General features: G+C 35.2%; 1 protein-coding gene and 1 long non-coding RNA gene across 9 annotated transcripts; one reads left to right on the forward strand and one right to left on the reverse strand.

Annotated features, from left to right (window-relative positions):
* Positions 1-23,395: 23,395 nt before the first annotated feature.
* LOC108464314 (uncharacterized) lies at positions 23,396-30,811 on the forward strand. Of its 8 annotated transcripts, none has more exons than XM_053024791.1 (8): positions 23,396-23,757; positions 24,314-24,457; positions 25,943-26,048; positions 26,521-26,703; positions 27,255-27,725; positions 28,048-28,131; positions 29,131-29,258; positions 29,480-30,811. In XM_053024791.1, the coding sequence occupies exons 2-7, from the start codon at positions 24,326-24,328 to the stop codon at positions 29,208-29,210; spliced, it is 1,056 nt and encodes a 351-aa protein (XP_052880751.1). In that variant the 5' UTR covers positions 23,396-23,757; positions 24,314-24,325; the 3' UTR covers positions 29,211-29,258; positions 29,480-30,811. The 8 variants fall into 8 exon arrangements, 7 of the variants coding, with proteins under 7 accessions (XP_052880751.1, XP_052880752.1, XP_052880754.1 ...); XM_053024792.1 differs by having other exon boundaries at positions 30,210-30,811; XM_053024794.1 differs by adding an exon at positions 28,236-28,322 and having other exon boundaries at positions 23,399-23,757; positions 29,131-30,811.
* Positions 30,812-67,131: 36,320 nt separating this feature from the next.
* Positions 67,132-69,124, reverse strand: LOC128285442 (uncharacterized). Its single transcript, XR_008275921.1, has 2 exons — positions 69,091-69,124; positions 67,132-67,410 (listed from the first exon to the last, which is right to left on the reverse strand). It is a non-coding gene; the product is annotated as an uncharacterized LOC128285442 (long non-coding RNA).
* Between the last annotated feature and the right edge of the window lie 2,965 nt (positions 69,125-72,089).

Raw genomic sequence — 72,089 nt, forward strand, 5'->3', positions numbered from 1 at the left:
TAAGGTATTTTATTCACATGGCTAATTAAACCACTTTACTAATTCACATTCCCATACTCATACTTATTTCACATCACCGACCCTTATGTTCATACACAAAAGAACAACTTAGCCCAAGGCCGGTAGCTCGTTTATCAACTTAGCGATACTTACTTGTAAGAATTCAATTAGTACAAGCACATACAAACATACCTCATTGCTGGAATTTTCACAAGTGTATAAGCTGAAATTTTCACAGCAAGATTGCTCACTTCGAATCACATACTTTCGGATTTAACCGGATATAGCGACTCAAGACGATTGCCTTCGGTCATAACCCGGATTTGGTGACTTGCACAAAGGCCTTCGGTCTTAGCCGGATATATCAACTCGCATACGAATGCCTTCGGTCTTAGCCCGGATATATCAACTCGCACGAATGCCTTGGTCTTAGCCGGATATATCAACTCGCATACGAATGCCTTGGTCTTAGCCCGGATATATCAACTCGCACGAATGCCTTTGGTCTTAGCCGGATATATTTCCAATGTTCACTTACACATATATCAATATTCAAGACACGTCCATAGTTCATTTTCGTTACTAAAGCTCTAACACAAAATATCTATCAACCTTTACTATTTCGGCTCAATGGCCACACAAACAAGGAGCATAATTTTGATATAATTCAAGTAGGGTCATCACTCAAGACTTACCTTGGATGTTGTCGAGCGATTTCGACGGCTATTCAACTACTTTTTCCTTCCCTTTATCGGATTTAGCTCCCTTTGCTCTTGAGCTAATTTACACAAATTTAACTTATTAAAATCTCATCATGATAGCTTATGGCGAATATGACAAGGAGTGTAAATGGTCATATGGCCATCCTTTAGCTCAAATACACAATGGTCATGCACATTTTACATCACAACAAGCAATTCAATACATTCAAACATCAACGTGAAGTTCAAAGTACTTGGCCCTTATATACATTAGGCATCAAAGTTGTATATGTACGAAATCATAAATCGAACTCAACACATTAGTTAATATTCCTCTTAGTCAATTTTCTAAGCCAAGAATAGGCATCAATATGCTTGCCTCAAACCGAATGCATGCACACTAATTACCCTCATGTGGCGAATATACACTTAATACCACACAAAAAAAAACAGCATACATTTTACTACTAACACATTACATATCGTAATTCATTGCACATCTCTTATTTACTTCATAATCAACACATCATCACAAGCAAATATACACTTTGAATTAGTATATATGTCATACCAATCCATCATGTGCAAACATATATTCATGTAGGTGCAAGGGCAATTCTCAAGTGGCTTATATCCAAATATATACACATTTCCAAAGCTTAAATCTTACTTACCATGCAACATGCATGAATTATACTTATGGATATATCATGGCGAATACCACAACACCACACCATTTCAATTTGGTCATGGTGAAACAAAGAACTTAGTATCTCATTCAAAAAATGCTAAAAGAAAATCTAAGAATCTTCAATCCTCCATCACATGTATCACTTTCAAGCTTGTTATTTAACATGCAATGGCATTAACACCACATTCACTTTGGCGAATTTCATTCCCATGACATAACAAGGATTTGAACCATGGGCTAACAAGAACATTAAGCTAGCAACTAAAAACATGCATGAACCTCAAACATACCTTAATCTTGATGCAAGTTTAGCCAACCTCTTCCTAATCCTCTTCCAAACCAAGTATGAAGCAAAACTCCTTCCTTAACCTTAGTATTTTCGGCCAACAAGAGAGTGAAAAGAGATGAACAAAATTTTTCTTTCTTCCTTTAGGACATTCGGCCAAGCTATGGAGGAAGATGGACACTTTTTTTTTTGTTTCTCATCTACTAACATTAATTGTTTATTCCATACCCTTATTTTATTCTTTCCATCATAACCCATTTACCAAACATGTTTCATGACATGATTTTTGCCCATAAATCCTTGTCATGGCCGGCCACTAGCTATGGGGAAATTTGACATGCAAGTCCATTGTTTTGCATGCATCCTTTAATTAGTCATCACACATTTCCCTCATACTTTCAAAGTTTATTACTAGGTCCTTTCTAGTGAAATTCACATCTATAATTCTAAATCAAAGCATAAAAATATCACACATGAGTTAACACACATTATAGGCAATAAAATAAATATTAAATTATTTTTATGCCTTGGTTTTGTGGTCCCGAAACCACATTTCGACTAGGGTCGTTTTAAGGCTGTCACAAAAATTCCATTGGTAAAGGTGTTGTGGCATAAACACGGCATTGAAGAAGCCACTTGGGAACTCGAGGACTCTATGAAAGAGCGATACCGAGCCTATTTACGGTAAGATTTTGGGGACGAAAATTCCTTAAGTGGGGAGAGTTGTGACAGCCCAAAATTGACCCTAGTCGGAAAGTGGTTTTGGGCCACAAAACCGAGTCATAAAAATAATTAATTGTTATACTCTATGCTTATTGTGTGTGTACATGCACATGTGGAAGTTTCATTCTCTAATTTTACCAATTGTATGAGAAATTATTAAATAGGGATCAATGTGAGACATGGTGAAATATGGTAGGCTAATTTTAAATGGCTTATTAGTGCATGTTAACACAAAGGTGGACTTGCATGTCAAATTGCCCAATTTATTAATGGTGGCCGGCCAAGATAGGATATTGATGGGCAATATATATGTTTAATTAGATTTTTGTAATAAGGAATGGGTCATTGGAGATAAAATAATGTTAGTAAAGAAAGAAAAGAAAAGAAAAAAAAAGAATGCTCATCCTTTCCCCTTGCCGTGAATTGAGCAAAGAAAACCAAAAAAAAAAAGTTGAAATTTGAAGAGGAGAAACTAAGGTATTTCGCCATGGCTATCCTAGTCTAAGGTATGCATGGTGATTTTTCTTTTAATTGACTATGAGACTAAATGGATAAGTACATAGCTTAGTTGACCTATGGTTTAATTTCATGAGTCCATAGCTCAATATCCATTCGCAAGTGCTAAATTAGTGTCATTTTGATAAGTTTCTTTGGGATGTTAATTACTTGTTAAGTAGCTTAATTGATGCTTGGATGAGTAGGATTCATAGTCGAAGAGTGTATATACATTTTAGAAAGAAAAATAAAAAATGTTGTTGTTAGTTGAGTTGCATTTGATATTCATTCGGTCAAATGGGAGAAGAATAAGATGAATTTAAATGTTGTGGTTTATTATTTAGTTGGTTAATGATGTGGTCATTGCGAATGCAATGGTGTTAAAGGAAATAGGGTCAAATGTTGGTTTGATGAACTAATTGCTAGTGGGCAATGTGTTGTATTGAGAATGTTTGAGTGAATTCAAAGATGTTTATATGATGAATTCGGTTTGTATGTACATGCCTAAATAAAATGCTCACTAATGATTTTGAAATTAAGTTTTATTATGTTGTGAAAGGAGTGGCGAAAGAGCTATAGACTATTGCCGGATGTATGATGGGTTAGTAGAGTCTCTAAATTGATATGTGGTAAATGTAAGTGTTAAACGAAATGGAAATGGTGTTATATTGGAACATGCACATTCGCCACATGATTGAATGCATAGATGGGTGATTTCGTATTCGCCATAAGTGAGCATATTGGTGGCTTAATCTTGACTTAGAAAAATCGGCTAAAGGAAAATATGGGCTAATATGTGGAATTTGATTCATGATTGCATACATATATGACTCTAATGCCTAATATATAAGGGCTAAGTACCTTGAATTTCCCCTTTGATATTCAAAATGATTGAATCAATTTATTTGTTAATATTAAGCTCAAGAGCAAAGGGGAACTAGATCCGATAAAGGAAAGGAAAAAGTAATTGAATAGCCGTTGAAGACGTTCGACAACATCCGAGGTAAGTCATTAAGCGCATATATTTGATATTGCTTAAATGATTGGAAAATCTATGCAATTGTGTTTAATGGAATGCTATATATATATGTATAAATGAAATTGTATGTGTATGGAATGAGGATAATTGTTGAATGTAAAAGAAATAGTGGAATGTGTAGAAAGTTTGCTTTCGGCACTATGTGTGCGGGCAACACGGTGTATGGTGTCGAGATCGGCACTAAGTGTGCGTCTTGGAAATATATGGCACTAAGTGTGCGTGCTGGAAATATTTGGCACTAAGTGTGCAAGCTGGAAAAAATACTGACCTTTGGGTGTGCGAGCTCGAGGGTATGGCAACTGTGTGTGCGAGCTTAAATTACGTGGCACTAAGTGTGCGAAATCGAGTAGTAAGCACTGTGTGTGCGAACTCTATATAAATGGAGGTGTGTCTCCATTGAATTGAGTATGGACAGCGGATCGGGTAAGTACCTCGAGCTCAATGACGAATAGAGAATACGTTCATGCTTGGGGTTGAATTTGGTAAGCCTTAAATCTATGTGATGATTGAAATTGTATGGTTGTGCTGGAAATTGAGTTAATGTGTAAAAATGCTTGATTATCTTGTTGTGTAGAATATGAAATGTGGATGTATGAATTGGTATGAGATTGGACTGAAAGGTCCGAGGTATTATGGTATAGATTCGATATGGACGAGTACCTAGCCTCATTGTTGTACATGTAGTAGTAACTTTATCAGTGGATTGATGAATGCTTATGACTTACTGAGTTGTAAACTCACTCGGTGTTTTTCTTGTCACCCATTTTAGGTCTCTTGGACTCGTATTGTTGCGTGCTCGAACCGTCGTTGAAGTCATCACACCGGCTGAAATCTTGTGGTATTGTTTTTGTTGTTGAAGAACATTTGGCATGTATAGGCTATTATATTTTGTCGAATTGTGGGTTGTAAACTTTAAGCCATGTGAAAATGGCCTATGTGGTCGTCAAGTGGGATGCTAGAACCTATAGCCACGAGTCTTAGAAACTCAAATTTTGTTAAGGTGGCCATAAATTGTGTCATGTATGATGGGTGATTAAGGCCAAGGAAAAAAAAATTCATGAAATTGGCATAGTCTACTGCAGTAACTGTTGCGGACAGCAGCAGTGAGATGAGATTGAAAAATCACTAAAAATAGTAGAAGTAGAATTAAATAGTGAGTAAATTATGGAACTGATCCTTGATGAATCTATTTTTATATGGACGAAACGAAACGACCATATGAGCAGTATACTGGGAAATATTAAAGTTCTCGTGAGACAGGGCCAGAACGATTTCTGGGTCCCCTGTCGCGACTTTGAAAATTTACCATAAATTATCCAGAAAGAATTAGGAGTCATGCCTTATATGTACAGATTCCATTTTGAGTCTAGTTTCATTAGAAACAAACGGCACCAGTATTAAAGCCCTGTACAGAAAGATATTCAAGTTGTAACGCGCGGAGGTCAGAGCAGTCGATCCCTGTAACATGGGTGACTTTAACTAATAAACTGTACCAATTGGCCCAACCAAAAATTCTAAAAATAAATCCATGGATGGGTATATGAGTCTAAATTCAGGGAAAATTTAAGAAACCAGTTTCCGAGTTTTGGAACTCGAGATATGATTTTTAAGGCGACGGTGACGCAGTTTTCCAGCCTGTCCAGAAATGCCAAATTGGTCGGTACTTTAAGAGGATTTGTCTCGTTAACCCCTCGTGTCCGACACCGGCGTCGGTCACGAGTTAGGGGTGTTACATTGACTCTCCTTTAAACTTCCACAAACTAAAAAATGGATACATAACGCATCGAAGTGCTACTCCCGAAGGCTAATCCATGACCGAAGCCTAATCTCCTAACACATGCACACACATACATCCTTATTGGCATGCTAATCATATACTAGCAAACTCACCAAGCTATTAGGGTTATTTTTTATTAATTCTATTTTTATTAAATGATTTCCATTTCAACTTAAATTCAGTTTTAGTAACAAATTTTCATGGCATTTTCCATTATAATAGAAATTAATAATAGTTTCATGGCTTATGCCACTTTATTAGAATTTAACAAAAATTTCATTTGACATATTATGCATATATCATTTTGGTCATAAATGTGATTATCAATTACTTAGAGTCTTTTATTCCAATTCTTAGAACTCATAACTAACTAGGTAATTCTTTTCCTAACTCTACTTTTAGGCATTCAAAGGCCTTCTCACATACATTTCAATTCACATTTTTAATTAGGCTTTATACCAATTTTCAGTGTTACATGTTTTTTTTCATAGTATTGTCATTTCTTATTTTTAGCTTGTATTGACTATTGTTGACATTATGCAAAACTTTACATTTTTACATACTTTGGGCCATAGTGGTATTGTCCAATCTTTTTCATAGTAATCACATGGTTCATACGTGTTCATTTTTACTTATATGACAATCAAACTTCTTATATCATAATTTTAATTAAACATACATAATTTTAATTAAACAGAGCAATTCATGGCTACACAATTCCACTTTTACATTTTAATGATTTATTTCACAACATTGTGCCATGGAATTTCACATGATAACTAGTATAATTAAACATTTAATTATAACATCAATTTCATAGTTTCCTAAGCTTACTAACTTAGGAGAAGTATGAGTATCCAATGTAGCGACGTAAAAAAAAAAATTTAGTTTTGCTTGGTCGCTAATTGTGGCGATTTATTAAACATTTGAAAACCAACTTTCGATTTTATTAACAAAGGGAGTCGCCACCGATCCTTTTTTATAGGTGTGATCGGACACCTAATAAAATTATTTTAAAACAAAAAGAAGGCCAAATTTAGGTCTACATGAAAGTCCAGAGCAAAATTGGGGTTCGGGAGTCAGTTACGCGTGAGGAAGGTATTAGCACCCTCGCGACGCCCAAAATTGGTATCTCATAAACATGTGTTGACTTGATTTTCAAAAATACGAGTTCAATATAATATTTAATCGTGATCCGATTGAAAAATGTGAATTTTTAGTTTTCGATTTTTTTTTTTAGAAAGGGTGTCCCGTTTTTTAACACAAGCCGATGAATTTCACCCAACATAGCGATGAAATCGATGGCTTAATATTAAATCGGTACATTGACTTATTTTTGAAATTAATTAAAACATGAGAAAAAATATTCCTAAAGTGAGAAATTAAAAATAGATAAAGGACGCAAAAAAAATGATATCATTAATGAAAAATATTAACATGGAATACTAGAATATTAGAATAACAATAATAATGATATTTACAAAATAAAAACAAATCATGTACTAATAATAAAATAGGAAAAATGATATATTTGGTAATAATAATATAAAATAATAATATGTACATAAAAATACATATATATATATATGCATATAATAAAAGTATGTAATAATAATAATAATATCTACAATAAAAGAAAATATTAGGAAAGCGTACATAAAAAATATATACATAAAAATTTACAACAATAATATAAAATAATGATATGTGCAAAAAAAAAATATATATATATATATATATACATATGTACATAAAATATACACTAATATAATAATAGTTATAATAATATTAGCAATAGTAATAATTTGTAATAATAATATATACACAATATGGTATTTAATATATATATATATATATATATGTATATAATAATATTTAAGAATATATACATAAGAAATATATAACTAATGGCATTAAAAATATATACATAATATATATAAAATACCTAAAAAAGAAGGGAAAGAAGAGAAAGGGAGGGGAAGGAAATCCGCCAAGGGGGCGGTCATCGGTCGATCGTCGGTCATGTCATGTCGTTAAATCACCTGCCACCACATACCAAGGCGAGAAAAGGTAAAATTTTTTTAACAATATATGTATATATAAAGAAAGAAAAAAAACAACACAAAAAAATGAAAAAAAAGATTCGAAAAAAGAGGAAAAAAGAAAAAGATGCAACCTTTTTATTGATGTTTCTTTTGTGTTCAAATTTGAAGAGATTTTTGTGTTTTTTTTTCAATCTTTTTAAAATCCTCCCTCTTTTCTTTTTTACATGATTTTTGAATGGCTTTTTATAGCCATCTTTTACATGATTTTCTTTTTTTTTTTTTTCTATTTTGTAGGTGGTGGTGGTAGACAATGGGAGGAAAAATGGGGCAAGTGGGAAAGTGGTTAGGTGGCTAGGTTTTTTTATCTTTTTTTGTTAGGTTTTTCTTTTTTCTTCTTTTTTTTTTTTGGGTTAGGTTTTTTTTGGGGTAGGTTTTTCTTTTTTTTTTTTTTTCTTTGTTTTTTTTTGGGTTAGGTTTTTTTTGGGGGCTTAATGGGCTTTTGAATTGGGTTTGGGTAGATGTAAATGGGTCATGGGTTAAGGGTTTTAGTGGGTTTAGAGGTTTGGTTGGGTTTTCATATAATTGGGCCCGGGCAATTTGGGCTTCTACAGCTGCCCCTCTTTGCTCATTGTCGTGCAACGATAATAGAGCAAAGACTTTCAAGGAAGACCAAACTTGCCGGTCTTGCTAGGTCTTGACTTGCTTTGGAACTCTTCTTGTTTAGTTAGTCTCTTTTCAGTCCACCGCATCTTGTAGCTTTGGTTCAATCCACTGCAAATTCGGAGATATGCCTTGTAGCTTCAATCTGTTCCAAAGTAACTTCAAGGATATGAGATTTGTGGCTTCGATCCGCTTCATTGTAACTCGGAAAGATAAGATCTACAATTTCAATATGCTCTTTATCGCCCGGTGAGATAAGGTTTTGGTCTTCTCTTCTGCGACTCCGAAAGGCAAGATCGATGCCTCGATCAACTCCACTACAACTTTAAGGAGGCGAATCGGCGTCTTCAATCAGCTTCAATCTTTATTCTCTACTCGGCATGTGATCCTGAGCTCAACTCATTTTTGCAATATGAATTGACTCTCTAAAAGCAGACATTAAAAGCAGAAATTGAAAATAGCTCAGTAGCGTGAGCCAAGGCTCAACTCACCTCTCGCAATATGAGTTGATTTTTGAAACTTAACTTGAAAAGCGATTTTGAAAATACCTCGATATGTATTTGGAGGTTCAACTCACCTCTCGCAATATGAGTTGATTTTGAAAAATGAAATTAAAAGACTCAACTCAACTCTCGCAGAATTAAAAAGCTCAACTCACCTCTCGCAATATGAGTTGAATTTTTTGAAAAAAAAAGAATTGAAAATAGCTCAAGACGTGAGCCAAGGCTCAACTCACTTCTCGCAATATGAGTTGATTTTTGAAAATGAATTTGAAAAACAGATTTTGAAAATACCTCGACATGTAACTCGAGGCTCAACTCACATCTCGCAATGTGAGTTGATTTTTTGAAAAATATAAATTGAAAAAATACCTCGGTGTGTGATCTCAAGCTCAACTCACCTCTCGCAATATGAGTTGATTTTTTGAAAGATAGAAATTGAAAATAGCTCATAGCATGAGCCAAGGGTCAACTCACCTCTCGCAATATATGTTGATTTTTTGAAAGCGAAATTGAAAATACCTCAACGTGTCTTGAGGCTCAACTCATTTCTCACAATATGAGTTGAATTTTGAAAAGAAATTGAAATTACCTCAACGTGTCCGAGGCTCAACTCACCTCTCGCAATATGAGTTGATTTTTTTTTTTGAAATGCAGAAATTGAAAAATGGAAATTGAAAATACCTCGACGTGTGATCTGAGGCTCAACTCACCTCTCGCAATACGAGTTGACTTTTTTGACAATAGAAATTGAAATTACCTCAGCGTGTCCTGAGGCTCAACTCACCTCTCGCAATATGAGTTGATTTTTTTGAAAGGCAAAAATTGAAAAACGGAAATTGAAAATACCTCGGCGTGTGACCTGAGGCTCAACTCGCCACTCGCAATACGAGTTGATTTTTTGACAACAGAAATTGAAATTACCTCAGCGTGTCCTGAGGCTCAACTCACCTCTCGTAATATGAGTTGATTTTGAAAAAGTAGAAATTAAAAGGTTCAACCTACCTCTCGCAATATGAGTTGATTCTTGAACAACGTAAATTGAAAACAGAAATTGAAAATACCTCAGCGTGACCTGAGGCTCAACTCACCTCTCGCAATATGAGTTGAAATTAAAACACAAAAATTGAAAATACCTCAGGTTCTCGAGGCTCAACTCACCTCTAGCAATATGAGTTGATTTTGAAAACAAAATTAAAAGGCTTAACTCACCTCTCGCAATATGAGTCAATTTAAAACATAAACTAAAAATACCTCAACAGTGCCCCGAGGCTCAACTCACTTCTCGCAATATGAGTTGATTTTGAAAACAAAATTAAAAATACCTCAACGTGTCTTGAGGCTCAACTCATCTCTCTAATATGAGTTGATTAAAACACAAAATTGAAAATACCTCGGCGTGCCGAGGCTCAACTCACCTCTAGCAATATGAGTTGATTTTGAAAAACAAAATTAAAAGGCTTAACTCACCTCTCGCAATATGAGTCAATTTAAAACTAAAAATACCTCAACAGTGTCCCGAGGCTCAACTCACTTCTCGCAATATGAGTTGATTTTGAAAACAACAATTAAAAATACCTCAACGTGTCTTGAGGCTCAACTCATCTCTCGCAATATGAGTTGATTTTCCTTGAAAAGCATGAATTAAAAACATCAAAATACCAAAACCTTTCCTTTGGTAGAATTCGGGTGTCTTTTCCTTTGATTCAGTTCGACTTTCATTCAAGATTTCTTGCTCTGTTGGAGTACCTGTATATGCCATGTATGATGTTATCATGATATGCACATGTTTGTCTTAAATGCTTTTATGCCTACATGATTATGCAGTGCTCCTTAAGCATGTTTGTCGTATGTCCATTTAGCCACGATTGTTGAGGATCTGTGTTCATTGCTTTGATTCTCGACTTTCTCTTGAGCCTTATACTGTCTTCAAGCTTCACGAGTAATCGACGTTTCTCGATATCACTCTTTTGCCCCGATTGAACTTTGTTCTTACTTTGAGACTCTTGTGCTTATCAAATTTTCATCCGTAATGCTTAACATTTCTTTTGCTTAGAGTGTGTCATTTCACCATTTATCATGTAAATAAACACATAATGAGATGCATGAAAAAGGTCGATAGGGACAAAATGATATTTCATATTCATCTATTTCAAATGTGGCAAACAAAGCAAGTTAACCAATGAGAGTAAAAAATGTCAAAAGAAAGAAAGGATCGATTCAACGGATACAAATGCTCTAGATATTCAACACATGAACTCTTCCTCGTTCCTCAATCAAAATCTTTTCGAGCGGCTTCTTGTGTAGAAGATTTGAGCTTTTAGAAATGCTTCAAATATCGTAGTCTCCTTTGTTTGACCCATTGTTAAAACGCCACGCTCTTTAAGCCAGTTTACCTCATTAGGACGCCTCTCGGTTTTCATCCTAATCTTTTGTGCTAATCAAGACGCCTTTGCGGTTTTCGCCTTGATCCCTTTTTTTTTTGATGCCCTTTCGGGTTTTCATCTCAAGCATAATATTTCTTCACAAGATCTCGAGTTCACTTTGGATTCAAGAGCTCCTTGCCATCCATCTCGGTAAGGATCAAAGGTCCTCCTAAAATGCCTTCTTTACGACGTATGGTCCTTCCCAATTTGGTGCCCATTTTCCTCGCAGTCCTTTTGTATTGGGAGAATCTTCCTCAAGACGAGTTCTCCTTCGTGGAATTCTCTTGGCCATACTTTCTTGTCATGGGCGCGATCATTCTCTTCCGTACATCTGCCGTGACAAATTACTCTTAGACGTTTTTCTTTGATGAGGTTCAACTAATCATATCGAGCTCGAACCCATTCGCTTCTTCTAACTTTAATTCCATTAAGACTCGCAGGAGGGATCTCAACCTCAATAGGTAGCATGCTTCCATTCCGTAAGCCGAGAGAAAGGAGTTGCTCCAGTAGATGTTCGCACAGATGTGCGATATGCAAACAAAGCAAATGGAAGCTTCTCGTGCCAATCTTTATATGTCTCGATTATTTTCCCAATGATCCTCTTAATATTTTTATTGGTCGCTTCAATGACCCGCTCATCTTTAGGCGATAGGCGAGGAGTTATGATGCTTTATTTGGAACTACTCACACACTTCTTTCATCATCTTATTGTTCGATTCGTGGCACTATCTGAAATGATTCTTTCGAGCAAACCATACCGCAAATGATTTCCTTTTTCAAAAACCCGCAAACTGCAAATCCTCGTCACATTGGCAAACGAAGCGGCATCTATCCATTTTGTGAAGTAATCAATGACCACAAAATGAATCAATGTCCATTTGATGCTTTTGGAGAAATTGGCCTATGACATCCATGCCCCACATAGAAAAAGGCCACGGAGAAGTCATGACATGAAGGGGTGAAGGGCTACATGAATTTTATCGCCATAGATTTGACATTTGTGGCATTTTCCGCAAAATTGATTCATCATTTTCCATTGTCACCAATAATAACCGAAGTCTCATGATCTTTCCGCCATATTGAAACCATTGACATGCGTTTTGCAAATTCCTCATGGACCTCTTCAAGTATTTTTTCGCTTCAACATCATCCACACATCTCAAAAGCATCCGATCCTTTCCTCTTTATAGGATATCCCCATTAAGAACAAATCCACGCCATTCTTCTAATTGTTCTTTTATCATTCTCATTCGCTTGTTCGGGATACCTTTGATTCTTGATATATTCTAAGATATCATGGAACCAAGGCCGTCTGTCTACTTCTTTCTCAATGCTACAACAATGTGTGGGGACCTCGATATGCTCATTTTGAGGGCATTATTTCGCTTCTCTACTTGCTTTGAACATTGAAGCCAAAGTGGCGTGGCATCACCAGTTGGTTCTCTTCTCGTGGGAAGTAATGAAAAGCTATTTCTTTGAATTCCTTGATCAATCCACCACTAAATCATCAGACTTAATCAATTTTGAGTCCCTCACTTCCCACTCTCCACGGATTTGGTAAATCACTAGGGTCGAGTCCCCGTGACACCTCCAAGATCTTGATGTTTCGCTCGATAGTGCACGAAGCCCCATGATCTGAGCCTCATATTCTGCGATATTATTGGTACGAAGAAGTTCATCTTGCGGTGAACGGATAATGATTCCGTCTGGTGATACCAGATTGCTCCAATTCCATACCCTAAAGCATTTGACGCACCATCAAAGCACATCTTCCATGACTTCTCTTTGATGACTCGGATTCCATTTCGTGATGCACATTAAGTCTTCGTCTGGGAAATCAAATTTCAAAGGCTCATATTCCTCCGTGCTCGAGTCGCTAAGAAATCAACTATTGCGCCCCTTTTATCGACTTCGACTTACATAGGCAATGTCATATTCGATAGGAGGATCTGTCATCGTGCCATTCTTCCTGAGAGTGCCGGTGATTCCATCATGTATTTATTGGGTCTAACTTTGAAATTAGCCATGTCGTATGATACAACATATATTGTCTGAGTCTCCGAGCTACCCAAACCAGAGCGCAACAGTATTTCTCAATGGACGAATACTTTGCCTCATATTCAGTGAACTTTTTACTGAGGTAGTAGATCGCCTTTTCTTTCTTTCCTGACTCGTCGTGTTGCCCCAGTACGCAACCCATTGAATTTTCAAACACGATTAAATACAATATCAATGGTCTTCCGGAGTTGGTGGTACTAGCAATCGGAGGACTAGACAAATATTGCTTTATTTTATCAAAGGCCACCGGCATTCCTCATTCCATTCTCCAGGTTATGTTTTCAAGAAGTCGAAAAATTGGGTCGCATTGGTTGGTAAGTCGAGCGATAAATCGGGCGATGTAATTTAATCTCCTAAAATCCTCTAACATCCTTTTGCGCGCGGAGATGGTAACTCTTGAATGGCTTTTATTTTATCGGGATCAACCTCGATACCTCTTTCATCGACAATGAAGCCTAGCAACTTCCCGAGGTAGCCCCAAACGTACATTTGGCTGGATTAGCTTTAACTGGAACTTTCTCACCGTCGAACAACTTCTTGAGATTCACTACATGCTCTTCTTCCCCTCGGGATTCAGCAATCATATCGTCGACATAGACCTCTATTTTTTTTATGCATCATGTCATGGAATAACGTCACCATAGCCTTCGATATGTTGCCCAAAGATTCTTTAACCCAAATGGCATCACCTTGTAGCGAATGTTCCCCACATTGTTATGAAGGTAGTTTTCTCCATATCCTCGGTGGCCATCTTGATCCGATTATACCCGAGAATCCATCCATGAAAGAAAACAATGAATGTTTTTTTGTGTTATCCACCAACAGTATCAATGTGTGGTAAGGAAAATTATCTTTAGGACTTGCTCGATTCAGTCACGATAATCCATACACATTCGTACTTTGCCGTCTTTCTTTGGCACCGGGACTATGTTAGCCACCCATTCTGGATATTCGGAGGCTTGTAGGAAACTAGCATCAAATTGCTTCTTGACTTCCTCTTTTATCTTCAACAACATCTCAGGCCTCATCCGTCTTAGCTTTTGTTGAATGGGCTTGCATTCTGGCTTTAATGGGAGCTTATGAACCGCTACATCTTCATCCAATCCTGGCATGTCCCGATATGACTATGCGAATACATCTTTGTACTCGAGGAGCAAAGCAATCAAATTATGCCCGGTGCCCCCAAATAGAAGTCCCAATCTTCACTTCTTGTTTCCTTTCTTGGTTCCCAGATTTATTGTTTCAACGGATTCTTAATGAGGCAAAATCTGTTTACCCTCTTGTTCCACCATTCTTAGCAAGTCGAGACGAGACATAGTATTCAAGATTTTCTTGCTTCAAATTCTCCTAAACAAACAAGCCTTCTCAAAATCGATTTGGGACTCAGAACGGGTTTGTTCATCTGTTGACATCCGAGCACCTGAAAGTTGAATGAAAAAAAAGACTATAGAGGGCATCCAAGTATTGGAACCAACAAACGAAATGTTATGGCATGGCATGAGGCAAATGTAAGGACAAAGCTATGAAATGAGAAAATGATTATGAAATTAGTGATAATGCGAAAGATCATGACAAAATGCATCTTCATTGATATTCATTTGAATGATAAAGAGCGAATGCAAGCTTTATAAAAGAATTCTATTATATCTAAGGACATAATAGAATGTTAATGTTTGAGCATTACTCAAGACTTATAAACTACAAGAAGGTTCTCGGCAGTCCAATTATTCAACATGAAACCAGGGGGACAAAGGCGTATCCTTGAGACATCTTTACTTGTGTCAGCTCCTTTGTCAATGAAATTTATACTGATGTTCTGAAAACCCTTTTCGATCATTAACATTGTGCCTTGTGCATTGTCCTGCCTCGGGTATATCATTCCCGCAGACGTAAATGTTCTTGACAAAGGAGGGAATTCCATAGGCTCCCATTCGGTTCTCACTTTTTCAATCTTTCAATTTTCTCATTGAATTCACCTCCATTACTCTAGCTTGTCGGTGAGTTTTATATGGATGACGTGGTTCCATCTTGTGGTATTACAACTGCGAATTATATATTTTATCTTCACGACCGAGTATGGGATATGCAATGTATGAATGAATGCATGAATGTCAAATGGATGTCATCATGAATGAATATGCAAAATTTGGTGTTAATTTCAAGATAGCCCTGTTTAGGCATTTCCTTAATCAAAAGAGTATTACACAATGTTTGGTCACTCGTATAATTGACTCCTCCATTAGAAACCCGTTTTGGCAACCAATCTTTAATCAACACCTTCCTAATATGATGCCTATAATGCATGATGAAAACAATAAAGCAAAGACAAACAAACTTGATTAGTAATTTAATACAGCAGAAAAACATAGAGAACTTCAACAAATCGAACTACCCGACCTAGTTTATTAAATGACCGATCCTCTTATATAGAAAGTGAAAATGCAAAAGGCAAGAGGCATTCCTCCCGTGCACTTATTTTGGGGACTACTAAACGGACATAGGTTCGGCATGGCTCTAGTTAGGTGGCTTGTATGGTTCATTATATGCGGTTTTGGTTCTAGATAGGTACTCGAATTGCCCGTACTATCATCTGCTAAGATTAGCATGGAGCCTCGGTCATGGCCCATCATAGGCTTACGAGATCAATTCGAGGGATTACATTTACTTATGCCTATGCGGAGGGACAAGTTAACTCACGAAAGCATAAGTCATATGTAACCCGAAAGTATTCACTAGCCTATGCGGAGGGACGAGTTAACTCACGAAGGCATAGCGTTTACTTTCACTTAAACGGACAGAGCCCGGGTAGGGAGCTTATGTTATGCAAAATGCAAGTGCACGGTGTGTGGGAGAAACTTGCAATCCTTCCATTTATTTTAAAACTACAAAATTAAAACGAAAGATAAAACAAATTAGGAGATACGTATGTATGATTTTTTCGAAAACAAAACTTAAGGATCATGATTAAATATTAATTTGAACACGGAAATTTGAAAATTTTGACAACACGCGTTTAATTCAACTCGACTCTCAAAAATGGAGGTCCCCAGTGGAGTCGCCAACTGTAGCGACGTAAAAAAAAAAATTTAGTTTTGCTTGGTCGCTAATTGTGGCGATTTATTAAACATTTGAAAACCAACTTTCGATTTTATTAACAAAGGGAGTCGCCACCGATCCTTTTTTATAGGTGTGATCGGACACCTAATAAAATTATTTTAAAACAAAAAGAAGGCCAAATTTAGGTCTACATGAAAGTCCGAGCAAAATTGGGGTTCGGAGTCGATTCTGCGTGAGGAAGGTATTAGCACCTCGCGACGCCCAAAATTGGTATCTCATAAACATGTGTTGACTTGATTTTCAAAAATACGAGTTCAATATAATATTTAATCGTGATCCGATTGAAAATGTGAATTTTAGTTTTCGATTTTTTTTTAGAAAGGGTGTCCTGTTTTTAACACAAGCCGATGAATTTCACCCAACATAGCGATGAAATCGATGGCTTAATATTAAATCGGTACATTGACTTATTTTTGAAATTAATTAAAACATGAGAAAAATATTCCTAAAGTGAGAAATTAAAATAGATAAAGGACGAAAAAAATGATATCATTAATGAAAAATATTAACATGGAATACTAGAATATTAGAATAACAATAATAATGATATTTACAAAATAAAAACAAATCATGTACTAATAATAAAATAGGAAAAATGATATATTTGGTAATAATAATATAAAATAATAATATGTACATAAAAATACATATATATATATATGCATATAATAAAAGTATGTAATAATAATAATAATATCTACAATAAAAGAAAATATTAGGAAACGTACATAAAAAATATATACATAAAAATTTACAACAATAATATAAAATAATGATATGTGCAAAAAAAAAATATATATATATATATACATATGTACATAAAATATACACTAATATAATAATAGTTATAATAATATTAGCAATAGTAATAATTTGTAATAATAATATATACACAATATGGTATTTAATATATATATATATATATATGTATATAATAATATTTAAGAATATATACATAAGAAATATATAACTAATGGCATTAAAAATATATACATAATATATATAAAATACCTAAAAAAGAAGGGGAAAGAAGAGAGAAGGGAGGGGAAAGGAAATCCGGCCAAGGGGGCCTTCACGGTCGATCGTCGATCGTCGCCGTCGTCGTCAACATCATCACGCCACCGCCCAATGGCAAGGTGAAAAGGTAAAATTTTTAACAATATATGTATATATAAAGAAAGAAAAAAACAACACAAAAAATGAAAAAAGATTCAAAAAGAGGAAAAAGAAAAGATGCAACCTTTTATTGATGTTTCTTTTGTGTTCAAAATTTGAAGAGATTTTTGTGTTTTTTTTCAATCTTTTAAAATCCTCCTCTTTTCTTTTTTACATGATTTTGAATGGCTTTTATAGCCATCTTTTACATGATTTTTTTTTTTTTTTTTCTATTTTGTAGGTGGTGGTGGTAGACAATGGGAGGAAAAATGGGGCAAGTGGGAAAGTGGTTAGGTGGCTAGGTTTTTTTATCTTTTTTTGTTAGGTTTTTCTTTTTTCTTCTTTTTTTTTTTTGGGTTAGGTTTTTTTTGGGGTAGGTTTTTCTTTTTCTTTTTTTTTCTTTGTTTTTTTTTGGGTTAGGTTTTTTTTTGGGGGGCTTAATGGGCTTTTGAATTGGGTTTGGGTAGATGTAAATGGGTCATGGGTTAAGGGTTTTAGTGGGTTTAGAGGTTTGGTTGGGTTTTCATATAATTGGGCCCGGGCAATTTGGGCTTCTACATCCAAGGTACTTACCTTAATGGATACTTTGTGACCGCCCTAATTTGACCCTAGTCAAAAAGTGGTTTCGGAACCACAAAATCGAGTCACAAAAATAATTAAATGTTATATTATGTGCTTATTGTATGTGGAATTTGTATGTGTGAATATTTCGTGCCTTGATTTTATCAATTAGGTGTTAATTTACAAGAAAGGACTCATGTGATAAGGCTTGAAAATGTGATAGGTGAATTTTAAAGTGGCCAAATAATGCATGAATTATTGACATGGGGGACTTGCATGTCAAATGGACCACTTTTAATTTAGTGGCCGGCCATAATGATGGTTGATAGATAATATATGCATTTTACTTTAGCATTATAATAGTTAATGTCTTTATATTATGAAATAAAGAATAATTAAAATAAGAAAAGAGTGATAAAAACAATGTATGTTAATCTTTCTTTTCCCCATTGCCGTAACTAGTGAAAGAAAAATAGAAGAAGAAGCCAAGGCATTCGGCCAGGGTTATTTCATAAATCAAAGGTATGTTAATGTGATTTTGATGTAATTGTTTATGAAATTAAATTGATAAGTGCATTGTATAGTTAACCCATGGTTTAAATTCATGAATTATTGAACATATGTGCATTTGGAAATTTGTTAAATTGTGATAATTTGATAGCTTTTGGAAGGTGTTGTTTAGATGTTAAATTTGCTTATATAATGGCCGAATGAGTGTAATGTTAATGAATGATTAAGTTGAATTCATTGTTGAGAGGTATGAAGTTGAAGTTGCCGTATATATATGCTTTTGGGAAAGGAAATTTGTTTTTATTTAAATTAAGCATGTTCTTATTAAATTGAGCTTTGAATTGATGTAATTAAGTGGAAAATGAATTGATGGAGTTGTGAGTGTATAAATTTCCTTAGTTGGGGCAAAGCATGTATTCGGCCATGTGAGTTAAATGTTAGATTTCAAACATTTGAAGTTTTAAATTATAAATGGTTATTAGATGAGTCCTAAGCTTGTTAATCTTTGTTTGTGAAGTTGTCAATTAATATATTAATTAGGGAATTGAATATTGTTTATAATTTGAGGTTATTGAAAGTCGAATTAGATGATAAATAACAATTGGCTATTGTGTTTATGTGAATATATATATGCTGAATGTAGCCTTGGATAAGTAAATTTTGATGTACTAGATTGGTAACATGGTTATGCCAATTGTGAAATTGTGATAAAGGTGCCAAGAAATAATTTAGTTGTTGGTGTTTTAAAGTAAATTGAAATGAAGTTTTTCCGAATGTGTTTATTAGTGTGTGAAATTTGAATTGTAACGTTAAATCATTAGTATGTGTTCTATGATTTCCGAATGTGAATTAAGGTAAATAATACGGAGAAGGATGAGTTGAGTTGTAAAATTTATGTATATGAATTAGTGGTTAATGGAAAATCGGTCAAAGTGATTAATATGCATTTGTATATGTTATAATGGCTGATTGTAATCAAGAATAAAGATGTGAATGAATGGTTGTTAATGAGTTGTCGTATGTTTCTTATTAAGAAAAATTGTTAATGTTTGAATCTAAATAAATTAGTTAAGTAATTAAACAAACCGATTTATTTTACCTAGCTCAAGAGCAAAAGGAACTTAACTCGGAAAAGGGAAAAGCAAAACAAATGGAATAGTCGATTCATAGTTGTCCGGCGACATTTAAGGTAAGTTCTTAAGTGTTTGTGTTTGATCATGTTATATGCTTAAGAGTTGAATAATCATAATTAAGAAGATGTTTGATTGTATATATATATACATATGTTCTTTGTGTTGAATGAATATTAAATTAAAGTTATGAGCCATATGTGACTAGTATATCTAGTCGACTTTGATACTATTAAATGATGTACTAAGATATGTGTTCCAATGTGGAAATTAAACCCTATGTGGTTGAAAGGATGAAAATCTTTGTTCATAGATATGTGTTTCAGTTATACGTAATTGAAGTATAAGTTATGAAAGTATGAAAGAACAGGTGAATTGTTTATCGAAATGTGATATTCGGGCCTCGGCCTAGCAAGCTTTAAGCTGGTGAATAATATTATCGGGCTTCGGGCCTAGCAGGCTATAATGTCGATGAGATAATATCGGGCTTCGGGCCTAGCAGGCTATAATACCAGTGAAATGATATCGGGCTTCAAGCCTAGCAGGCGAAATGCCGGTGAATGAGTTCAGACTTAAAGTCTAGCAGGCTTCGTGCCGGTGATGAATTCGGGTTTAAAATCTAGCAGGCTAAATGCCGGTGATTTGATAAAAGTCTAAGACTATGAGACCTTGTGTTAAATCGGCAATTGAATTTGTTCAATACATTAAGTTGGCCAGGTATGTGATATATACTTATACATTTTAGATCGATTGGAATTGAATCATGAATGTGAAATGAGAAGCATAGGTGAAGATGTCATATGTGTATGTGTGTATTCGGTCATGGTGAAAGGTTATATGAATTATGTGAAATACCATTTAGATATGAATGATGAAAGTAACTGTGATTATGAAATGGTACAATGGTTAAATTCGGTTGAATTAAAGTTGACACTGAAGTATTTAAATGCCTATGTCATATATGTGAGTAAGGGTAAAACCATCATAAATTATCGATAAGGGTGGGCTTAAAGGAACCATCTTATAATTGCTAATTTGAACGGTTAAAAGCGAATCAATGAGCATGATGTATTGTATTGAGACTATGCTTAAGTGAAATTATAGATATGTGATGAAATTGATTGGTGATATACATGTTTAAATAATATGAATGCAAAGAATGTGTGAAAGAGTAAATTTGTAATAAATCTACTTGGGACAGCAGCAGTAACGTGATTTTGGAAAATCACCATAAATTGTGGGAGTTGAGTTAGAAGCTGAATAAATTATGTAATTAAAGCTTAACGAGTCTAGTTTCTTATAAAAGAAACCGTGTAAGCAAAAGAATTTTTGATAATGAGATATTTGAAGTGGCGTGAGATAGATTCAAATGACTTTTAGGTCCCCTTTTCTGTTTTTAGAAAATAATTATAATTTGTACAAAAATGGTTATAAGATAAAATTTATATACTTAGACTCCTTAATGAGTCTAGTTTCAAATGAAATCAACGATAACATATTTTGAATTCTGTATAATGAGAAATTTGATTCGTAGTGAAGAGTGGTCAGATTAGTCAAGAAGTGAAGTAGGGGAAACTTTAAGAAAAATCTGGTATTGATTGCCCAAACAAAAAATTCTGACAATTTTATGGATAGAATATATATGAGTCTATTTTCAGAAAAAATTAACGGCAATTGATTTGGAGTTTAGTAGCTCCAGTTATAAATAATTTAGTGACTGTTGCTCAGGAAGTCAACTTGTAGTGAATTTGTGATTATGTTGTAAACATTGATAAAACTTGTTAATGAGTTGCTTATTGTTTTCTTATAAACTTACTAAGCGTAAAGCTTACTCCCCTTTTCTTTCCCATATTCCTTAGGGTTGCCACGTTAGCTCGGGTTGGAGGCTGTCAAAGATATTATCACATTGTCGAGTCTACGCTATCGGCGTAAGTAAATCTTAGTTTTTCGAGTCTATGGCATGTATAGGGTTGTAAAGTTGAGTATGTAATATTATGATTAAGCCAAAGACTTTGGCTTGTTATTAAGGTAGTTTGATTATTCATATGCTTGTATGTTATTATCTCCTATGATGTGGTTTATAGCATGTATATTTAGAATTTGAATTGTGATTCATTGTTGAGTAAGTAAATGATACAAGACTAGTATATTGGTAAATATTTAAAAATGCCTCATGAATGTTTTGGGGCCTTGTAAGCCCGATTAAAGGATAATATACGCGTGTATGAAAAGTTTAAAATTGATCAAAAAAATTTTACGGCCTGGTTTTATATAAATGGTTGAGTTTAAATCTGGTAGCACCTCGAACCCTGTTGCGGCGAGGGATACGGGCGAAGGGTGTTACATACTTTACGATACATAATCAAGCTTCCATGTACTCCAATACATCATTAATCCAGCTTTGAAATCCATAAATCTCCATTTCCTTATTCTCATACACCAAAAATACATTCAAAAAATAATATAGATTTCTTCTAAGCTTTCTCATAACATAGTTTTTTAAAAAAAAATTAAGCTAGTGGAGGTGTAGGAAGCCATTTCTTACCTTATTGAAGCTTTCTCACTCTAGCTTCAACTTCTCTCACTAAAACTCCATAAAACCTAGGATGCTGTTGAAGAAATGGATGGATGGATGAATTGAGCTTAGAAGGTTGTTTCCATGGAGATTTTGACAAAATCTCAATGTGAAAGATAAGGCTTTCGAGAGAAAATGGAAAAAAAAACCAAGAAAATGGAAAACAAGAAGAGGAGCCATGGGAGGCTGCTATCGGTTTGAGAAGAAAAAAGTAAAGGCTGGTTTGGGGGGATTCTCCCATTTATAAAGACTAACAAATGGGCCCAAGGCTCAAGCTCAACTATTCAAGTTTAATTTGTCAAAATTGTGTATTGATTCTTTAATACGATGTTCCAATGATCCAAAATAATTTTCAATATCAAATATCATATTTAAATATTATTTCCATAATAGAAGTCTCGAGAATTAATCAAAACCCTTCATGGCAAAATTATCATTTTGTCTCTTTTTACCCTTTCTCACAATTTCATCTCAAAATTTGACTCCTGGATTGATCCAAATTCTTATTTCATATTTAACTGTTAATATAAGTCCATGGGTGGTGAGAAGTGTAGAGCCCTCCCCCTGGTGAAAATAGAAAAATTACAATGTAGTCCTTATATTTTCTAATTTTTCCAATTTAATTTCAAATTTGATTTCCATCATACTAATGCATATTTCAACTAATTCTTATTTCAATAAATCAATAATAACTTATATTTTCACATTTTGGTCAAATTGTATTGTCCATGTACTTTTTAATTTTTCCATTTTAGTCCCAAATTTTATTTCCATCATACCAAGACATATTTCATCTTATTCTTATATCAATTAATGAATAATAACTTACATTTTCACATTTTGATCAAATTTTTCTTTACTCCTCATAGTTTTCAAAAGTTTCAATTTATTTTTATTTGTCATACTTTCACCTTACAACTCCTTTTAGGGTATTTCCTTCTCCATTTTCACATTTTGATCAAATTACACATTACTTCTGGTATTTTCCAAATTTTACAATTTGATTTTTTTGTCTTACTTATACTTTTACTTTTACAACTCTTTTAAATATTTAGAATTTCTTTTTATAATTGAAGGTGGGGAATGAAATTATTTGGGATCCCAAACATTTATATGTACATAGATCTTGAAAAAAAAAAGTCAATTGATTTTGTAACTTCTGTTTTATAAGTTAATGATCTAACAAGAAACTAACTGAACTATATAATAGAGTTTACCCGAAATTAAATTATAGAGAAGGAGAAAACGGCAGGGGGCAGGGTAGCGTTTAAGCAAACAAGAATCTTTCACCACTTCGTTTTTATTAAGGTAAATGAATAAACAAACTCCATCTCTTATGATTTCCTATTTTCTCTTTAAATTCTCTGCTTTTCTCAATATTTTCTCTGCACTTCAGTACGGATCTCAGTCTCAATTATTTTTATCAGACAAAACCGCACTTCTTTACATTCCCTCCGGTATTGTAAATAAAACTGCTTCCTCAATTTTATATAGGCTGCGAATTTTTCTCCTTATTCTATGTTCTCATGGCGTGAATTCTTGTTGTAGAATGGCTAGTTTTGTTGTTTTCATGTTGAACTGCGTCAAACTTCTTCTGTTAGAAGAAATTAGATACATTGAAGAAGTCTAGTCACTTTTTAATGGAATCTTGTGTTTATACGATCAAATAATCTAGTTATTTTTCCCTTATTTCATTATTGTTACAGGATTCATCTTTTCGTTCATGTGATTTTTTTCCGTACAGAAGTTGCTGTTAAATTATTGATAAAAAATCTATCAATAGAGAATTTAATATTCTTATCTTAAATGATTTATTCTTGAATATTTTCTTTGTGTGTTTGATGTCAAATTGTTCGCTTTTCAGGTACATAGCTGCATGCAAGATTGTCTGATTCACATTTTCAGTATCTTGGGAAGACAATTTGTAGTTATCGGTATAGTTAGAAACTTTGTAAAAGATATGTCGACTGTACCAGTAAGAAGGGTTTCTCGTCAAGATATACTGTTGGTAAGATTTTGACCTTGATCTTTATACTTAATGAATGATCTTCTATAGTGAACTGAATCCCTATGTATTAATTCTGTGGTAGGTATAAATTTATGTTTTCATTTTGTTGTTTTCATTTTCCCTTATGAAAACTTAGATTTCTTGCTAAATTATTACTTTATTCTGGGCAGAGTGGAGTTGTGTAATTATTGTGGGTTGAGTGCTATGTAGATATAGTTGTTTAGTTGGTAATTCACATAGAAGAAATTTTTTTAATGTTTCTATGGATTTTAATTTTTGGAGCTTTTTAGAAGAATGGACTAATAGATGGAAATAATAACAAACGAAAAAAAGGTTGTAAGTTTATAAGAGTTCAAATTTAAAAGCAAAAGCATGGGCTAAATTATTGAAGTTTTGGAATCTACTTTTCATTTATGGAATTGGCCCTTGATCAGCTCAGACACCAGTAAAAAGCCTTCTCAAGAGCAATAGACTGTAATTTGTAACTGTGACAAGTTTTGTATTACTAAATAATATGTGCAAAGATAAAGGTAAAGGAAAAAGGAAGTTGCTTGCTTTATACGATAAGGTGTAAAGATACAAAAGATAGGAGGGTAGTGGATATCTTTTTAAGGAAAGTGACACTTAATGTGGAAAACTAAATTTTGCTGACTTAGAGATCTTGGCTGATATTTCTTATAGCCAAGTTATGCTATCCATCTAGATAGCTGCTTTTTTTTTTCACTATAGAAATCACAGCAATTTCTGATCTCAGCCTTGGTCTATTCTCCTCCTGATTAATTTCACTTGATCTATCCAAGTACTAACATCTTAGAGGAAACATAGACCTTGTCCTAGAATCTAAATTGCCAATAGCCTGCGGTGACATGGAAAAACAGACAAACAAATCCTTGGTGAGTCGTTACTAACTTTCATTGTGTTTGGTTTTTATTTTTATATCAAAATAAAATCTTGTCTTTGGATTTTGTGTTGTTCGACCAACCACCTTGTGGGAATGCTAGAGATATGGTTATTGTTGGGATTCTTTTTCATTGAGTTTTTGATTGTATGGAGCTTATAATGTCATTCCTGATTGTCTTAGCAATTAGCGTTGAATGCATCTTCATATGCTAACTATGAAAAGTTTAGATAACCGAAAATAATAATTTTAACTGAAGACTATTACCTGCTATTTAACCTTTCTGATGAATATCCGGATTAAATTCTTGACATGGTATTAGTCTCATACTTAAGGAGAGAGGAGCGGAGAAAGGAGAAACGGAAAATATTGTATAAAACTGTTTTTATTACCCCCAAGCAAAATTAAGATTTATATCTGAATTCTGATGTTCTATTTTTTCTACATGGTCAAATGCTGTTCATCCTTTTGTTTATGTGCATTGAGCTGTTTCTACTGTCTTAGATTTGTTTGGCATGTAGGCTTTCTGTGAGGTGGTACGTTGTCTATGATGGCTAATGTTGTTTTACCCTAATGTGTGAATTTAGGTTCAAAACCTTATAGAAAGATGCCTTCAACTCTACATGACGCAGAAGGAAGTTGTGGAAACTCTGCTGGCTCAGGCCAAAATTGAGCCTGGTTTTACTGAACTTGGTATCAAAAAGTTAAAATATTTTATTTTCTCATAACAGCCATGCTTCTTCTTGGTTGCCCATCCTTATTTGAAACCCCACTAGCTTGATACCTATAGCCTATTATAAGAAGAGATACTCTAAATCCATGTAATGGCTGTGCCCTACATCTGCCAACCCTTATGAAAAGATTAAGAGCAAAGAAGAAAGTAGGCCCCACTTTTTAGAAGCAGGGCTTGCAGTCCAGGACCCGTTTCTCAGATGGATTGACTTGCCCTTTGGCAAAAATCTGTTTTAAGGAAAGCTTATAGGCTGGATGGTCCAAGCCGCCTTTTTATTACCTAGGCTTTAACTTATTGTTGGGATTATTGGCAATGTACAGCGATTGTTGTCGATCACGGGATTCTGACAACATTTTACAGTCACTAAATAATGTTAGTTTTTTTTAAAAAAAAAAATTTATTTCCTTGTACTAAATGTTTCATGTTTATCAGTTTGGCAAAAGCTTGAAGAAGAGAATCGAGAATTCTTCCAGGCTTATTATCTCAGACTGATGGTAAAGCAACAAATAATGGAATTCAACGAGCTACTTGAGCAACAGGTGCAACTCATGCATCAGATTCATCCATCTGGAGTTTCCTCAATCTCTAATTTGAATGGACCACATTTGTCACAGAGTAAGATTGCTTTTTGCCTAGTTGGGCATGTTATTTTCATTTCTGTTTAATCGCAAGTACTCAAGATTTGTGGAATTGGCTCTTTTTGGCTAAACAATCATTACACATTTTTATCTAGCAGCAGAGATTGAGGGTAGTTTCTTATTCTCATTTTATTTTAATATAACTGTAAAGATGAATAAAGATAGAAGAAGGCTTGTCTAAGTGACAAAAACCATAAAGACTTCATTTTACTTCTTACTTATCTGTAACTGTGTAGAATTTGGATATTGGCAGGTTTGGACATCAGGTGATCACTTATAAACTTATTTCCTATATCCACTTCTGATAAAAGGGACCAGTTGTATGAAAATTTCTTATTTTGCTTTTCTTGTTTTTGGTCTATTTACTTTCTCAGTATTTTTTTATCTTTCTTGCAGTTTATCCATTGATTTTTGAGTATGTAGCAATCTATTGATAATTATTGAATGTCCCTAAGTTTAGTTTCTGAAAATCTGAAAGCCTTTCTCCAGGTTTCAACATTCTGCTACTGATATAGCTTTCTCTTATAGTGCCCCAGAACTGTGCGCCAGAGAACACAGGAAAAGCTCGGAAGCAGGAGAGCTTGCAGCATCTCATGGGATCTAGTTTGCCTAATGTATTCAGTAATAGTAGTTCATCTTTGTACATTGGGACACATGCTAGTATTGAGCTTCCTACCCATGCCAGCAGGATTCATGCACCATCAGCCATGCTTTCAACTCAGAATTCAAATATGGGTTTGATGCAAGAAATAAATGGGAAGATGCTAAAATCAGCAGCTGGTTTTTCACGCAGTTCTGCTTACATGTTTGGTGCTGAGAGCAGTCTTCTAGAGACACGTCCAACAATTGGGGATACAGCTTTCAATAGTGCAGAACCAAGCACACAATCACTAAATGAACCACTTCCGGATGCTGACATTTCTTCATTTGGACTTTTAGGCCAGATCTCTCTCAATTTCAATCTTTCAGATCTCACAGCTGACTTTTCTCCGAGTTCAGGTTTCTTTCTGTCAATTTGTATGGGCACATGTATTTGCCCTGTAGCTCATACTTTCTGCGTGCATCCATGTCTTCATTGTAAGTCTGTTTTAGACATTATGCTGGATTTAGCCGAGGTTGGAGGCCTTTCATGTGTTCCCTATCTAAAATATTTTCTCCAGTTCATAAGAGTACTTGGCCCAGTTACCATCAGTTAATTCATTCATGAAAATCACAATATTTTAAGCATAGTCTATTAATAATTTCAGATATATTTATTTTCATATAGACGTGATCCAAATAACGATATCTAGTTATACTTACTTTAAGAATAACCTCTCAGGTATACTGGAAAGCTACCCCCGATCACTCTTTTTAGGAACAGATAATGAAAATTTCTTGGATTCTCATGAAAGAGAACATCAAGGTGATATTCTTTTCTCCACTGTCTCCCCGTCCAAACTTTTATTTGTTGATTTGTTAACTGTGATTTACAAAGAGCAAGATATTTTTTATATCTGTGGATTATAGGAGAGAACAAAAGGTTGGACACCATATCAGAGGGATTAAGCTTTGATGGTTATAGAAATAAGTAGCTCTGCAAAGGCAATGGTACAGGTTTACAAAGAGTATATTAATTTAGTTTATTTTTTCCTCATGAGCTGTGCTAGCAACTGTTTGGAATTTACTTGCATGGTAGATTCTTTGAGAAGTTTTTGCATCTACTAAGATACTTTTTACTCCCAATATCACTTTTTATTTCCAATATCATGTTTTTTTGAGTTTCATCCTTCCCTTGTCAGTATACGTTTTGTTGTATCATATCTTAAAATAACCAAGTATTAATTAATCTTTGATTTGACCGATGGTTTTTTCCAGTTAAATGTTTTTTCCAACTATTAGAATTTAACAATGGCATATAGAAAATCTAGTTCGTTTTCTGTATTTCTCCTCTTTTTCTCTGCTTGATGTTTCACTGTATCATCTGTAAAGTCACAAAAGATGGTTTAATGAGCATTTTGATAGGTTTGTATGCGCTCCCTTCAACTTCAATTAATTGCATTTGGTGTTCTAATATGATGATCAAGTTTATTCTTCACTGCTAAATTTGGTGATCTTATTTTAACCGCAAGAAAATCCTTGCATATTTTTAGATGAAACTACATATGCACTGCGTCTAAGTTCATTTATTTTTGAACATCTAGTTAATTGAAGAATGCTAATGGTTATTGTATAAGTAATGGAATGGATTCTAATCATTATATTACAAGGTAGTCAATGTGATCATATTTTAATCTTCTCTCTCAACTTGCTAATGTTACATTAGCTATTTGTGAGAATATTTTCTTCCTTGGCATTTTGTTATATTTGGTATTCAACTATCACTTACAACTTTTTTTTTCTTTTGTACGATGTATTACTACAGGTCCAACTGCTGCTCTAGGCAAACAAAGGTTTGTATATAACATTTTGGAAGCTGAAAATTTCAACTCCTTTGGTTTATAGACAGAAGTTCACTGACGATGATTGGATGGTTCGAAGATTGGAAAACAGGTTAAAAATAAATTCAAAGGAACATGCATAGTGTTTTGTTTTCCTTTTGTGCCTATGATGTTTACTCAGTCAACTTGCTTTTGTCTTGGAATCTGTGTGGCACTGTGGTGTTGAATGCTTCCTATGATAATCTTATTGATAGGTAATGAGGGATGGGCATTTTGGTTGACTATATATAATTACATGTGCATATATAACTAAGGCCTTTTCGTTTGAAATAGGGTTTTTGGATTACGTTCAGTTGAGCATCTTCCAAAAGTTTTAATGTCAGAAGTTTGTAAACCAATATGCAGAAATATGAATAATATCAGATAAAATTTGAGTTTTACTCTTCATGGAGTATCATTAAGAGGTGGCATTTAGGAGATCCAGAGTTTGAATCTGGAAGTTTGTAATCCTGCCCTAATCCTTGAGTTGTAGCTTCTTTTGTAAATATCGTACGGTTTTATTTTATCTTATATAATCTTGTTTTAGATTTGTTTGCTTTGTTGGGATGGAATGACTTCAAAATTATCACTTTGTCCATAATTTGGTCTTGTGTTGATTCTTGTAGAGTAAAGTTAAAAGGGAAGATCCATTGCCGTTAGTTTTAGCCACTGCAGTTACACCCTCGGTTGTGATATTGTAATTTTCTATATAATGATTTGCTTGGGCTTAGCCATCGCTGGTGAGGCGGCACAAAGTATTTTTTAATTGCCTTAGACGCACAAAGTTGAATTTGTTTATTTATTTTTGTCAAATGAGGGAATCTAAACCTCTCGTTCTCATCTCCTTCTTGACGCTAGAGAGTGAGAGTTGAGCTTCTATGAGAGGCCTTCTGGCCTTCGGGCCGGCATCAAGCATCTTCCTCGCCGTTAAGGCCCTCCTTTCTCTTTTTGTTTTGGTTCACCAATCTTCTTTGGTAGTTCAGCGAAATAATGTTTAGATATTGCTTCTGCTGTCTTCCTTTAGCCTTCGGTCGTCGTGGAACGGACGACTGAGATCTCAGTTGTTATATGGTCGTCACCACGGTTGTTAGGAGCCACCTCCTTTCGTTATGGCGAGGTCCACTTCTGATGGTTCCTGCTTTTGCTTTCTTGCCGGCGAAGCCCTTTCGCTTGATGTTCTGGCTTCGACGCTACTTTGGGGCCATGACGTTTGAATTTTGATAGATATCTGGAGTCATCGCACCAGAACTTGTTTCTAGTGGTTGTCGCTACTGAAATGGCTTTGGCTCCACCTCCATCGACATTCGACCAGCTCCATAATGCTTTTGGTACTGTGTTTTGGACTTTGTTAGTGGCATGATCTTTACCAGAGTTGTGCATGCCGTAGCTGGGTACAGTTGTCATGTCCCTTAGTTTCCCTGGTGCTTTCTCTTCTCCGTAGTGGCTGGTGAATGCTCTTAGGTTTTTTCATTTTCCTCTAGGGGGATGGGGAGTTGTGTCGGGCTTTTAAGCCCTTGTTTTCATTATTGTTTATTTCTGGGATTTTCTGACTCGTGTTGTACTTGACCTTTTATGGAATGAATCTTCCTATTAGCAAAAAAAAAAAAAAAAATGTTATAAATTAAATGGATGTCTACAATCCCTAAGTATATTAATGTAATAAAACTTTTTACTTTATTTATAATCAAAAGATCATTAAATGGAGTAATTAAAAACCTTAGTTCATTAAATGTAATTGAATGTAAAGGAGTTTATAAATAGTACCTTGTAAGTGAAAATACGACAATAAAAATTATCTTGTATTTTCATCCATTTTATTTATTGTTTTATTAATTTTTCTATAACACGTTATCAAGCACGAGCTTTTACGAGTTCATAGTGAAATTTACGTCATTTCGACTTTATATAATTTGTCTCAGATAACTCTCGTTAAACTATATACGTGATATCGTATTTTCATAATTCTTTTATTTTATTTTCTAGATGAAATATTTGCTTTGGGTAACATTTGCACATTTATTTTTACAACTAAAATCTAATAATGATAATTATATATACATGTTTTTTATTAAAAGAAATTTCAATTAATTTAATTTGTGTTAAGTTATTATTATGACTATTCCTCTTTATACCAATATTTGACATGCATATTATTATTTAGCAAATTTGGTATATATAATTGAATTATTTTACGATTGAGAATACTTATTATTTTACTAGTATTTTTTTTATTTTGATTCAAGTATTATAATGTCAAATCTTGCCAAACTTGAATTTGCAGCCTTAGACATCTCAAGCAAGAATTATTTGTCATGGGTGTTACATGTTGAAATTCATCTAGATGCTAAAGGTCTAGGAAACATTATATTAGCAGATAAAGAAGCATCTAATCAAGAAAAGGTAAAAGTAATGATTTTCATCCGTCATCATCTACATGAAGGGTTAAAAGTGGAATATCTCACTGTGAAAGACCCTATTGAGTTGTGGAAAAATTTGAAAGAATGATTTGACCATCAGAAAACTGTGATACTCCCTAAAGCTCGTTATGATTGGATGCACTTACGATTGTAAGATTTTAAAATTGTAAGTGAATACAATTCAGAACTTTTTAGAATTAGTTCTCAACTAAAATTATGTGGAGAAAACATAACTGATGAGGACTTGTTAGAGAAAACATTTTCAACCTTTCATGCTACTAATGTGCTCCTGTAGTAGCAATACCGTGAAAAAGGTTTTAAAAGGTATTCTTTATTGATTTCATGCCTTTTGATGGCTGAACAAAATAATGAGCTATTGATGAAAAATCATGGAATTCGTCCCACTGGTTCTACACCATTCCCTGAAGTGAATGTAGCAGTACACAATAATTATGAAAATAGAAAACATAGAAGTCGCGGTCGTGGTCGTGGACGTAGTGGGGGACGTGGTCGAGGACGTATTAGTAATCGTTATCATGGTAGTCATAACAATGATAATTCTAACCACTAGAAAAGAATAACAATGAAAGACAAGAAAAAAGTGGTCAAAGTAATCCTTCAAAGATTGTTGAGAATATATGCTACCGATGTGGTATGAAGGGGCATTAGTCACGTACTTGCCGTACGTCTGAGCATTTAGTGAAACTTTATCAAGCATCTATTAAAAGGAAGGGAAAGCATATTGAGACAAATTTTATATCCCAAAATGATGAAATGGAGGCAAAAGATGAAGATATTCACTATAATAATAAAACTGACCATGCCTACGAGGATGATAAATTTAATGACCTTAATAATATAACTCACCTAGATGTGGCAGAGTTCTTTGAGAATTATTAGAAAAATTGATGTTATTTTGACATTTTTATGTTGTTTTAAGTATATTTTATTTTCTTGCATAAAGAATAATTTATATATTTAATAAATATTTGCAATGTTTCTCATATTATATTTTGTTCATTTTTATGAAGAATATGAATATTCAACAAAATTTTGGTGGACCCAAAATCAATAAAGACGTGTGTCTACTCAAAGATAAAAATTATTTTTCTCATTTGACAATGAGTAATGCCCATGTTAATATAATATCGGATAGTTCAAAACTTATTGAAGGCTCTGGAAGAGCTATTATATTATTACCTAAAGGTACAAAATTTGTCATTGATGATGTTTTATATTCCACTAAGTCTCAAAGAAATTTATTAAGTTTTAAAGATATTCGTCTTAATGGATATCATATTGAGACTATGAATGAGACAAATATTGAATATCTATATATTACAAATGTTGAATGTGGAAAGAAATATATTTTGGAAAGACTACCTGCTTTTTCATCAGGTTTATATTATACACATATTAGTGCAATTGAGTCACATGTTACTACAAACCAGAAGTTTGTAGAACCACATGCTTTTACTATTTGGCATGACCGATTAGGCCATCCCGGATCTATTATGATGCGAAGAATCATCAAGAATTCCATTGGACACCCATTAAAGAAGCAAAAGATTCTTGAATTCAAGGATTTATCTTGTGTCGCTTGTTCTCAAGGAAAATTGATTATTAGACCATCACCAGCTAAAGTTGGGATTGAATCTCCCGCATTTCTGGAACATATTCAAGGTGATATATGTGGGCCCATTCATCCACCATGTGGACCATTCAGATATTTTATGGTATTAATAGATGCATCTAGTAGGTGGTCAAATGTGTGCTTATTATCGACTCGCAACCTGGCGTTTGCGAGACTACTTGCTCAAATAATTCGATTAAGAGCACAATTTGCAGATTATACAATCAAAACTATTTGTCTTGATAATGCTGTGAGTTTACATCCCAATCTTTTAATGATTATTGTATGTCAATTGGGATAAAAGTTGAACATCCTGTAGCTCATGTTCATACACAAAATAGTTTAGCTGAATCATTTATCAAACGCCTCCAACTAATAGCTTGGTCATTACTCATGAGAACAAAACTCCCTGTTACAGCTTGGGGATATGCTATTTTGCATGCAGCAGCACTTGTGCGCTTAAGGCCAACAAGTTATAATAAGTACTCCCCATTACAATTGGCTTTTGGTCAGGAGCCAAATATTTCCCATCTTAAAATTTTTGGATGTGCAGTATATGTTTCAATTGCTCCACCACAATGCACAAAGATGGGTCCTCAAAGGAGGTTGGGAATATGTGTTGGTTATGAATCTCCTTCTATAATTAAATATGTTGAACCATTAACTGGAGATTTATTTACTGCACAATTTATTGATTGTTATTTTGATGAAACAATATTTCCAACATTAGGGGGAGAGAAAATACAACTAGTCAAAGAAATTACATGGAATGGATCATCATTATCTCAATTAGATCCTTGCACAAGTCAATGTGAACATGAAGTTCAAAGGATTATACATTTGCAAAACATTGCCAATCAACTACCAGATTCATTTACTGACCTAAAGAGAATTACAAAATCTTACATACCAGTTGAAAATGTTCCAATACGAATTGATATCCCAATAAGGAAAATTGTTAGTGCAAAAGAAAGTAATCCACGCCTGAAGCGTGGAAGGCCAATCGGTTTTCAAAGATAAAAATCCTCGTAAAAAGAAAGGATTAATTATTCAAGATGGTAATATTGTGGAGGCAAGTGCCCCAGAAGAGGCCAAAGATATAACTAATCAAAAAACCCCAGAAGAGGTTCAGGTACCTAAAAATGGTGATAACGAAGAAATCTCAATAAGTTATGTTATTTTAGGAAAAAGATGGAACCGAAAAAATATAGTTGCCGACAACAATTTTGCTTATAATGTTGCTATTGAAATAGCAAAAGAAAATGAGGATCCTAAGCCTAAATCTATTGAGGAATGTAGAAATAGAAAAGATTGGTCAAAATGGAAAGACGCAATTCAAGCAGAATGAAATTCACTTTCTAAACGTGAAGTTTTTGGACCTATAGTCCAAACACCTAAATTTGTAAAGTCGGTAGGATACAAATGGATATTTGTGCGAAAATGAAATGAGAAAAATGAAGTCGTAACATATAAATCACGACTTGTAGCACAAAGATTTTCGCAAAGGCCCGGCATTGATTATGAAGAGACATATTCTCCTGTGGTAGATGCAATCACGTTTAGATACCTTATTAGCCTGGCAGTACGTGAAAAACTTGATATGCGTCTAATAGATGTTGTTACAGCCTATTTGTATGATACATTTGATAGTGAAATTTATATGAAAATCCCAGAAGGATTTAAAATCCATGAAAGATATAGAGTTTCCCAGAAAAATTGCTCAATCAGATTAAAGAAAAGTTTATATGGATTAAAACAATCTGGACGTATGTGGTACAATCATCTTAGTGAATATTTGTTAAAAGAAGGTTATAAAAATGATCCAATCTGCCCATGTGTTTTTATAAAAAGGTCTAAATCTAAATTTGTGATAATTGCTATTTATGTTGATGATAAAAATATTATTGGAACTTCTAAAGAGCTTCAAAATGCAGTAAATTATTTAAAGAAAGAATTTGAGATGAAAGATCTCAGAAAAAATAAAATTTTGTCTTGGCCTGCAAATCGAGCATTTAAAAGATGGAATTCATGTGCATCAGTCAACTTATACGAAAAAGATCTTAAATAAATTTTATATGGATAAAGCACATCCATTGAGTACCCCGATGGTTGTACGATCGTTAGATGTGAGTAAAGACCAATTTCGTCCTTGTGAGAATGATGAAGAGTTTCTTGGTCCTAAAGTACCATATCTAAGTGCCATAAGAGCATTGATGTATCTTACAAATAACACAAGACCTGATATAGCTTTTACTGTAAACTTATTAGCAAGGTTTAGTTCTTCTCCAACACGTAGACATTGGAATGGAATTAAACATGTATTTAGATATCTCAGAGGAACCATTGATATGGGATTATTTTAGTCAAATGATTCAAAATCCCTATTAGTTGGTTATGCTGATGCTGGATATTTATCTAATCCACATAAAGGTCGATCTCAAACGGGATATTTATTTACATGTGGAGGTACTGTCATATCATGGCGTTCGACAAAGCAAACATTAGCTGCTGCCTCTTCAAATCATGCTGAAATAATTGCAATGCATGAGGCAAGCCGAGAGTGTGTTTGGCTAAGGTTATTAACCCAACATATCCAGAAGATATGTAATTCACCTTTACAGGAAAAAATGCCAACATCTTATACGAAGATAATGCAGCATGTATAGCTCAATTAAAGTGTGGTTATATCAAAGGTGACAGAATGAAACATATCTCACCAAAATTATTCTTCACTCATGATCTTGAGAAGAAATGTGACATAGAAGTTCAACAAATTCGTTCTAGTGATAATTTAGCAGATCTTTTTACCAAGGCATTGCCAACTTCAACGTTTGAAAGACTACGAAACAAGATTGGAATGCATCGACTCAAAGATATAATGTGATGTCGTCATTAGGGGGAGTCTAAAACACATTGTACTCTTTTCCTTTAACCAAGGTTTTGTCCCACTAGGTTTTCCTGGTAAAGGTTTTTAACGAGGCAACTTGTAATAGGAGATTGTATACTCTTTTTCCTTTATTAGGTTTTTATCCCACAGGGTTTTTCCTAATAAAGGTTTTAATGAGGTACATTCTTATTTAAAAGACATCCAAGGGGGAGTGTTGTAAATTAAATGGATATCTATAACCCCCTAAGCATATTAATGTAATAAAACTCTTTACTTCATTTATAATCAATTGATCATTAAATGGAGTAATTAAGAAAACTTAGTTCATTAAATGTAATTGAATGTAAACGAGCTTATAAATAGCACCTTGTAAGTGGAAATACGACAATAAAATTATCTCATATTTTCATCCACTTTTATTTATTGTTTTATTAATTTTTCTATAACAAAAAACTGTTTTTATATGGATACTAATTTTATTACATGTATTTATGTTGTATAAAAGATAGGGTAATTTTATTTTGATAATAATAAAACCGAGATGGGATTATGTTAAATGATAATCCTTAATGCTTATATTTTAAATCATAGGATTCTCTTTTAATAATTATATACTTTTTCTTAGCTTCATTAGTGCATTTGTTTCTGATATCCATAATTTTTTTAGCATATTTGTTTTCGATTTACACAAATTTTTAGCATTGTTTTTAACCAACCCATTTTTAAAATTTTTCAATATATATCCGCTACTCTTCTTTAGATAGTTATGTAATATTACATGTTAATTACGCGTTAAATTCCTTTTAACTATTTTTCTTTTATAATTTCAATCTCTTCTCTTTTAGCAATATGATTTCAATCTTTTCATTTATTATAAAATTTTTATTTATGTTATTAATATTATATTACAAAAGAATACATAGTATTAATGAACTTAAAATATAAACCGTAAAAGAAACATAAAAATACAAAAAAATATAATTGTATTTTAATTTATCTTATTTTTATATTAATGAATAAATCTTATTTAATTTCTATTTATTGAACAATTAATTTCCACTTTATGATTTTTATGAAATTACATAATTATTTAATCTTTATGATCTTTTATAAAGAAACTTTTACATATGAATGAATAAAATATATTTTTATAAATATAATAATTATTTATTTAAATATTAATAAATTTATTGTTTTTCACATACTATTATTTTAAAAGTTTATTAAAAAGCCACAATGGTTGTCTGAGTTATTTTAAAATTATAGTGTCTAAATTTTATATTTTATATAGTGTTTTAAGTTATTTAAACATTTTTTCGTTGATATTAAATAATTTTCTAATATAGAACTTACTATTAATTTTTGGCTTAAACCTAATTTAAATATATTTATAATTTAACTTATAAATTTTATTAGTAAAAACAATCATTCAATACTATTTAAATCTTAGTGTTTCGAGAAATTTTACATGAAAATTAAAAATATTATTATTTTACAATACTTTCTTAATTTTATTGTAAATAAAATTATGATCATAATTTTATCTCACATTAAATCATTTTGTTTAATATATGTTTTACTTTTATTAAAATATTAATAAAATGAAATATATTTTAATTAACGCACATGGTCATCTTATGTAAAATAGTTTTTAAATACTATTTAAATTTTAATATTTTTCCTATAAAATTTATAGTATTGAACTTACAATTAATTTTAATATATTCAAAATATTTTAAATAATTTATGTAAATAGTAAACCGGTGACAATTAGTTTCTTATAAATAGTTCTGGCACAATTCATTGAGTGACGAATGTCAGCAATTACTGGCTCACACTTCAGCAATGACAAAAGTGTTATATTACTGTTAGTCCTAACTTCTATGTTATTTAAATAAAAAAAACTGAAAGCCAAAATATTCTTAAATCATATATATTATATGCATAATTTTGAAAACAAATAGTTAGCAATGACAAATTGTTACATTGCCATTAGTCCTAATTTTTATGTTATTTACCATTAAAGAAAAATTGAAAAACAAAATATCATATATATATATATATACATATATTATACTAGGTCTTTTACCCACCAATTTACTGTATGTATAAATTAATTGAAATGTAAATAATTAAATATATTGAATGCACAAATGTTGTAGGAGAAAATTATTAATGTTTAAATAGTATTCCTAAAATGTTTAATAGTATTATAATAATTTAAAAATGTTTTAAATTATTAAAAATTAAAAGAAAATGTATTAAACATAGGGCAATAATGTGAAAATTAAGTTATTTTTTAAAAATAAATTTGTTCAATATAAATAACGGTAAAAATGTAAATGTATTATTATGCCTTTTCTTCATGTGTTTCTTTCACTTAAAAATGAACATAAATGTTAAATATAAGTGAAGGGATGAAAAATTTGCAATAGACAGGATGAAAATTAAAAACCTACTGCCACCTAGCAAAAATATAATAAGTTGGATTAGGTGTGAGCAAAATTCGATTCGATTCGAAAAAATCGAAAAAAAATTCGAATTTCAAATTATTCGAATCGAGTTAATTGAATTAATCGAGTTAATCGAATCAACTTGAATTTTTTTTCGAATTTCGAGTTCGAGTCGAGTTGAATTTTTGAATTCGAATAACTCGAATAATTCGAATAAACCGAATATAAACTATATATTTTTTTAATTTTTTTAAATTTTAGGCTTTTACTTAAACCTAATTTCCCCCAAGCCCAAACATTTTATATTTTTCATTTCTCCAATCCCGTCTGCCCAAGCCCCAAAGATTTATTTTCCCAAATCCCAATTCCTCCCCCAAATCAAGCCCCCAGCAAATTCCAAAGCCTAAATTATTTTTGTTCTTCTCTCCATTTTCATTCAATTCAAACCCGAAAATCTATTTTTCTCAAAAAACCCTAAAATAAACCCTCCTTCCTTCTCCTTCTTTTTAATTATTTTTTACTTATTTACTCACTTATTTATTCACTTATTTATTCACTTATTTACTTCAATTTTTTGTTGTATGAAAAAATATTTTTTGAAAAATTACATAAAAATAAACAATACTAAAGTCATTTTTTTAAAAAAAATTTAACTCGAACAAATATATTTGGTTCGATTCGAATTCCATCTCACTCGACTCGATTCGAGAAAACTTTAAATTAAGTTAGGATGATAAAATAAGATTCGAAAATTTGATTAACTCAAAAATTTTCGATTCAATTCGATTCGATCGAATGCTCACCCTTAAGTTGGATGACATTGTTATGACAAAGTAGTTCTTAAATAGTTCCAATGAAGTAGAGAAATTTAATATAGTATGTAATATTTTAGTAAATCATCAGTTAAATTTGGTACGTCCTACACCAAATGGTATATTGTATTGTTATTCTAATTTTTACATCAAACAAGTATGTTGGCGTTGTTAATATTCTAAAATATTTTTTTTCCAAGTGTTGTGCTTTGTGTTATGGTACATGGGTTACACTACCTTATGTAACACCTCAGATAATATTGCTAATGATATGATAAGATTGATAATTTTATATTTTAATTATCTTAGTTGTTATTTTATTTAAATTTTAGTTGTAATAAATGTTAAAAAAATATTTATAATGGAAACTAAATTATCGACTTCTCTTTTAAATTTAATCAATGATCATTTATGAATACGTATTCAAAATTTGAAAATTATTTAATAAAATATTATTTCTTATTCGAGAATTGATTCACTTGAGAAAAATAAATAAAAATAAAATAAACTAATATAATTAAATTTTAACCTAAAATAAAATTAAAGTTAAAGTTCATAATGCAAAATAGAATGAAATTAAATAAATCATGTAATAAATTGAATACAAATTGAATCTTTATACAGGGACATTAATAAACAAATTAAATATAACATAAACTAAATTCAAAAACAGAAAATCAAATTAAAACAAACATTACATCGAGTAAATCAAATAAGAAAACAACTAACAGAACTGACATGCAATTAACCCCCTAGATCAAATCAATAATAATGCATCAAATGATTATCTAAAGAGGTTCTCCAATTTTTACCTTTTCTCGCCTTAATATTATTATTTTTAAATATAAAGCAGATATTAATTAATGAAGTGGTGTCAATTGAGTTTTAATTCGATTGACATCGCCATTGTGCCAGTGCAAGAAGACGTGAATTTGAGTGCGCTAAAACGCATTATCCTCTTGTTTAAAGGTTAGGGAGGGGCTATGGGTAGTTTTAGATATTGTATAAAAAAGAGCATATATATTAAAAATTTAATGAGATAACTGTTACATTTTTAAAAGAAAAGTTGATTCGACAGTGGATTCTCTTTGTGGAAGCAGCGGTAATGGGGAAAATCTCCTAGAAGAGCTGAACACCAAGAAGGTGCATTTCAAGGACTCGAAAACCATTCCAGAAGTTGAGATGGTTGCTGAATCAACGTCGACTCCAACATTGTCATGGAAAGATATGGTTTTGGGGAAGGGTTTTACTGAATCAAAAGAGTCGAGTATTGTTCACTCTACTAATGAGGCTTCTCCCTTCTTAAAGGTGATGTCAAGAAGTCTGTGATCAATGGTATCCTAGCTATTGACTTTTCGAATAGAGTTCAAAAATTCTTAGTCAAGGACATGTTTGCCTCTATGATCCCCAAGCTGTTAGGAATGAATATTGGTGTTGTAGCCTTGCAGGATAAGGTGTATAGGTTATAGAGACCGTTTCAACCTTTTCAGCTTATGGATATAGAAAACAACTATTTCTTAGCAAAGTTCTAAAACTCTTGATTATGAGAAGGTTTTATCACAGGGACCTTAGGCAATCTTTGGACAGTATTTAATAGTGCAACCATGGACAATTGACTTCAATCCTTTGAATCAATACCCTACTACTGTTCTTGCTTGCATTAGATTTCCATGACTCCCCATCTATCTCTATAAAAATGAGGTTTTATGGGAAATTGAGGGAATGGTTGGGAAGGTGACTAAATTTGTAACGTCCTTAACCTGTCTCCATCACTACATTAGGTTACGAAGCATTACTGAATAAAACAAAACCTTTAGCTTCAAACAAATCAATAATACCATTTAATATTAAATTAACAATAACTCATTACAATCACAACAAATATACACATTTGGGCCTTAAATCGAGCCTTTAGGGCCCTAAAAACAATTTGAAAACTACTAGAAATCAAGTTGAATCAAAATATTTTTTTTGAAAAAGATGAAAAATTGGGAAACAGGGGTCACACGGCCGTGTGACATAGCCCAAACCATGTCGACATTCGAAATAGGGACATACGGCCGTATCCCAGCCCGTGTGTCTACCCGTGTGTGTATTCGAAATAAGGCCATATAACCATGTGACTTCATCCTTTCCATACACATACCATAATTTCATTACTTTCATATCTTTAATATGCAACCTCAAGAAATTCTACTATCAATTTCTAGACTTCATATGTACTAATTTGCAATATTCCAATATATATATAAATAACCAATAGAATTTCAGATAAATGCTTGCAACTAAGTAGAAACAATAGTGTAACCACAATTAACTTACATTTACATAACAACTTACTAGGAACTTACCTTAATCAAAGTAAACATTTAAAGAGGCAACCTATAATTCTTGATCACCAAATACAATTTCACCAATCACATTAATAATTGTTCACATATCCTTTAATTTGATTAATTTCTCTAGTTGGTCCCTAATAATAATTTATCACACCTTTATCAATTTAATTTAAACATAACATAAATATCTATTTACATTCATCCAAAACAAAAAATAATGATTTCAATCCTTATACAAACTTACCTCGACTGAAATAGTTACTAAAATAGAGTCGACAACTAGTTTGAAACTTTAGCTTTTCCTCGATTTAAATTCGATGACGGCGTTTCCTAATCATGCATGAACTTGAAGAATGACCAAAAGCTTTAGTTACACAACCATGGAGAAATCGCTTTCAACCAAGTCAAAAATGTAAAAGATGATGGTCATTCATCATTTGTTTTATTTTAATTATATTTATTTATCAAATTACAAGTTTACTATGACACCCTAAACCCGACTGGGACGGATCGACCTGAATTCAAAGCGTTACATTAGCCACCTAAGTGACTATCCAGCTAAAAACCTCCCAAGATACACCTCAACTTTGTGAACCAATTTTAAACTTTTTATAAGTAATTTAACCTAAGGGAATTTTTGTCATTTTACCACCTACAATTAAACTAATCCGAATTGTAACAGCCCGTTTTTAGCTAAATTGGAATAGTAGTTTCGGGACCACAAATCCGACATCAAAAAATTTATTTTTTTATTATTTTATTATTTACAGCATGATATTAGAGTTGTGTGAAATTTTTGTAAAGAGATTTTATCGTTTGAGTGTCTAATTTGATAAAAATGACTAAGTCGCGTAAAGCGAAAAATGTGAGTTCTATAGTTCAAATGCATTAAATGGCTAAGAGATAAAGTAGTTAGGGGATTTATGTTGTAATTAGCCCTTTTATATTGTAAGTGGACAGTTATGTGCATATTTTGGTGAAATTTTAATGTTTATGTAACACCCCGTACCCGAGACCATTACCGGAGTCGAACACGAGGTGCTAACCGACTAATTCATTTACTCTCATGATTCAATTAAAATTTTTCCAGACGACTGGCTAACTGCGTCACTGTCACCTTAAAATCATAACTTGAGTTCCACAACTCAAAAATCAGATTCATAATTTTTCCTGAAACTAGACTCATGTGTCCATCTACATATTTTTTTTAGAATTTTTGGTCGGACCAATTAGTACAGTTTATTAGTTAAAGTCTCCCCTATTCCAGGGTTCGACTACACTGACCTTCATGCATTACGAATGGGATATCTCCATGTACAGGGCTTAAATACTGATTCTGTTTGTTTCTATAGAAACTAGACTCAAATAGGAATCTATACATATATGGCATGACTCCTAATTATCTCTGGTTAATTTACAATGAATTTCCAAATTCGGAACAGGGATTCCAGAAACCTTTCTGGCCCTGTTTCACAAAAACCTAAATATCTCTTAACATACAACTCATATGACCGCTTCGTTTCTTCCATATGAAAGTAGATTCATCAAGGCTCATTTACATAATTTATTCACTATTTAATTCCATCTCTACTATTTTTAGTGATTTTTCACATCCACATCACTGCTGCTGCCAGCATCTATTTTTAGGGTAGACTTTATCTAACACATAGTTTCTATGACTCAACTAACCCTCTTGCATATATAGTCCAAAATATAATCAAGATGAACCATTCTAATGGCTGATCGTTGCCAAACATTTCCATGCCTCTTAATGAGCATATACATATCGAATGATTATAACATTATGCTCAAAACATTTATAAGCCATTTTCGCATGGCTATCTAAAATTATACAAATCCAAAGGGTCCATGACCCACAACAAAATGGGTAGTCCTATACATTGACCAAAATATCCTCTCACTACTAGTCTATTCCATACATGCCATAAGATATTCCAAAACGTAGCAGTACCAAACGGTGGGTAGTGATAGTGTGACTAGTTCTTGACGATCCCCGAGCCCTGTAGCTTCCAATGAGATCTATAAAACAGAGGAAACAAAGTAAGCAGAGTAAGCATTACAATGCTTAGTAAGTTTTAAGCGGTGTCAACAGATAACAACCAAATCATAACATAGTTGTTCGTATTTTTATTTCACTCTTCCTTCGGGCATACTATCCCCTTTTCCGAATATGCACATCTCATCATATACAATAGGCAGATAAACTCTCACATAAAAGTGAGCTCACGTGACATAGATATATCGTATGATTTCACATAACCTCTCACACTAAACCGATGTCACATAATCATAGGAATAGTCCCATAGATTGCTCTCGTGTGCATCATATATAAACTTGGAGTACATACCTGTTTAACCTTTCGCATTGCGTATATTTATAAGCAATTCTTATTACGAAGTCTTACCCGGACATAATCTCCACACGTAGTCATCGGGTTTTACCCGGACATAATCTCCACACGTGGTCATCGGGTCTTACCCGGACATAATCTCCACATGTAGTCATCGGGTCTCACCCGGAACATATTTCCAAGTTTCATGTACATTTAGTCACATGTTACAACATTCACATTAGCCATTCGGCTTTACCACACATACATATCACACATATATTTCACATTAGCCCTTCGGCTTTACCACATATACATATCACACATATATTTCACATTAGCCATTCGGCTTTACCACATATACATATCACACATATGTTTCACATTCATCACATCGGCCATTAGGCCTTATCACATATATAGGCTTTACCACATATACATATCACACATATGTTTCACATTAGCCATTCGGCTTTACCACATATACATATCACACATATGTTTCACATTCATCACATCGGCCATTAGGCCTTATCACATATATATACACCTTCACATTCATCACATCGCCCATTAGGCCTTATCACATATATACTCTTTCACATTCATCACATTGGCCATTATGCCTTATCACATGTATATACACTTTCACATTCATCACATTGGCCATTAGGCCTTATCACATATATATACACTTTCACATTCATCACATTGGCCATTAGGCCTTATCACATATATATATACACTTTCACATTCATCACATTGGCCATTAGGCCGTATCACATATATACATCTCATACATATTTCATATTTTTCTTGTACATCAATTTCAGCAATAGCTCATAAGCAGCTCAAATAATTTCATCAAAGTTTACAACAAAATCACCTATTCACTACAAGCAGTTTTCTTTTCCTGAGCAACAGTCACTAAATTGTTTATAACTGGAGTTACAAAACTCAAAATCAATTGCCGTTAATTTTTCCCGATGTAGACTCATGTATCTTTCATCCATAAAATTTTCAGAATTTTAGGTGTGGCCAATCAATACCAGATTTTTCTTAAAGTTTCCCCTGTTTCACTGTTTGACCAATCTGACCACTCTTCACTACGAATCAAATTTTTCATTGTACAGAATTCATAATGTGTTTTATTTGATTCAATTTGAAACTAGACTCATTAAGGAGTCTAAGCATATAAATCTTATCTCATAACCATTTTTGTGCAAATTATGATGATTTTCCAAAAACAGAACAGGGGATTTCGGAGTCATTCCGACACTGTCCCGCACAACTTTAAATATCTCTTTATAGGAAATTCCTTTGCTTCCACGGTCTCTTTTATAAGAAACTAGACCAACTAAGCTTTGATTACATGTTTTATTCAGCCTATAATTCCACACCAACAATTTATAGTGATTTTCTAAATTCACATTACTGCTGCTGTCCAAGCAATTTATTACAATTTGCTCTTAACTTTCCAAGTCCAAACACTTATGAACTTACTATTTGGGCTTAAGACATATCATGGCCACATCATATCTTATCAAATCAACTCATTATGTCCTATTATGATTGAATTTACTCAACGATTAATCGCTTAAAACTTACCTCGGATGTGGTCGAACGATTTGGTGGCTATTCGATCACTTCTTCCTTCCATTAGCCAACTTGATCCTCTAGGCTCTTGAGCTTAATTAAACAAACAAATTGACTTAATCATTTGAGCATCGAAAAGAGGAATACAAGGCACTTAGCCCATATTTATACATTAGACATTAAAGTCACATACATGTGAAATCATGCATCAACTCAACATATTAACTCACATCCCTTTTAGTCGATTTTCCTAACCAAGATAAAGGCATCAATATGCTTGCCTCTAACCGAAAGCATGCAACACTAATCTTCTCATGTGGCCGAGTATGCATGTTTATGTTGAGGCCAATTATGCTCAATACTTCCTACAAGTATGGTTATCAGATTGATTATATCTCGTTTCATTTCAAATTCAAAACTCGCTAATACGCATTTATACACTAGAAAGCAAATACTAACATTTTGCATTTCATCTTACTACCATGGCGAATGCTCCTTCCACACCATTTACCTTCACAAAGCATAAATTTCATCATCCAAATTACAAGCTTACAACCTCATGAAGTTTAACCTCATAGTATCTATCAAACTCTCACTCATTAGCTTCTATCATAATCTCCAACAACACCAAATAAACATATACTTCGTGGGTCTATGGTAGAACCAAGAAAGGAACTCATAGATATTAAGATGTAAGCAACTACCATTATTTTGGTCATGATTAAACAAAGAACTCAATGTCTTACTCAAAAATACTAAAAAGAAAGTCCAAGAGCCATCAATCCACCATCACATATATTATTAGCAAGCTTCATATTTAACATGCAATGGCATTAACACAAAATCCACCTTGGCCAAATACCATCCCCATGATATAACAAAGGTTTGAACCATGGGCTAACAAGAGCATCAAGCTATCCACTAAAAACATGCATGAATCTCATGGCACAACCTCAAACATACCTTAATCTTGATGCAAGTATAGCCAAACCTCTTCCTAATCCTCTTCCAAACCAAGCATGAAGCAAAATTCCTCCTTCCCTCTAGTATTTTCGGTCAAGAGAGAATGAAAATGGATGAACAATTTTTTTTCTTTTCTCTTCCTCAATGCACAACAATGGGGGGTTCACTCACACACATTTTTTTCTTTCTTTATTACCCATACTAATTTGTTTATTGTTTCTCCCTAATGCACCAACAAAACATGTTTCATGACATGTTTAGCCCATACTCCCTTGTCATGGCTGGCCACCTCCTATAAAAAGAGGGATATTTGACATGCAAGGCCATTGTTTTGCATGCATGCTTTAATTAGTCATCACACATTTCCCCACCATACTTTCAAAGTTTTCTACTAGGTCCTTTCTAGTGAAATTCACATTTATAACTCTAAGTCAAACATCAAAAATGTCACACACGAATTAACACATATCATAAGCATCAAAATGAGCATTAAATTATTTTTATGCCTCGGTTTTGTGGTCCCGAAACCATATTCCGACTAGCGTCAATTTTGGGCTGTCACAGTTTATAACAAAGGGCAAAAAGGTAATTAGTGTAATAAGTTAAATTAAATAAGCTATTGAAAGTTCGACACTTACATACAAAACTTATGTGAGAATCGAATGAAAGCGGTGAGTTCATATTGTATCATGTATATGAAATGAGAAAGATTTGTGTATAAATATGTTTTATGCCAAAATGGGTTCATTTGGCTATATAGAGGTATAAATTGGATGTTAAATGAGGCATGAGTTATGTTTGTTTTAATTATATATACATAAGGTATATAATGTGCGAAATACTGTTACTTGATGATAATTAACACGATTCACCTTGGCTAAAGAAAATGTGAGGAATGTTGGTTTGAATGAAGTTATATAGTTAGTTGATTTTGTATATGTAAATGTAATCAAATTGAGAAGAATGTTTTTGATCCATATGAGCATAGAAATAAATAAACTTGTGAAGCTTTGTTAATTATGTGATTGGAATTATGGTATAAAGGTGAAATCAAATGAATTTATATTATAGTATATGTAAATGCTTAATATCTGCTTATTGAATAAGATAAGTTTAATATCATACGAGCTTACTAAGCTTTATAGCTTACTTTGTGTTATTTTTCTATGTTTTATAGTGATTCAGACGTTCGCTTGGGTTGGAAGTCGGCAGAGATCGCATCCAACTATTTGGTTTTTGATTTCGGTATTTATACACTTGTGACTTGGTTATATGACATGTATAGGTTTGAGTTATGTGGAAATGTGTATGGTAATGTTAATGTGAGTTTGGCTTGTATATGATGTAAACATTGGTGTGTATTTGGCCATTTAAGTTGGCTTAATTCATAAGTTTTATAAGTGATATATGATGTATATATTTAGCCTTGTGTTTTGGCATGTTTGGTATGGTAGTTGTGATGGTTAAGTGGTTAGTTGTTTTGGTTAATTACCAATGATATATCATGGTTGATTTGGTATGATATAGGGATGATAAACTGGTATATTTTTGTGGCATGAATTAGTTGATAAAATGATGAGAAAAATGCATAGGGAAGCTGGTGAAATTATTGGTGATGACATATTTTCTTGGTATGTTTATGGTTATGATTTGAGTAGTGAAATGGTTGAAGATGAAATGACATAATTTGTTTATGAATTGGCATGTTTTGGTTGCTTATAAGTGTATTGAAATGGTATGAAATGTTGTGATTTAGGTATGCTTGAAGTGGGTGAGAAACATTGTGACAGCCTTAAAGTGACCCTAGTCGAAAGCGGTTTCGGGACCGCTAAACCGAGTCACCAAATTATTTGAATATGATATTTACTGTCTAAAATATGTGAATATGAATGTGTGAAAGTTTTAAGCTTCGATTTAGTAAATTGCATGTGAATTTAGTCAATAGGACTTATGTGTAACACTTTTGAAATGTGGTAGGTCAAAACATAAGGATCTATTAGTGCATGTAATAAAAGGGGTGGACTTGCATGTCAATTTCCCCCCTAATTAGTAGTGGCCGGCCATGACAAATAGGGTGGACAAAGTGTGATGGGCAAAACATGTCATAAACATGTTATGTTGGTGTTTCATAGGAGGAATGATAAAATAAGGAGCATGGTAATAAAATAATGGAGGGGAAAATGATGAAAACAAAGAAAAAAAAAGTGTCTATCCTTTTACATTTTTTGGCCGAAAGTTCTAAGGAGGAAGGAAGAAGGAAGGTGCTCTCTTGTTTCATGTTCGGCTTGGAAGAGGATTAGGAAGAGGTTCGGCCATACTTGTATCTAGGTTAAGGTATGTTGATGTTGTTCCATGAGATTCATGCATGCTTTTAGTTGTTAGCTTGAGTTCTACCTAGCCCATGGTTCAAATCTTTGCTATGTCATGGAGATGATATTCGCTAAGGTGGATTGGTGTTGATGTCATTTGCATGCTCAAAGTGAAGCTTTGTAAGGATACATGTGAGGGTGGATTGATGACATTTGAATTTTCTTTTTAGCATTTTTGAGTTAGACATTAAGTTCTTTGTTTAACCATGACCAAAATTGAAATGGTATGGTGTTTTGATGCATTCGCCATGGTAGGAAGTAGAAGAGAAATATGGTTGTTGTTCATGTTATTTGGATGAGAAATGGTAGTAAGGTGAAGTACAATTGTTAGTGTTTGATTTACTAGTGTATATAGTTGTACTAGCGAGTTTTGAAATTGAAAAGGGCTTGAGCACCATGTGTGGTATTGAGATTGTTTGAGTAAATTCATAGTCATTTATATGATGAATTGGTTGTAGATATACATGCTTGAATAAGATGCACGCATGAATGAATAGATGGATTTGTGTTGCATGTGTTCGGTTATAGGTAAGCATGATGATGAATCTATCTTGACTTGGATAATCGGCTCAAGGAGAAATTGCTAAAGTGCTTAGTAATTGATATTAGGTTAATGATGTGTGTTTTCGGTCATAAAGGTGCACATGAGGAAATGTTAGATTAATTGTATTAAATTACTCAATGTGATTAAAAATGCGTATGACCATTTTGTATTTGAGCAAAAAGTGGCCATATGACCTATCAAACTCCTTGTCATATTCGGCCATAAGCTAGCATAATGAGACTTTAATAAGTTAAATTTGTTTGAATTAGGTCAAGAGCTTAGAGGACCAAAGTTGGATAAGGGAAAGGAAAAAGTGATCGAATAGCCGCCGAAATTGTTCGACAACATCCGAGGTAAGTTTCGAGTAACGAGACTTAGTTTACGATTTGATTAAGTCATGACGTATGAACATAACAAATATACGGTGATATGATGATTCTACTGTTAATTATAGGTTGAGTAAATTAGTCTATGCGTATGACGGGTAGCCGTATGTACATAGAGATCGTGTCATAAAGCAAACTAAACCATGCTGTTTGTATGTGGCTAGCGAGCCGAAAATGGGATTGCTTAATACGTGACTTGTGTTTGAACTCTAATTATGAAAATGAAATATAGATGTGTCATGATTTATTGATATGTGCATGAATATTTGGATGATAACCGGGCTAAGTCCCGAAGGCATTTGCTCTAGTGACTAGTTCTAGGCTAAGTCCCGAAGGCATTTGTGCGAGCTACTATATCCGGGCTAAGTCCCGAAGGCATTTGTGCGAGTTACTATATCCGGGCTAAGTCCCGAAGGCATTGGTGCGAGTTACTATATCCGGGCTATGTCCCGAAGGCATTGAGCGAGTAGCTATATCCGGTTAAATCCCGAAGGTACTTGGCTTGGGAATGAGCGACCTTGCTGTAATAGTTTCAATTAATATGCTCGTAAAATCCCAAAGCAATGAGGTATGTCTCAGATATGCATTGATTTAGTTGATCCTTACAATTAGTATTCGTCATCGATAAATGAGCTACCGCCTTTGGCTAAGTTGATCTTTTGTGTATGAATATAAGGGTTGGTAATGTGAAGTAAGTATGATATTGAGAATTTGTGCATATGAAATTATCTGTTTAGCCATATGAATGCTACACTTTAGTTGTGTCTAATTTTATGGCTCAAACTTACTAAGCATTAAATGCTTACTCCGTTCTTTGAATCTCTGTTTTATAGATTTTGGTTCGTCAGCTATCAGACTCGGGATTATTGAATTCGAAGTCGCCCACACTATCAAAGCCCCCTTTGGTACACTTTTGGTTGAACTTTGAAATGGCATGTATAGGACTACCCGTTTTGTTGTTGGTCATGGACCTTTTGGTTTTGTATAAATTTGGATAGCCATGCGAAAATAGCTTACTTAGTATTATAATCATCTTGTATGATGTTTGTTAAGAGGTATGGAAATGTTTGGGAACGACTAGCCATTGGAATGGTTAATCATGATCATATTTTGTGCTATATATGCTAAAGGGCTAGTTGAATCATGGAAACTATGTAATAGGTAAAGTCTACCTTAAAAATAGATGCTGATAGTAGCAGTGATGTGAATCTGAAAAATCACTAAAAATAGTAGGAATAGAATTAAATAGTTAATAAATTATGTAATCGAACCTTGATGAATCTATTTTCATAGGAAAGTAACGAAACAATCATATGAACAGTATATTATGAGATATTTAAGTTTTTGCAAAACAGGGCCAGAATGGTTTTTGGATTCCCTGTTCCGACTTTGGAAATTCATTATAAATTAACCAGAGATAATTAGAAGCAATGCCATATATGTATAGATTCCTTTTCGAGACTAGTTTCTATAGAAACAAACGGCATCAGTATTGAAGCCCTGTACCGGGAGATATCCAAGTCGTAATGCGCAAAGGTTAGTGTAGTCGAACCCTGAAACAGGGGAGACTTTAACTAATAAACTGTACTAATTGGTTAGACCAAAAATTCTAGAAAACAATTTTTAGATGGAAATATGAGTCTAGTTTCAGGAAAAATTTATGGAACTGGTTTTCGAGTTTTGGAACTTGAGATATGATTTTTAAGGTGATAGTGACGCAGTTAGCCAGCTCGTCTGGAAATTTAAAATAGACTGTGCAAATAAGTGATTTAAGTCTGCAAACCCCTCGTGTCCGACTCCGGAAACGGTCTCAGGTACGGGGTGCTACAATTAAATTGGTATCAGAGCTACGGTTTAGTCGATTCTAGGACTACCGTAATACGTTTGGGTCTAGCTATACATGCCATTATGTGATTATTTGATAGTGTGGTGATTTCTGACATTTGCAAATGTGTTTACTTATAGTAATGGATCCCGATCCCGACCGAGCGGTAGTTGATGATCTTGAGAGTGTAGCGCCTGCTCCCGCACACAAGGCAGGGCCGCGGACTCTCAACCTATTGCTAGTAATCCGAATGATGAAGCTAGACAAGCTTTTTATAGCGTGATGAATGATTGGTTCAACCAATACATTCGGACTAATACGGCTGTTCCACAACCTCCATTCCCGACAAACACAACCCCCGCACCTACGATACCTTCGAAAACTGACCGAATGAGGTCAAATAAACCCCAGATTGATGAATCCGAAAACACGGGCTATGAATTTAAAGTCATGACAGCGATGATGCCGAAAGCAAGCTGAATTTTGGTTGGACAACACTATCCGGGTACTCGATGAGCTATCTTGCACACCCGATGAGTGCCTAAAGTGTATTATCTCCTTGCTACGTGATTCTACCTACTATTGGTGGAATACGTTGACTTCTGTTGTGCCTAGAGAGCAAGTAACTTGGGAGTTCTTCCAAACCGAGTTTCGAAAGAAGTATATCAGTCAGAGATTCATTGACCAAAAACGGAAGGAATTTCTTGAACTCAAACAAGGTTCCATGTCGGTTACCGACTATGAACGAAAATTTGTGAGGCTTAGCCGATACACACGAGAATGCATTTCCTCAAAAGCCGTAATGTGTAAATGTTTCGAGGATGGACTAAATGATGATATAAAGCTGTATGTTGGCATCTTGGAAATCCGAGAATTTGTAGTACTTGTCGAGCGAGCTTGCAAAGCCGAGGAGCTCAGTATGGAGAAAAGAAAAGCTGATATGGGAGCAAAGGAGTTTTGTAAAAGGTCTTCGGGGAGGCCCTTTCAACAAACATCGAAAAATTTTAGAGATGATTTGGGCCGATCTAGAGACACTTCGGGTTTTTCTAGACGAGACCGTGATCGACCCCCTGTGAGTGCACGAGTCACTTCGGTCGCCAGTGTTGGAAATGACCGTCGAGACGAGCTGAGTGTCGAGATTGTGGTAAATGGCACTCGGGAGTTGTAGGTTCCATGACCGCTCTGTTACAAGTGCTTGGTCGGTGACCACTTTATTAGAGATTGCCGAGATTTTCGAACACAACGTAAATTAGAGTGGGAAGCTCGGTGCTACTACTGCTCGGGGTAGACCATCTAGGAATACGAGCAATGCTAGTGGCGGTCAGAGAGGATCTAGAGATGCTACCACCAGATCTGAGGCTCGTGCTCCTGCTAGAGCTTACGCTATACGCGCACGCGAGGATGCTTCCTCGCCGGATGTTATTACCGTACTTTTACTCTCTTTGATACTAATGTGATTGCTTTGATTGACCCCGGTTCTACTCATTCTTATATATGTGAAACCTTAGCATCCAAAGAAGACTTTACCTATTGAGTCTCTCGAGTTCATAATTCGGTGTCAAATCCTTGGGTCATTACGTGCTTGTCGACAAAGTGTGTAAGAAATGTCCCCTAGTAATTCGAGGTTCCTGTTTTCCGACGGACTTGATGCTTTTGCCATTTGATGAATTTAATGTTATCCTCAGTTTAGATTGGTTGACCGTGCATGATGCAGTTGTGAATTGCAAAAGCAAGACTATTGATTTGAGGTGCGCAAATAACGAGATAATCCGAGTTGAGTCTACGGACTTAAAGGGGTTGCCAGCTGTAATATCATCAACGTTGGCCCAGAAATATGTAAGAAAGGGGTGCGAAGCATACCTTGCGTATGTACTTGATGACAAAGAGTTAGAAAAGAAACCTGAATCTGTGCCGGTGGTTTGTGAATACTCGGATGTTTTTCTCGAGGAATTACCGGGTTTACCACCTGTTCGGGAGGTAGAGTTTGGTATTGAGCTTGTACCTGGGACTACGCCGATTTCGATAGCTCCGTATCGTATGGCACCAACCGAGTTAAAAGAGTTGAAAGCTCAGTTGCAAGAATTGACGGATAGAGGTTTCGCTCGACCAAGTTTCTCACCTTGGGGTGCACCAGTATTGTTTGTGAAACGGAACCATGAGGTTGTGCATCGACTATCGTCAGCTGAATAAGGTGACAATAAAGAATAAATATCCGATGCCACGTATTGACGATTTGTTTGATCAACTAAAGGAGCCTCGGTGTTTTCAAAGATAGATTTGAGATCGGGTTATTACCGATTCATAATTCGAGATTCGGATATACCCAAAACCGCTTTCGAATGAGATACGGTCACTATGAGTTCTTAGTGATGCCGTTTGGGCTCACTAATGCCCCTGCGGTATTTATGGATTTGATGAATCAGATCTTCAGACTGTATTTGGATCGGTTTGTAGTCGTGTTTATCGATGATATTTTGGTTTATTTGAGAAATGTGACAGCCCAAAATTGACCCTAGTCGGAAGGTGGTCTCGGGACCACAAAACCGAGGCATAAAAATAATTAAAATTTATTTTGATGCCTATAATGTGTGTGCTCATGTATGACATTTTATGATGATTGATTTAGTGTTATAAGGGTGAATTCCACAAGAAAGGACTTAGTAATGAACTTTGAAAGTATGATAGGAAATGTGTGATGACTAATTAAAGCATGCATGCAAAATAATGGACTTGCATGTCAAATTCCCCTTTATAGGTGGTGGCCGGCCATGACAAGGAGGATGGGCTAAACATGTCATGAAACATGTTTTGTTGGTGCATTAGGGTGAAATAATAAACAAAGGTGTATGGGTGATAAAAAATGAAAAAAAATGTGTGTGAGTGTGGTAATCCCCCATTGCCGTGAGTTGTAGAGAAGGAAAGAAAAAAATTTTGTTCATCCTTTCTTTGAGCCAAAACTAAGGAAGAAGGAGGATTTTTGCTTCATGCTTGGTTTGGAAGAGATCTAGAAGGAGATTTGGCCAAGTTTGCATCAAGATTAAGGTATGTATGAGGTTGTGTTAGGAGTTTCATGCATGTTTTGGTTGCTAACTTGATGTGCATGTTAGCCATGGCTCAAATCTTTGTTAAGCCATGGAAATGGTATTTGGCCAAAGTTGTTATGGTGATAAAGCCATTGCATGCTAAGTGTGAAGCTTGATGATGATGCATGCAATGATGGATTGTCTACTCTTGAGCAAGATTTGAGCCTTCTTTTGATTTATCATGATTGAAGTTGAAAAGGAGCATGATTGTCATATTCGCCATTCATGAGCATGGTTCATGCTTCTTGCATGTTAGTTAAAATTTGTATTTTGGATGGCTATGGACACCTTGAAAATTCGCCATGCTCATATTGTATATATATGTTTGCACATGATGTTTTGGCTATGAAGTAAGTGATGAATAAGTTGGTTTAAAGAAGAAGATGTTGAAGAATAATTGTGAAATTTCAAGCACAATTCGCCTAGCACACATATAAGTGCTTGATGCTATATTATAAGTTTTGAGCCACAATATGCAAAGCATTAACTAGTAAAATGCATGCTGTTTTTGTGAGGTATTAAGTGCATAATTGGCCTCAACATGTACATGAATATTCGGCCTTGGGTAGCCTATTGAAGGCCTTAGCATTTCCTTGATGCTCAAATAAATTGTATTGAATTGCTTGATGTAGTATAAAATGTGCATGACCATTGTGTATTCAAGCTAAAGAGTGGCCATATGACCATTTAAAATCCTTGTCATATTCGCCATAAGCAAGCACAATGAGGTTTTAATAAATTGAATTTGTTTGAATTAGCTCAAGAGCTAAGAGGGCCACAATTGGACAAGGGGAAGGAAAAGGTGATCGAATAGCCGAAAAAGCCGTTCGACAACATCCGAGGTAAGTCCTCAAGAAGTGATCTTACTTGAATTATGTAAGATGAAACATGGATGTGTATGATTATTGATCATGTGTGTATGAGTATTTGAATTCCACCCGGCTAAGTCCCAAGGCGAATATGCTAATGATTATAATTGTGTTTGAGCCTTAGTAACGAAAATGAAATATGTATGTCCAATGATTATTGATGTATGTGTGCATGAGAAATTGAATGATATCCGGCTAAGCCTCAAGACAATTATGCTGAAATTTATATCCGGGTTAAGACCCAAGGCAATTGTGCTAGTAGCTATATCCGGCTAAGACCAAGGCATTCGTGCAAGTTGTTAAATCCGGGCTAAGACCAAGGCATTTGTGCAAATCGTGATATCCGGTTAAAGTCCCGTTGGCCTTGGTGCGGGTTACCATAACCGGGCTATGTCCCAAGGCGATTGAACGAGTACCGACATCCGGATGAACTCGAAGGTATGTGATTTGAAAATTATGAGCTTGCTGGAAAATTTCAGCTAATGCACTTGTGAAATTTCCCAATGATAAGGTAAGTGCGGTGTGTGCTTTGCGCTAGGAGTAGAGCGTATGAATATCCGCTCCTATGATGGAGCGAGTTATCGGCCTTAATGAAGCCGTTATTTGTGTATGAACATAAGAGTTGGGATGGTAAAGTAAGTATGATTATGTGAATGCGCATTAATGAAATGATGCATTTAACTATGTGAATGTATTGCTGTAATTAGAGTTGATTATATTCCTTGAGACTTACTAAGCATAAAAATGCTTACTCCATTGCTTTGGCTCTCGTTTTCTAGATTTCGCCGATAGCAATCGGATTCGGGATCGTTGAAGTCGAAGTCATCCACACTATCAAGCCCCCATTTTGGTATAAATTCTTGGTTGAACTTGAAATGGCATGTATAGGACTACCCTTGTTTGTTAAATATGTGGTGATGTAAGTATGTACGGCCATGCGAAAATGGCTCAAAAGGAACATGAACTTAGAATAATTGTGGTTTGTATGTATATATTTGGTGTCATGATGTGGCTATGGCTTGGAAATGGGAATGTTGGTCATATGATCAGCCATTGGCATGGTTAAAATGATCATATATGAACCTATGTATGGCAAAGACTAGTTGGTTCATGGAGACTACCAAATAGGTAAGACCTACCTTAAAACAGATGCTGCCAGCTGCAGTGACGTGAATGTGAAAAATCACCAAAATTCGTATAAATGGAATTAAATAGTGAATAAGCTATGTAAATTAACCTTGATGAGTCTATTTTCATATGGAAGAAACGAAATGGTCATAGGAGTTACATGTTAAGAGATATTAATGCTATTGTGAGACAGGGCCAGAACGGTTTCTGGGTTCCCTGTCGCAACTTTAAAAATTTACTATAAATTATCCAGAAAGAATTATGCGACATACCTTATATGTACAGATTCCATTTTGAGTCTAGTTTCATTAGAAACAAACGACACCAGCATTAAAGCCCTGTACAGAGAGATATTCAAGTTATACCGCGCGAAGGTCAGAGCAGTCGATCCCTGTAACATGGGTGACTTTAACTAATAAACTGTACCAATTGGCCCATCCAAAAATTCTAGAAATAAATCCATGGATGGATATATGAGTCTAAATTCAGGGAAAATTTACGAAACCAGTTTCCGAGTTTTGAAACTCGAGATATGATTTTTAAGGCGACGGTGATGCAGTCTTCCAGCCTGACTGGAAATGTCAAATTGGTGGGCAAACCATGTGAACTTGGCTTGTTAACCCCTCGTGTCCGACACCGGCAATGGTCTCGGGTTCGGGGTGTTACAATTTTATGGTATCAGAGCCACGGTTTAGTCGATTCTAGGACTACCGTGAGGTGTTTGGGGTCTAGCTATACATGCCATTAAATGATGAATCGATAGTGTGGTGATTTCTGACAATTTGACTTTGAGTTTGTTTATAGCAATGGGTCCCGATCCCAACCGAGCAATAGCTGATGATGTGGAGAGTGTGGCGCTGCTCCGCACAAGGGACAGCGCCGGACTCTCAACCTATGGCCAGCAATCCGAATGATGAGGCTAGGCAAGCCTTTTATAGTGTGATGAACGAATGGTTTAATCAATACATTCGAACTAACACGGCTGTCCCACGACCTCCATTCCCGACAAATGCAACCCCGCACCTACAATACCTCCAGAATCGACCAAATAAGGTCAAGTAAGCCCCGATCGATAGGATTCGAAAACATGGGGCCACTGAATTTAAAGCTACGGATGATGATGATGCCGAACGAGCTGAATTTCGGTTGGACAACACTATCCGGTGCTCGATGAGCTATCTTGTACACCGATGAATGCTTAAAGTGTACCATCTCCTTGCTACGTGATTCCACCTACTATTGGTGGAGTACTCGACTTCGTGGTACCTAGAGAGCAAGTGACTTGGGAATTTCTTGATCTTAAGCAAGGTTCTATGTCGGTTACCGACTATGAACGAAAATTTGTGAGGCTTAGCCGATACACGCGAGAATGCATTTCGTCCAAGCTATTATGTGTAAATGCTTCGAGGATGGGCTGAATGATGATATAAGGATGTTCGTTGGCATTCTCGAAATCGAGAGATCGTAGTACTTGTTGAGCAAGCTTGTAAAGTCGAAGAGCTTAGAAAGGAGAAACAAAAAGTGATGTGGGAACCGGAGAATTCGAAGAGGTCCTCGGAAAGTCTCTTCAACAGCAATCAAGAGATTTCGAGATGATGTGAACCGGTCTAGAGGCGCTTGGGGCTTTTAGACGAGGACGCGATCGACCCCTGTGACCACACGAGTCACTTCGATCGCCAGTGGTGGAAATGATCGCCGAGAGAGGCGGAGTGTCAACATTGTGGCAAATGGCATTCGGGAGCTGTTGGTTTCGTGATCACTCCCCGCTATAAGTGTGGATCGGCCGACCACTTTAGGAAGGATTGCCCGAGGAAGCTTGAAGAATGTGAGTCGAGTGGAAACTCGGGTGCTACCATCGCCGAGGTAGGCCACCTAGAAATATGGGCAATGTCGATGGCGGTCGAGAGGATCTAGAGATGCTACCATCGATCCGAGGCTCGTGCTCTGCGAGGACTTATGCCATACGCGCACGCCGAGGATGCCTCTCCGGATGTCATTACGGTGCTTTCACCCTTTTCAATACTAAAGTGATTGCGTTGATTGACCCCGGTTCTACTCAATCTTATATATGTGAAACCTTAGCATCCAAGAAGACTTTGCCTATTGAGTCTCATCGAGTTTGTAATTCGGTGTCAAACCCTTGGGTCATTACGTGCTTGTCAACAAAGTGTGCAAGAAAAGTCTCCTAGTGTTCCGAGGTTCTTGTTTCCGCGGACTTGATGCTTTTGCCGTTCGATGAATTGACGTTATTCTTGGTTTGGATGGGTTGACCATGCACGATGCGGTCGTAAATTGCAAAAGCAAGACTATCGATTTGAGGTGCGAATAACGAGATAATTCGGGTTAAGTCTACGGACTTAAAGGGTTGCCACCGTAATATCAGCAATGTTGGCCCGAAAATATGTAAGAAAAGAGTGCGAAGCGCACAGCGCGACGTGCTTTCGATGACAAGGAATCGAAAAGAAACCCGAATCTGTGCCCATGGTTTGTGAATACCGGATGTTTTCCTCGAAGAATTGCCGGGTTTACCACTGTTCGGAAATAGAATTTGGCATCGAATTGGTACCGGTACCACTCCAATTTCGATAGCTCCGTATCGTATGGCACCAACGGAATTAAAGGAGTTGGAAGCTCGATTGCAAGAATTGGTGGATAGAGGTTTTGCTCGCCGAGTTTTTCGCCTTAGGGTGCGCCGGTGTTGTTCGTGAAAAGAAGGATGGAACCATGCGGTGTGCATCGACTATCGTCGACTTAATAAAGCGACGATAAAGAACAAATATCCGTTGCCACGTATTGACGACTTGTTCGATCAACTGAAGGAGCCTCGGTGTTCTCGAAAATAGATTTGAGATCGGGCTACTATCAATTGCGAATCCGAGATTCGGACGTGCCCAAGACCGCCTTGAGCGAGATATGGTCACTATGAGTTCCTAGTGATGCCGTTTGGGCTCACTAATGCCCTGCGGTATTTATGGATTTAATGAATCGGATCTTTAGACCATATTTGGATCGATTCGTAGTCGTGTTCATTGATGACATCTTGGTCTATTCAAGAAATGAGACCGAACATCTTTGAACACCTACGGTTAGTCTTGCAAATTTTACGGGACAAGCAATTATATGCTAAGTTCAGCAAGTGTGAGTTCGGTTAAGAGAGGTTAGCTTCTTGGGTCATGTGGTATTCAGATCGGGTATTCGAGTCGACCGAATAAAATTTCAGCCATACTTAATTGGAAGCCTCAGAAATATTACCGAGGTTCGAGCTTTTGGGGCTTGCTTAGGTTATTACCGACGATTTGTAAAGGCTTCTCAACGATAGCCACGCCGATGACGGCTTACTCCAAAAGGACGTTAAGTTCGAATGGATGAGAAATGCCAAAAGGTTTCGATCAATGAAAACTTATTTGATGAAGCCCCAATTCTAGTGCAACCCGAGTCCGGCAAGGAGTTTGTCATCTATAGCGACGCCTCTCTACTTGGGTTAGGTTGCGTATTAATGCAAGAAGGTCGAGTTGTGGCCTGTCGCGCCGAGGCAATTAAAGCCACATGAGAAAAATTATCCGACTCATGATCTCGAGTGGCCGCCATCGTATTCGCCTTTAAAGATTTGGCGACATTACTTATTTGGTGAAAGGTGCCATGTATACTCGGATCACAAAAGTCTCAAATATTTGATGACCCAAAGAGACTTAAATCTGCGACAAAGACGTTGGCTCGAGTTTGTTAAAGGATTATGAGTGATCATTGACTATCACCCGGGAAAGGCGAATATGGTTGCGGATGCCTTGAGTCGTAAATCGTTATTCACTTTACGAGCGATGAATGTGCACTTGTCCGTCCGATCCGACGGTGTGTTAGTGGCTGAATTGAAAGCCAAACCATTATTGACACACCAAATTCGAGAAGCTCGAAAGTCGACGACGAGTTGGTTGCAAAAGCGGGCTGCGTGTGTTCGAACAAGGACTCGGAGTTTCAAATCGACGATGACGATTGTTTGAGGTTCAAAAGTCATCGGTGTGTCCCAAAGAATTCGGAACTCATTTCGATAATTCTGAATGAAGCCCATTGTAGCCGAATGGCAATCCACCCGGAGTACGAAGATGTACAATGATTTGAAACGTCGGTTTTGGTGGCATGGTATGAAGCGAGACATCTCGACTTTGTTTCAAGATGTTTAATATGTCAACAAGTGAAAGCGGAACATCGGTGCCTTGAGATTACTTCACCAATCACAATACCCGAGTGGAAATGGGATCGAGTCACAATGGACTTTGTATCCGGACCGCCATTGTCGCAAGTAAGAAGGATGCGGTTTGGGTCGTGGTAGATCGATTGACTAAGTCGGCCCACTTTGTCCCCGCGACGCACGGATTTTTCAATGGACAAATTAGCGGAATTGTACGTTTCTCGATTGTGAGATTACATGGGGTGCCTATTTCCATCGTGTCGGATAGAGATCCGAGATTTACCTCGCGATTTTGGAAAAAGTTGCAAGAAGCTTTGGGTACCAAGTTGCATTTCAGACCGCCTTTCACCTCAAACCGATGGTCAATCCGGCGGATAATTCAGATACTTGAGGATATGTTAAGATGTTGCGTCCTCGAGTTTAGTGGTTCATGGGAACGGTATTTGCCGTTGATTGAATTCGCTTACAACAACGACTTTCAATCAAGTATTAAAATGGCACCCTACGAGGCCTTGTACGGCCGTAAATGCCGTACACCATTGTTTTGGGTGAGCTCGGTGAAAGCAAGATTTTCGGGTGGATTTGATTAGGGATGCTGAGCAGAAGTGAAAGTAATCCGTGAAAGTCTCAAGATAACCTCCGATCGTCGAAGTCGACGCGGATCTGAAGCGTAAGAATATCGAGTATCGTGGGTGATAAAGTGTTCCTCAAGGTATCGCCTTGGAAAAAGATACTCGATTCGGCCGTAAGGGCAAGTTGAGCCGAGGTTTGTTGGGCCATATGAGATATCCGGCGAGTCGATCCGGTGGCATATCGTTTGACTTTGCCCCCTGAACTCGAAAAGGTTCACGATGTCTTTCACGTTTCGATGCTTCGACGCTATAGATCCGATCCATCGCACGTGATTAGTCCATCAGAAATTGAAATTCAAGCTAATATGAGTTATGAGGAAGAACCGATTCGTATCCTATCACGAGAAGTGAAAGAGTTGTGAAACAAGCGGGTTCCGCTAGTAAAAGTGTTATGGCTCAAGCACGGGATAGAATAAGCTACTTGGGAGACCGAGAACTCTATGAAAGAGCGATATCCAAACCTATTTATCGGTAAGATTTTCGGGACGAAAATTTCTTAAGTGGGGAGAGTTGTGACAGCCCAAAATTGACCCTAGTCGGAAGGTGGTCTCGGGACCACAAAACCGAGGCATAAAAATAATTAAAATTTATTTTGATGCCTATAATATGTGTGTGCTCATGTATGACATTTTATGATGATTGATTTAGTGTTATAAGGGTGAATTCCACAAGAAAGGACTTAGTAATGAACTTTGAAAGTATGATAGGAAATGTGTGATGACTAATTAAAGCATGCATGCAAAATAATGGACTTGCATGTCAAATTCCCCCTTTTATAGGTGGTGGCCGGCCATGACAAGGGAGGATGGGCTAAACATGTCATGAAACATGTTTTGTTGGTGCATTAGGGTGAAATAATAAACAAAGGTGTATGGGTGATAAAAAATGAAAAAAAAATGTGTGTGAGTGTGGTAATCCCCCCCCATTGCCGTGAGTTGTAGAGAAGGAAAGAAAAAAAATTTTGTTCATCCTTTCTTTGAGCCAAAACTAAGGAAGAAGGAGGATTTTTGCTTCATGCTTGGTTTGGAAGAGATCTAGAAGGAGATTTGGCCAAGTTTGCATCAAGATTAAGGTATGTATGAGGTTGTGTTAGGAGTTTCATGCATGTTTTGGTTGCTAACTTGATGTGCATGTTAGCCATGGCTCAAATCTTTGTTAAGCCATGGAAATGGTATTTGGCCAAAGTTGTTATGGTGATAAAGCCATTGCATGCTAAGTGTGAAGCTTGATGATGATGCATGCAATGATGGATTGTCTACTCTTGAGCAAGATTTGAGCCTTCTTTTGATTTATCATGATTGAAGTTGAAAAGGAGCATGATTGTCATATTCGGCCATTCATGAGCATGGTTCATGCTTCTTGCATGTTAGTTAAAATTTGTATTTTGGATGGCTATGGACACCTTGAAAATTCGGCCATGCTCATATTGTATATATATGTTTGCACATGATGTTTTGGCTATGAAGTAAGTGATGAATAAGTTGGTTTAAAGAAGAAGATGTTGAAGAATAATTGTGAAATTTCAAGCACAATTCGCCTAGCACACATATAAGTGCTTGATGCTATATTATAAGTTTTGAGCCACAATATGCAAAGCATTAACTAGTAAAATGCATGCTGTTTTTGTGAGGTATTAAGTGCATAATTGGCCTCAACATGTACATGAATATTCGGCCTTGGGTAGCCTATTGAAGGCCTTAGCATTTCCTTGATGCTCAAATAAATTGTATTGAATTGCTTGATGTAGTATAAAATGTGCATGACCATTGTGTATTCAAGCTAAAGAGTGGCCATATGACCATTTAAAATCCTTGTCATATTCGGCCATAAGCAAGCACAATGAGGTTTTAATAAATTGAATTTGTTTGAATTAGCTCAAGAGCTAAGAGGGCCACAATTGGACAAGGGAAGGAAAAGGTGATCGAATAGCGAAAAAGCCGTTCGACAACATCCGAGGTAAGTCCTCAAGAAGTGATCTTACTTGAATTATGTAAGATGAAACATGGATGTGTATGATTATTGATCATGTGTGTATGAGTATTTGAATTCCACCGGGCTAAGTCCCAAGGCGAATATGCTAATGATTATAATTGTGTTTGAGCCTTAGTAACTGAAAATGAAATATGTATGTCCAATGATTATTGATGTATGTGTGCATGAGAAATTGAATGATATCCGGGCTAAGCCCCAAGACAATTATGCTGAAATTTATATCCGGTTAAGACCAAGGCAATTGTGCTAGTAGCTATATCCGGGCTAAGACCCGAAGGCATTCGTGCAAGTTGTTAAATCCGGGCTAAGACCCGAAGGCATTTGTGCAAATCGTGATATCCGGTTAAAGTCCCGTTGGCCTTGGTGCGGGTTACCATAACCGGGCTATGTCCCGAAGGCGATTGAACGAGTACCGACATCCGGATGAACTCCGAAGGTATGTGATTTGAAAATTATGAGCTTGCTGGAAAATTTCAGCTAATGCACTTGTGAAATTTCCCAATGATAAGGTAAGTGCGGTGTGTGCTTTTGCGCTAGGAGTAAGAGCGATGAATATCCGCTCCTATGATGGAGCGAGTTATCGGCCTTAATGAAGCCGTTATTTGTGTATGAACATAAGAGTTGGGATGGTAAAGTAAGTATGATTATGTGAATGCGCATTAATGAAATGATGCATTTAACTATGTGAATGTATTGCTGTAATTAGAGTTGATTATATTCCTTGAGACTTACTAAGCATAAAAATGCTTACTCCGCTGCTTTGGCTCTCAGTTTTCTAGATTTCGCTCGATAGCAATCGGATTCGGGATCGTTGAAGTCGAAGTCATCCACACTATCAAGCCCCCATTTTGGTATAAATTCTTGGTTGAACTTGAAATGGCATGTATAGGACTACCCTTGTTTGTTAAATATGTGGTGATGTAAGTATGTACGGCCATGCGAAAATGGCTCGAAAAGGGAACATGAACTTAGAATAATTGTGGTTTGTATGTATATATTTGGTGTCATGATGTGGCTATGGCTTGGAAATGGGAATGTTGGTCATATGATCAGCCATTGGCATGGTTAAAATGATCATATATGAACCTATGTATGGCAAAGACTAGTTGGTTCATGGAGACTACCAAATAGGTAAGACCTACCTTAAAACAGATGCTGCCAGCTGCAGTGACGTGAATGTGAAAAATCACCAAAATTCGTAGAAATGGAATTAAATAGTGAATAAGCTATGTAAATTAACCTTGATGAGTCTATTTTCATATGGAAGAAACGAAATGGTCATAGGAGTTACATGTTAAGAGATATTAATGCTATTGTGAGACAGGGCCAGAACGGTTTCTGGGTTCCCTGTCGCAACTTTAAAATTTACTATAAATTATCCAGAAAGAATTATGCGACATACCTTATATGTACAGATTCCATTTTGAGTCTAGTTTCATTAGAAACAAACGACACCAGCATTAAAGCCCTGTACAGAGAGATATTCAAGTTATACCGCGCGAAGGTCAGAGCAGTCGATCCCTGTAACATGGGTGACTTTAACTAATAAACTGTACCAATTGGCCCATCCAAAATTCTAGAAATAAATCCATGGATGGATATATGAGTCTAAATTCAGGGAAAATTTACGAAACCAGTTTCCGAGTTTTGAAACTCGAGATATGATTTTTAAGGCGACGGTGATGCAGTCTTCCAGCCTGACTGGAAATGTCAAATTGGTGGGCAAACCATGTGAACTTGGCTTGTTAACCCCTCGTGTCCGACACCGGCAATGGTCTCGGGTTCGGGGTGTTACAAGAAATGAAACCGGTCATGCTGAACACCTGGGATTAGTGTTGCAAATTTTACGGGATAAGCAGTTATATGCTAAGTTCAGTAAGTGTGAGTTCTGGTTAAGAGAGGTTAGCTTCTTGGGTCATATGGTATCTGCATCGGGTATTCGAGTTAACCCAAGCAAAATTTCGGCCATACTTAACTGGAAGCCTCCGAGAAATATTACTGAGGTTCGGAGCTTTTTGGGACTTGCCGGTTACTACCGACGGTTTGTGAAAGGTTTCTCGATGATAGCCACACCAATGACGAAACTACTTCAGAAGGATGTTAAGTTTGAATGGACAGAAAAGTGTCAGAAAAGTTTCAAACAATTGAAAACTCACTTGACAGAAGCTCCAGTACTAGTGCAGCCCGAATCAGGCAAGGAGTTCGTCATTTATAGTGATGCATCCCTACTTGGGTTGGGTTGCGTATTGATACAAGAAGGTCGAGTTGTGGCCTATGCGTCGAGACAATTAAAGCCACATGAGAAAAATTGTCCGACCCATGATCTCAAACTAGCTGCCATCATATTCGCTTTGAAAATATGGCGACACTACTTATATGGTGAGAAGTGCCATGTATATTCGGATCACAAAAGTCTCAAATATTTGATGACTCAAAGAGACTTGAATCTGCGACAAAGACGTTGGCTCGAGTTGTTAAAAGATTATGAGCTTGTCATTGACTATCACCCGGGAAAGGCTAATGTGGTTGCGGATGCCTTAAGTCGTAAATCACTGTTGCTTTACGAGCGATGAATGTACACTTGTCTGTTCTATCCGACAATGTGTTAGTGGCAGAATTAAAGGCCAAACCATTATTGATTCATCAAATTCGTGAAGCCCAGAAAGTCGATGATGAATTGGCTACAAAACGGGCTGAATGTGTTCCGAATATGGAATCAGAGTTTCAAATTAATGATGACGATTGTTTGAGGTTCAGAAGTCGTGTAACACCCCGTACCCGAGACCGTTGCCGGAGTCGGACACGAGGGGTTTGCAGACTTAAATCACTTGCTTTCACAGTCTATTTTAAATATTTCCAGGCAGTTGGCTAACTGCGTCACTGTCACTTTAAAAATCATATCTTGAGTTCCAAAACTCGAAAATCAGTTTTGTAATTTTTTTCCTGAAACTAGACTCATATGCCCATCTACAGATTTTTTTCTAGGATTTTTGGTTGGGCCAATTAGTACAGTTTATTAGTTACAGTCTCCCCTGTTACAGGGTGCGACTACACTGACCTTCATGCATTACGATTCAGATATCTCCCTGTACAGGGCTTCAATACTGATTCCATTTGTTTCTATAGAAACTAGACTCAAAAAGGAATCTATAAATATATGGCATGACTTCTAAATGTCTCTGGTTAATTTATAATGAATTTCAAAAGTCAGAAAAGGGACTCCAGAAACCGTTCTGGCCCTGTCTCACGAAGACTTAAATATCTCTTAACATACTGTCCATATGATGGTTTCGTTACTTTCCTATGAAAATAGACTCGTCAAGGTTCGTTTAAATAATTTATTCACTATTTAGTTCCATTCCTACTATTTTTAGAGATTTTTCACATTCACATCACTGCTGCTGCCGGCATCAATTTTTTTTAAGGTAAACTTTACCTATCTCATGATCCTCCATGGATCAACTAGAGTTTGTCATACATATACCAAAAGTGATCATGAATAACCATTCCCATGACTAACCGTTACCAACATTTCCATACCTCTCGACGGACGACATACAAAATGATTATAATGCTATGATCAAAGTATACTTAAAGCCATTTTCGCATGGCTTATATACATTAACCAAAATATCCTCCCACTACTAGTCTATTCTATACATGCCATAAGATAATCCAAAACATAGCAGTACCAAACAGTGGATAGTGATAGTGTGACTAGTTGCTGACGATCCCCGAGCCTGTAGCTTCCAAATGAGATCTATAAAACAGAGGAAACAAAGTAAACGGAGTAAGCATTACAATGCTTAGTAAGTTTTAAGCAGTGTCAACAGATAACAACCAAATTATAACATATTTGTTCGTATTTTTATTTCACTCTTCCTTCGGGCATACCATCCCTTTACCGAATATGCACATCTCATCATATATAATAGGCAGATAAATTCTCACTTGATAGTGATCTCTTGTAAACATAGGTACATTACATATTTTCACATAACTTTCCACATCGACCAAATGCACAATAATCATAGAACAGTCTTATTACTTTACTCACATATGCATCATATAACGACCTTGTGATTTAGTCCAAATCAAGCTTAAATATAATCTCAAAATACATACCTAACCAACTTAACGCATTGAATGTATTTATTACCAATTGTTACTGTGAAGTCGTATAATCTTACGCTTTACTCGAATCTTCAGCGAAACCTTTAGTTCGGGGCTGACCCGGACAAAATCTCCACCCGTGGTCATCGGGTCTTACTCGGACATAATCTCCACACGTAGTCATCGGGTTTTTAAGCTCGGATATAGTACGAGCATGGAGCTTACGGACATTAATCAGGATAATATTCTCGCATAAAGCCTGCGGGGTTTTAACCCGGATATAGTACTGACACAAATGCCCTTCGGGACTTATCACATTTATACACTTTCACATCCATCACATTGGCCACTCGGCCTTATCACATATATACACTTTCACATTCATCACATTGGCCATTCGGCCTTATCACATATATGCACTTTCACATTCATCACATGGGCCATTAGGCCTTGTCACATATATACACTTTCACATTCATCACATCGGCCATTAGGCCTTATCACATATATATATCTCATACATATTTCATATTTTTCTTGTACATCAATTTCAGCAATAGCTTATAAGCAACTCAAATAGTTTCATCAAAGTTTACAACAAAATCACATATTCACTACAAGCAGTTTTCCTGAGCAACAGTCACTAAATTGTTTATAACTGGAGCTACAAAACTCAAAATCAATTGCCGTTAATTTTATCTGAATGTAGACTCATGTATCTTTCATCCATAAAATTTTCAGAATTTTAGGTGTGGCCAATCAATACCAGATTTTTCTTAAAGTTTTCCGCTGTTTCACTATTCAACTAATCTGACCACTCCTCACTACGAATCAGATTTCTCATTGTAAAGAATTCAAAATGTGTTATATTCAATTTCATTTGAAACTAGACTCATTAAGGAGTCTAAGCATATAAATTTTACCTTATAACCATTTTTGTGTAAATTATAACGATTTTATAAAAACAGAACAGGGGATTTCGGAGTCATTCTGACACCGTCTCACACAACTTTAAATATCTCTTTATAGGAAATTTCTTTGCTCACACGGCCTCTTTTATAAGGAACTAGACTAATTAAGCTTTGATTACATATTTTATTCAGCCTATAATTCCACACCAACAATTTATGGTGATTTTCTAAAATCACGTTACTGCTGCTGTCCTAAGCAAATTATTACAATTTGCTCTTAAATTTCCAAGTCCAAACACTTATGAACTTACCATTTGAGTTTAAAACATATCATGGCCACATCATATCTTATTAAATCAACTCATTATGTTCTATTATGATTGAATTTACTCAACGTTTAATCACTTAAAACTTACCTCGAAAGTGGTCGACGACTAGATATCCACGGCTATTCGTTTACTTCCTCTTTTCCCCTATCCGACTTTGATCCTCTTTGCTCTTAAGCTTAAGTAAAACAATAGATTTGCATAAGTACTTAACTAATATTATTCACTTAACAATCACATTTGGCAATCACATATCATTTAATCTATATCTAAAACAATAGATTTCAATATGTATCATATTTATGGTCAAACATAGCAAGAAAACTAAATAGGCTTTACTAGCCACACTTAGTTCTATTATAACATAACTCCACTTACTTATATGCACATTCGACAGAAGCAAACTTCATTTCAATTTTGCCACTCTTGAACTTATCCATAATATCCTAAGTTCATTTAGTAGCTAGGCAACAATTATACAAATCAACAAGCATTTAACAACAATGTACTTAACCAATCCTTCAAGCATACATTCGGCAATATATATATATATATATATATACATCCTAAATCCCTTTTTCAATTTGAGCATCAACACATAAAGAAATTAAACACAAAGATTCATAGCCGAAACCTATACATAACATCATTCAAGGTTTAATCCCCTAAATTCATGCACACGGCCGAACCTATTGAGAGATGTATATAAAACAATATCTAGTTAGTACATTCAAGCACCTACGGCATTCCCTTCAATTTAATACTAAGACAAACCAAAAGATTTATTCATGTAAATTCAAAAATTTCAAGTTCATCTCTTTCACATATAAATACGAAAAATTAAGTATTTACTAGCTTAAACTCTATTAAACCTTAAAACATCAATCTATCCCCGACCATTTTCCCCATGGCCGAATGCTCAAGACACCACAAAACTAAAAATTTTGTCATGGGCTATGTAATGAACTTAGTATCTAACTCAAAATATGCTAAAAAAATCCATAAGCTAACATGAATTTCTCACCTTATTTATGACTTAGAATCACCGAATGGTTGCTCCTCTCTCCCTCTTAGAATCGGCCAAGAAGAAACAAGAATGAAGACTTGTTTCTTTCACCCCTTTTCTTCTTTTCTTTACTCTATTCGCCAACTTGAGCAACATGATAACCTTTTTTTTTTTTTTTTTATTGTTTCCTACATACCACATTATCACAAAGTGTTTATAATATGGTTAATCCCATAGCATGGCCGGCCACTAGTTCATCTTTTGGGTATTTTGACATGCAAGGACAACATTTTCTAAGATGCATCAATAGGCCACTTTAACATTTGCCTAGCACGTTTCTAAATTTTCTCACACAAATCCTATTTAGCAAAATTCACTTACAATTAACAAAATTCAAACATGAAATTTTCACACATGCCTATATACATATAATAAGCATCAAATATAATGGTTAATTATTTTTATGACTTGGTTTTGTGGTCCCGAAACCACTTTCCGACTAGGGTCACTTTAGGGGTGTCACAACTCTTTGGGGATTTTCGTCCCCGAAAATTTCTACCGATGCATAGTTTAGGATAACGTCCTGTTATTGAATTATATTCGTATAAACATTAGCTCATCGATAGCAATTGTAATTCATTATTGATTTCTCAACGATCTATAAAATCATTTTCTTATCTTAAAACAAATACATAAACATTTCTACAAGTATGCACATATATCTCATTTTCTTGATTTCATAAGCAATAATCACTTAATTTAATTCACAAATGCATTTCAAACACACATATTAAGCACATATTAACATGTATAATTCACATCATCAACCCACATATTTGTACCCCACATTTTTTTTTTTATAAATAAGCTGTAACCTGACCGAAAGTACACACATACTCAAACATCCCAATAATTATCCTTTAACTCCATCATATCTCACTATTCAACTTAACCTATTTCCAACGGAAAATCAACTTCCACATACCTGAACATTGAATTCATTTAGCACTTTCAATCACCGTTAACGATACCCGTATACAATCGATTAGGCATAAAGCCTCAATAGTATACCGGCATGGGATTTATTTTAGCACATAACTCATATATCCAAAATCATCAGCATTCATCAAAAATTTTTACAGACTTCCAAATGTCGAACTTAATCGAAATAATTTCTTGAACATGACTAACAAAAATAGGGGTCATTTAGCAACAGCACATATGACTTCATATACCAAGCATCCCATAAACTAAATCTGTAACGCATTTACAACATGAATTCATTTCTTAACAACATATCCACCATCTTAAATCAATGCCTTCGTTCCATACGAGGTCATACATGAAACACACTTCGCATACACAGTGCCCACTGACTGATTTCGCACACATAGCGCTCGATTAAAGAACTCGCACACATAGTGCTTCAACTACTGATCTGGCACACATAGTGCTCGGTTGAAGAACTTGCACACACAGTGCCTCATAATTCTAGCACGAATGCTCTTCGAGGTTTCGCCCGAATATATCACTAGCACGAATGCTCTTCGGAACTTAGCCCGAATATATCACTAGCACGAATGCTCTTCGGAAGTTAGTCCGGTTATATCACTAGCACGAATGCTCTTCAGAACTTAGTCCAGATATATCACTAGCACGAATGCTCTTCGAAACTTAGTCCGGTTCTTCGGAACTTAGTCCGGATATATCACTAGCACGAATGCTCTTCGGAACTTAGTCCGGTTATATCACTAGCATGAATGCTCTTCGGAACTTAGTCCGGATATATCACTAGCACGAATGCTCTTCGGAACTTAGTCCGGTTATATCACTAGCACGAATGCTCTTCGGAACTTAGTCCGGATATATCACTCTCAATTCTCATGTACATATACGTATATGACAATACACATTAGTATATCATTCACATTACTTGAATACAAACACAACATGCTTATCGACTATTTAACTTTCAGTTCCATAGCCACATACAAAGATCACATTTATAGTCGTACATTCTTTCAAAATTGCATCACTTATACCCTTATAATTTAATCCAAATCAAAATTCAAACACGAGTACA

Source organism: Gossypium arboreum, chromosome 2, assembly GCF_025698485.1.
Source record: "Gossypium arboreum isolate Shixiya-1 chromosome 2, ASM2569848v2, whole genome shotgun sequence".
NCBI classification, from domain to species: domain Eukaryota; kingdom Viridiplantae; phylum Streptophyta; class Magnoliopsida; order Malvales; family Malvaceae; genus Gossypium; species Gossypium arboreum.

Excerpts from the sequence above, each read along its gene's own strand:
- LOC108464314 (XM_053024791.1), top strand. The coding sequence starts at position 24,326 with ATGCAAGATTGTCTGATTCACATTTTCAGTATCTTGGGAAGACAATTT. Across the intron at positions 26,704-27,254 it reads TGGACCACATTTGTCACAGA|TGCCCCAGAACTGTGCGCCA; the intron begins GTAAGATTGCTT and ends TTTCTCTTATAG. Across the intron at positions 27,726-28,047 it reads TGACTTTTCTCCGAGTTCAG|GTATACTGGAAAGCTACCCC; the intron begins GTTTCTTTCTGT and ends ATAACCTCTCAG.